General features: G+C 52.2%; 3 protein-coding genes and 1 long non-coding RNA gene across 10 annotated transcripts; 2 read left to right on the top strand and 2 right to left on the bottom strand.

Annotated features, from left to right (window-relative positions):
- Positions 1-19,088: 19,088 nt before the first annotated feature.
- On the top strand, positions 19,089-23,893 carry Ficd (FIC domain protein adenylyltransferase). 4 transcript variants are annotated; one of them, XM_052168431.1, is made up of 3 exons: positions 19,089-19,274; positions 20,110-20,467; positions 21,376-23,893. In XM_052168431.1, the coding sequence occupies exons 2-3, from the start codon at positions 20,167-20,169 to the stop codon at positions 22,449-22,451; spliced, it is 1,377 nt and encodes a 458-aa protein (XP_052024391.1). In that variant the 5' UTR covers positions 19,089-19,274; positions 20,110-20,166; the 3' UTR covers positions 22,452-23,893. The 4 variants fall into 4 exon arrangements, with proteins under 4 accessions (XP_052024391.1, XP_052024393.1, XP_052024390.1 ...); XM_052168433.1 differs by having other exon boundaries at positions 19,089-19,344; positions 21,379-23,893; XM_052168430.1 differs by having other exon boundaries at positions 19,089-19,344.
- Positions 23,894-25,803: 1,910 nt separating this feature from the next.
- Positions 25,804-52,600, bottom strand: Sart3 (spliceosome associated factor 3, U4/U6 recycling protein). 4 transcript variants are annotated; one of them, XM_052167845.1, is made up of 19 exons: positions 52,250-52,600; positions 48,219-48,345; positions 47,170-47,274; positions 44,791-44,975; positions 42,935-43,040; positions 41,864-41,988; positions 38,826-38,981; positions 37,601-37,739; positions 36,982-37,089; positions 35,462-35,539; positions 35,285-35,343; positions 34,613-34,722; positions 32,230-32,342; positions 31,511-31,587; positions 30,247-30,415; positions 29,143-29,597; positions 28,680-28,832; positions 28,189-28,367; positions 25,804-26,666 (listed from the first exon to the last, which is right to left on the bottom strand). In XM_052167845.1, exons 1-19 carry the CDS (start codon positions 52,562-52,564, stop codon positions 26,492-26,494), a joined length of 2,934 nt encoding a protein of 977 aa, XP_052023805.1. In that variant the 5' UTR covers positions 52,565-52,600; the 3' UTR covers positions 25,804-26,491. The 4 variants fall into 4 exon arrangements, with proteins under 4 accessions (XP_052023805.1, XP_052023806.1, XP_052023807.1 ...); XM_052167846.1 differs by having other exon boundaries at positions 29,143-29,594; XM_052167847.1 differs by having other exon boundaries at positions 42,935-42,986.
- Positions 52,601-53,664: 1,064 nt separating this feature from the next.
- Positions 53,665-58,879, top strand: Iscu (iron-sulfur cluster assembly enzyme). The gene is made up of 5 exons (XM_052168177.1): positions 53,665-53,835; positions 55,127-55,240; positions 55,990-56,100; positions 57,454-57,532; positions 58,411-58,879. The coding sequence occupies exons 1-5, from the start codon at positions 53,722-53,724 to the stop codon at positions 58,494-58,496; spliced, it is 504 nt and encodes a 167-aa protein (XP_052024137.1). The 5' UTR covers positions 53,665-53,721; the 3' UTR covers positions 58,497-58,879.
- A 2,535-nt stretch (positions 58,880-61,414) lies between these two features.
- Positions 61,415-62,493, bottom strand: LOC127672806 (uncharacterized). Its single transcript, XR_007975020.1, has 3 exons — positions 62,264-62,493; positions 61,664-62,082; positions 61,415-61,484 (listed from the first exon to the last, which is right to left on the bottom strand). It is a non-coding gene; the product is annotated as an uncharacterized LOC127672806 (long non-coding RNA).
- Between the last annotated feature and the right edge of the window lie 7,180 nt (positions 62,494-69,673).

Raw genomic sequence — 69,673 nt, 5'->3', positions numbered from 1 at the left:
TTTGTTTGGTTGGTTGGTTTTTATGGTTTTTCCAGACAGGGTTTCTCTGTGTAGCCCTGGCTGTCCTGGAACTCACTGACCAGGCTGGCCTCGAACTCAGAAATCTGCCTGTCTCTGCCTCCCAAGTACTGGGATCAAAGGCGTGCGCTACCACAGCCCAACTAGATGTTTTGTTTTGTTTTGTTTTGTTTTTAAAAAAAAATCAGCTATCACAGTTGCTCCAGCCCAGATGCTTCAAGAGCTCAGGTGATATTGGCTGCCGCCATCCTTATCTCGTTACGTGAACTGATGAAGAAATTAAGATCACAGGAAACTGGACTCCGCTAGGCTGGTCACAAAAAGCTGAGGCATGAAGGGTGTGGGCGAGCTGGAGGTAAAAACAGGCTGACCAGGGGGAACTGCGCAAAGGTCCTGGGGGTCCCAGAGCTGGGAGGCCCAGCTGGAGGGGGAAGCACCTCCCACCTCCATGCCTTTGCTGTCTGTCTGTCTGTCTGTTCCATGAGCTTCACCTCCAGCCTGGCCTCTCTGGCCAATCAAACTCCTACTTTGCCAGCTCTGCCCCAATCTGCCTTCCTCCAAGGCAGTCTTCTCTGCTCCCTTGTAAGAAGGCGTGTCGTGTCGTTTAAGGCAAAGCGGGGAAGAGTTGACATACGATTCTTAATCGCATCTGCAGATTGCCAGGTCCCAGGTGAGGATGTGGATATGGTTGTTTGACTTGTTTTTGCTATTTGTTTGAGATAGGGTCTCAGATAGTTCACGCTAGTCCAAAACTACTCTGTAGCGAAAACTGACCCTGAAAAGTCTCTCTCTCTCTCTCTCTCTCTCTCTCTCTCTCTCTCTCTCTCTCTCTCTCTCTCTCTCTCTCTCTCTCTCTCTCTCTCTCTCGTTTTCCGAGACAGGGTTTCTCTGTGTAGCCCTGACTGTCCTGGAACTCACTCTGTAGACAAGGCTGGCCTCAAACTCAGAAATCTGCCTGCCTCTGCTTCCCAAGTGCTGGGATTAAAGGCAGTGCACCACCACTGACCTTGCAGTTTTGAGCCTAGCTCGGCCTCCCGAACACTGGGATCATAGGCAGGAGTCCCAGGCCTAACCAGACATGGAAAGGAGGTGAGCGCTGTCCAGCCAGTGCATCATTGTGGGGATCTGCAGCCGGTCCAGCTTCCCTCCCTGAGCGGTTTCATATTTATGAGTATTTACCACGCCTTGCCTCTCAGGAAGCGAAGACAGGGACTGACCCATGCCTGGGCTGTGTCCACAAAGAGCTGCTGTGGGTGGCCTGAACCATGGCCTGGTCGAGAATCTAAGTTCAGAGGGCCATTAGGCCACATGACATTGCCCTCATGCATAAGGTAAACACCCTTAAAAGAGAGGACTGGAGTCAGGCAGTGGTGGTGCATGCCTTTAATCCCAGTGCTCCGGAGGCAGAGGCAGGCAGATCTCTGAGTTCAAGGCCAGCCTGGTCTACAGAGTGAGTTCCAGGACAGTTAGGACTATACAGGGAAACATTGTCTAGAAAAAAGAGAGAGAGAGACAGAGAGACAGAGACAGAGAGATAGAGAGACAGAGAGACAGAGAAACAGAAAGAGATAGAGAGACAGAGACAGAAGCAGACAGACAGAGAGAGACACACAGAATTTAATTCAGCTGCAAAATGAAGTCATGAAATCTGCAGGTGAATGAGTCATATTATGTGAACTGACCCAGACCCAGAAAGAAAACATCATATGTTCTCTCTCACCAGAGGCTCCTGACTCCAGATCTTCAGATGTGAGTGTGGATCCCAGAGTAATGCAGAAGCCAGGAAAGGGAGAGGAGGTTGGAGCGCAGTAGAGGGGAGCTGCAAGGTGCAGGCGATGCGATCATTGGAGGAGAACCTTAGACCCTGGAGGAGAACTTACAGTCTCCACTTTACTAAACCAGCACAATCCTTATTAACATCACTCTAAACATCCGTCCTTCACCCACAGGTAAGTGTAGTCCTCACCCCTCATCAAGGATACTGCTCTTTGCAACAGATGGCAACTGTTACAGAAAACCACAACCAATCAAAATGCAGCATTCTGGAGCTCAGTACCAATGGAAACATCTAGAGTCCTGCACCCAAGGCTCAGGCACATTTCAGCAGAGGAGGCAGAAAGAACATAAGAAGGGAGGGTCTGGGAGCTTGCCGCGGAATTTCTTCTCGGAATGTCAGAAGTTACACGCATGAAGTCTCATCAGCGTGGCCGCCTAACATAACCTGAGCAAGAAAGACATCAGCAGACATGCTAAAGTAGAGAGGAAAACTCACAAGTCCTCAACCTTAATCAGAGGACTTCAGGCAGCTAGGGAGTGCTGAGGTGGGGGAAACAGTGTAGGCATAAATAGTTTGCAGCCTACTTTAATAAGGGTTCAACGTCTCCTCTAGCCCACCACCCAGCAGAGGCAGGGGAAGAGAAGAGTTACTCGGATGTGGGGGAAGTGGGCCTGCTCAGCAGTAGTTCTTTGGGGGCGAGCTCGATCTTCTTTGACAGCAGTTCAGTCCTGTAGCAAACACCAAACACGACTCAGGAGCTGCAGGCGGGTCCTCTAGGCAGGCCGACACCAGGCAGCTGTAGTTCAGTCCTGAAGAAACCACCCAGCTCACCAACAGGCCTAAGGCGAGGCCGCTGAAGTGGCAAGCCGATGCGGGAACATGAGAGCAGTTCTTGGGCGCATTTCTCTCAACGGCAGCATTACCACTGGTTGAGCTCAACAACGCTCTGTAAGACGAACCAATCAATCGAATTGGTTGAAGAATTGAATCGAAGAAGAATATCGAGGCGGAGCAAACCAAGCCAGTGCTCAGTGCTCGTCCCCCACTGTCTGTGGGGTCATAGTTCCACTCCTTCATCAAGTGCCCGTTCACGTGTCTGCTGTAGCCAAACGTCCTTTCACCTGTGTCTGCTTCAGGAAGACATCCTTCCACCTGTGTGCCCCAGCGAACCATTATTGGACATAACTAACTGTCCAAAGAAACTAGAAGTCTCCACTTCAAAACAGTCTTCTGATGGGGGCGGGGACAGGCACACCAACTGGCTATCCAATACCAAATGCTGAGCCCTGAAAACACACACACAGGTAACACAGACTGAGCAGGTTGTGTTTATGTTATATATAACGTAATTATATATAATAATTAAATAAAAACTTAAATATATAATAAAGAAAAAGACCATGAACTTGAAAGGAAGAGGTGGGCACATGAGCAGAAATGGAAGGGGAAATGACGTAACTGCATTGTGATCTCAAACATATGTTTTAATTCTTTAAAGTTTTTTTATTTAAGGTAAGGACTGAGGGTGGTAGGCAAGGTGGCTCAGCAGACAAAAGCCCTGTGCCAGAGGACAGGCTGACTGGGGGCATCGGGAAAGCTGCCCACCGTCTTTGAGACAGGGCCACACACTTCTCTCTCATGTCTCGTCACAGCAGCGTGACGCAAACAGGCGTCCTCAGAACGGACACTGAAGGGGGAGAGGGCATGGGAGTGCATGAGGTTGAATGCAGAGGGTGCAGGTCACCTCAGTCAGGTAGGTGGACCTCGGACAGACAGACCCAGAGAGCACAGATTCCTCTAACACTCGGGAGCACCCAGGAAACACCGTTCACCCATTCCCTGCTGTGAGAAAGGAGGGGAAATAGGAATTTTTAAGGTATAATAAGATGTAGATGCCAACATAGCCCTATATTACGAGAGAACTGCTGGCCCAGAAGCACCAAATTATTTACAGTGTGTTTCCCAGAATTCAAAGAAACACTGCCTTTATTTATTTATTTTTTTTTTGGCATAGGCCTGAAACCAAAGCATAATTTATAACAATACCTCAAACTTAGCAGTACATAAATCCTCCCATACATAAATGTTATTACAAAAACATACTGAGAATTGTTCACTCTCCGTAAGTGACTCAAGGCCAGCCTGAGTTCACATGTCACCATGGTGTCACAGAAAGCCCACACACACATGGAAACTGAACAATACCCTACTCAATGATACCTTGGTCAAGGAAGACATAAAGAAAGAAATCAAAAATTTTTTAGAATTTAACGAAAATGAAGGCACAACATACACAAATCTATGGGACACAATGAAAGCAGTGCTAAGAGGAAAATTCATAGCTTTGAGTGCCTCCAAAAAGAAATTCGAGAGAGCATACATTAGAAGATTAACGGAACTGAAAGCCCTGGAACAAAAAGAAGCTAATTCACCCAGGAGGAGGAGAAGACAGTAAATCATCAAACTCAGGGCTGAAATCAATCAAGTAGAAACCATACAAAGAATCAACAAAACCAGGAGCTGGTTCTTTGAAAAAATCAACAAAATAGATAAACCCTTAGCCAGACTAACCAAAGGGCACACAGAAAATATCCAAATTAACAAAATTAGAAATGAAAAGGGAGATATTACAACAGAAACTGAGGGGGTTGGGGATTTAGCTCAGTGGTAGAGCGCTTGCCTAGCAAGCGCAAGGCCCCAGGTTCAGTTCTCAGTTCTGTTTAAAAAAAAAAAGAAAGAAAGAAAGAAAGAAACTGAAGAAATTCAAAACATCATCAGATCCTACTACAAAAGCCTGTACTTAACACAACTAGAGAATCTGGAGGAAATGGACAATTTCTCAGACAGATACCAAATACCAAAATTAAACCAGGATCAAATAGGTCATCTAAACAGACCCATAACCCCTAAAGAAATAGAAGGGGTCATAGATAGCCTTCTGACCAAAAAAAAGCACAGGACCAGATGGTTTCAGGGCAGAATTCTATCAGACCTTCAAAGAAGACTTAACACCAATACTCTTCAAACTATTCCACCAAATAGAAACAGAAGGAACACTACCCACTCCTTCCACGATGCCACAATTATGCTGATACCAAAACCACACAAAGATCCAACTAAGAAAGAGAATTTCAGGCCAATTTCCCTTATGAATATCGATGCAAAAATACTCAAAAAAATTCTTGCCCACCGAATCCAAGAACACATCAAAACGATCATCCACCAGGATCAAGTAGGCTTCAACCCAGGGATGCAGGGATGGCTTAATATAAGGAAATCCGTCAATACAATCCACTACATAAACAAACTCAAAGAAAAAAACCACGTGATCATTTCATTAGATGCTGAAAAAGCATTTGACAAAATTCAGCATCCTTTCATGCTAAAAGTCTTGGAAAGGACAGGAATTCAAGGCCCATATCTAAACATAGTAAAAGCAATATACAGCAAACCGGTAGCCAACATCAAACTAAATGGAGAGAAACTTGAAGCAATCCCACTAAAATCAGGGACTAAACAAGGCTGCCCCCTCTCTCCATATCTTTTCAATATAGTTCTTAAAGTCCTAGCTCGAGCAATTAGACAACATAAGGAGGTCAAAGGGATACAAATTGGAAAGGAAGAAGTCAAACTATCACTATTTGCAGATGATATGATAGTATACTTAAGTGACCCAAAAAACTCTACTAGAGAACTCCTACAGCTGATAAACAACTTCAGCAAAGTGGCTGGCTACAAAATCAACTCAAGCAAATCAATAGCCTTTATATACTCAAAGGATAAGCAGACTGAGAAAGAAATTAGGGAAATGACACCCTTCACACTAGCCACAAACAGCATAAAGTATCTTGGTGTGACTCTAACCAAACAAGTGAAAGACCTATATGACAAGAACTTCAGATTTCTGAAGAAGGAAATCAAAGAAGATCTCAGAAAATGGAAAAATCTTCCATGCTCATGGATTGGCAGGATTAATATAGCTAAAATGGCCATCTTGCCAAAGGCAATCTAAAGATTCAATGCAATCCCCATCAAAATCCCAACCCAGTTTTTCATAGAGCTAGAAAGAGCAATTCTCAAATTCACCTGGAATAACAAAAAACCCAGGATAGCTAAAACTATTCTCAACAGTAAAAGAACTTCAGGGGGATTCAGTATCCCAGACCTCAAACTTTACTACAGAGCAATAGTGATAAAAACTGCATGGCACTGGTACAATATCAGGCAAGCGGATCAATGGAATACGATTGAAGACCCAGAAATGAACACACACACCTATGGTCACTTGATCTTCGACAAAGGAGCTGAAAGCATCCAGTGGAAAAAAGATAGCCTTTTCAACAAATGGTGCTGGTTCAATTGGAGGTCAGCATGCAGAAGAATGCGAATTGATCCATTCTTATCTCCTTGTACTAAGCTCAACTCCAAATGGATCAAGGACCTCCACATAAAACCTGACACACTGAAACTAATAGAAAAGAAACTGGGGAAGACCCTTGAGGACATGGGCACAGGGGAAAAGTTCCTGAATAGAACACCAATAGCTTATGCTCTAAGATCAAGAATTGACAAATGGGACCTCATAAAACTACAAAGTTTCTGTAAGGCAAAGGACACTGTCAAAAGGACAAAATGTCAACCAACAGATTGGGAAAGGATCTTCACCAACCCTAAATCTGACAGAGGGCTAATATCTAATATATACAAAGAACTCAAGAAGGTAGAACCCAAAGAACCAAATAACCCCATTAAAAAGTGGGGTACCGAGCTAAACAAAGAATTTTCACATGAAGAACTTCAGAGGGCTGAGAAACACCTTAAGAAATGTTCAACATCAATCATTAGGGAAATGCAAATCAAAACAACCCTGAGATTTCACCTCACACCAGTCAGAATGGCTAAGGTCAAAAACTCAGGGGACAGCAGGGACTGGCGAGGATGTGGAGAAAGAGGAATACTCCTCCACTGCTGGTGGGATTGTAAGATGGTGCAACCACTTTGGAAATCAGTCTGGAGGTTCCTCAGAAAAGTGGGCATGGCACTTCCAGAGGACCCTGCTATACCACTCCTGGGCATATACCCAGAGGATTCCCCAGCATGTAATAAGGACACATGCTCCACTATGTTCGTAGCAGCCCTATTTATAGTAGCCAGAAGCTGGAAAGAACCCAGGTGTCCCTCAAAGGAATGGATACAAAAAATGTGGTATATTTACACAATAGAGTACTATTCAGCCATTAGAAACAATGAATTCATGAAATTCATAGACAAATAGATGGAGCTGGAGAACATCATACTAAGTGAGGTAACCCAGTCTCAAAAGATCAGTCATGATATGCACTCACTGATAAGTGGATATTAACCTAGAAACTTGGAATACCCAAGAAATAATCCACATATTAAATGATGTCCAAAAAGAACGGAGGAGTGGCCCCTAGTTCTGGAAAGACTCAATGAAACAGTATAGGGGAATACCAGAACAGGGAAGTGGGAAGGAGTAGATGAAGGAACAGGGGGAGGGAAGAGGGCTTATGGGACTTTTGGGGAGTGGGGACCCAGAAAAGGGAAAATAATTTGAAATGTAAATAAAGAATACATTGAATAAAATAAATAAGGAAAAAATAAATAGATTTATGATATAATTGAAAAAGGGGGGGGAGGCAACTGTTTCTAACAGAGGTGATTCCCTCGGTGACAGAGGGACCAATTAACAGGAGAAGCAGAGAAATGCCCACAAAGCAGTCTGTGGAGACCTGTGCTGATCTGCCCGCCATGCACGGACCCTGAAACTAGTCTTCTCTTACTGAACTCCTGTCTCTCAAGATGCCTGATGGTACCAAGGGCAATGCTAGAAAAATCTAAGGGAAGGAACTATGCCTAGGTTTTACCCACTGCTGTTGCCTAAGTAGATAGAAACAGCTCAAAGAATATCGTTTGTGAGGACGAGGGAGACAGGAAAGGTCTCTGCAGGATACGAATGTATCAGTTACCCATTGCCACAATGCTACTGTGTAGCAAGTGCCCGGAACATTCAGTGACTGAAAACTATTCTTTTTGTGGTTGTCTCCCTGAGTCTGAAGGCTGGCTGGAATTCTGGGCCCAGCTGGATTCTCGCACACAATTTCCAGTCCTTCTGGTTGGTATCTGGTGACCTCAGCTGGGACAGCAGGCTTTCTCCCTGCAAGTGTCATTCCCATGTCCCCTAGGAGGCTGTTCTGGGATGCTTTCCAGATGCCCCCGGCATGTGTCCGTGGGGATAGCATGGGTACCAAAAGAGCAACAGGGAAAAGAGGTGGGAAATGCCCACCTGAGAACAGAACACAACCTCCACGCTCCAATTCCTAGCCCGTGCCACACCCCTAGCCTCCTAACCCAGGGAGGAAAGACGGAAACCAAGAAACCCCAACGTCTCATATGGGAAACGGATGGCCAAATGCTCTTCAGTTTGTCATGAGAGCAGACACAAGCCGTTTTTATTTATGAACCCTGCCCCCCTTCCAACTCCTCCAGGTTTGCCTTCAACTGGAAGCAGCCCTCCCACCACTGGGGGGCGCTGAAGTTATGGGTATCTGTCTTCTTCACAACTGACTGAAGACTGGAATGTTTTCCCCCCTCAAAGATTTATTTATTATTATATCTAAGTGCACTGTAGCTGTCTTCAGATGCACCAGAAGAAGGCGTCAGATCTCTTTACGGATGGTTGTGAGCTGCCATGTGGTTGCTGGGATTTGAACTCAGGACCTTCAGAAGAGCAGTCAGTGCTCTTAACCCCTGAGCCATCTCTCCAGCCCGACTGGAATCTTTAAAGTCCTTAAGGAGCATCTCAGAACTGTCATCTGGGGGAAAGGCAGTCGCACTGCCCCGCCCTCTCCTGTTTTCCAAGGCTCTTCTGAGCTTCAGGACAGCATTTGAAAGCCTTCTGAGAAGGTGGAGTCTCGGGCAGCTTCATCGGAGAAGCGGGATGCGCGGGGCGCCCGCTCTGTGTAGGCCGAGGCTAGACCGGTAGCTGGCTCCAGCGAGAGTCTGGGTAACCTGGTGCTCCGCACTCATCGCTCGTCGGCTTTGAAGCTCGGTCTGGTTGTGCAGCTAATGGCTGGCCTCATCTGTCTGCTAGCTTGTCAGTTAAGGAAAGAGACCGCCTCCCAGGAACAAGGCCTCATCTGGGAAGAACTGTGAGTCCATCCACACAGCTCAAAAACAACACCTACCTACCAGCTTCTCCGTCCTCGCTGTGCCGAGTGCCCACTGCCCGGGTGGCCGGGGTGCAGGTGGTCACGCTGCTGTCATTTTCTTGGCCTGTCTGATCATCAGGCTTCCATGGGATGCTCTCATTCCCTAAGACGACAGAATAGATGTGAGTGTTTTCTTCTGTGTCCGTAAAACGAGGACCACTGACTTCCGAGGGCTCATGAGTCTTCCGAGTTTGCCAATAATCCGGGAGTGGAGGGTGGCTGAACGGGTGCTACGCTGGGCCTTCTATGGGTACCTCCTGGAGCTGTCAGCCACAGCTCCCATAGCAGCGGGCCCTCCAGAGCCAGGCTTGTTCTGGAGTAGTCATGTGACTTGACCAAGGCCAATCAAGAACTCTGCCTTGGTAATCTGCAATTGTCTCGGGAGGGCGGAGCGTTGCTTTTGGCATCGCAAGCTGAAATCCAGGTCTGCCGCATGCTACTCATGCTACTCGGAAGCAACCTGGTTCTTCTTGCCAGGCGGCTCCGCGTCCAGGGTTGCGATGACATCACCTCCTCAGGTCCATCTGGCCATGGTTACCAAGGTAACCTGCTATGGGTCCCTTGCAGATCCTCTTACCGGCCCAGCCACCCACCCGTCTATCCCCAGGTATCCGCTCTCACACAACAGCAGCAACCTTCTCAGATGCGCATTAAACCAACTTACCTTTGACCCCAGTGGCTTCCCGTCGGCCTGAGAATAAGACCTAAGTTCTTCACTGCGGTTTACAGGACTGCCGACGCGCTACCCGCTCCCTTCCTCATCCACACCCTCTCCACACCGAGCATTCAAATCCCGGCCCTGAGCCATCCCTCGGTATGACAGCCTCTCTCCTCTTCTGAGTCTCTCTGCACGTGCCTCGCAAGGCCTTCTCCTTACTCGCAACCCTGCTTCTACAACCCCTTTGCCCAGTGTAAACACCAGAATAAACGGCCCTTTGTCCGAGGCCTTCTACCCCGCCACCGCCACCACCAGTCAGAAAGCCCGTTGTCGCTTTTGATTGTCTTGGTGCCTCCTTCGACCTCACCTTCCTAACTCACTGGCACCGCGGCGCGGATCTGTGCCACCCTCAAATGACACGACCACTGCATATTCATCAGGATTCCCTAAAGAAACGGTACAGAGAGACAGAGGCGGAGTCGTTCTAGAGAGGACGCTGTGTTGGGATGGAGCGGGTGGCACCGTGCTTCAGTTCTTGCAGAGCGTGCATGGCATCCCGTGTACAATCCCGGGCGCTGGTAAACTGGGGAAACCGGGCATGGTGGCCTCCATCTTCAATCCGGAAGATACCTAAACACAGTGCTCCGGAGGTGGGACTAGAAGGATCAGAAGCTAGAAGTCATGCTCAACTACACAGAATGAGTTTGTAAAAACATACATCCGTTTTTGTTTTTGTTTTTTTTCCTTCCCAGCCCCTGCTCCTGGAATGGCGACTCTGAGACTAATCGTTATTATTAAATGCCCAGACCATAAGCTTTGGCTCACTCCCTGACTAGCTCACAACTCCACATGGTTAGTTACCGCTCCTTTAGTCCCGGCCACTTCTTCCTTAGCTTCTTCCTCAGCATCTCCCCCAATCTCCTTCTAGTCTCTCGCTATTTCCCAGAATCCTCTCTTCTATTTCCTGCCTCCACTCATTGGCCATTGACTTTTTTTATTGACAGGTGATGCTTATAAAAGATACTCTAAATACCTTCAAGGTTATCTGGGTACCCTTTGCCCATTCAAATTGACACCTAAATTTTTGTTTGGTTGTTTGTTATTGTTTTATTTGTCGAGACAGGGTTTCTCTGTGTAGCCCTGGCTGTCCTGTAACTCACTCTGTAGACCAGGCTGGCTTTAAACTCAGAAATCTGCCTGCCTCTGCCTCCCAAGTGCTGGGATTAAAGGCGTGCGCCGCCGCCACCACCACCCGGCTTGATACCTAAAATTAACATGACTCCCGAGGAGCTGGAACCATAGATCTGGCAGATGAAAATCTCAGTGGGATCCCACAGTCTGGCGTCATCACTAGGGTCCTGGAGGCTGTCTTGGGTGCTCTCAGAACAGGCCCTAAGCAAAGTTTGGTTGATGTCTGTCTTAGGGTTGTACTGCTGTGAGCAGACACCATGACCTAGGCAACTCTTATAAGGACAACATTCAACCTGGGCTGGCTTACAGGCTCAGAGGTTCAGTCCATTATCATCAAGGCGGGAGTATGGCAGCATCCAGGCAGGCCTGGTGCAGGAGGAGCTGAGAGTTCTACATCTTCATCTGAAGGCTGCTAGCTGAAGACTGACTTCCAGGCAGCTAGGATGAGGTCTTAGAGCCTACACCCACTCCAACAAGGCCAAACCTCCAAATAGTGCCACTCCCTAGACCAAGCATATACAAACCATCACATTCCACTCCCTAGACCAAGCATATACAAACCATCACATTCCACTCCCTGGCCCCTATAGGCTTGCTCGAACATGTGAGTCTCCGAGAGCCATACCCAAACACAGCATGATGCACAATATAGTTAGTCCAACTTCCAGTCTATAGCAGTCTCAACAATGTTAAAAGTCAAAAGTTCAGAGTCTCTTCTCAGATTCCTCCAATCCTTTAACTGTAATCCCCAAAGCAAGACAGGAAACCAGCTGGGCATCTCCATGTCTGATGTCAAAGCAATCTTCAGCTCTCCAACCCCTTTTTCATCTTTGTTAACTGCAACAAACTTCTTTCTCCTGAGCTGGTTTCACTCCCTGTTAGCAGCTTTCCTCAGCAGACAACCTATGGCTCTGGCATCTTGAACATCTCGGGGTCTCCAAGGGCTTTTCAATGTTACAACTTATTTCAATGTCTGGGATGCACACATGATATTCTGGGCTCCTCCAAAGGGCTGGCATCACTTCTTCAGTTCTGCCTTCTGTCGCACTCTAAGCTCAGGTTGATCCACTCCACTGCCATGCTGTTCTTGGTGATCATCCCGTGGTACTGGCATCTCCAGTACAATGGAGTCTTCCACTACAACTAGGCGTCACCAGTGTCCTTCCATGCCTCTCACAGTGCAAAGTCTCAGCTGCTCATCATGACCCCATCATGCCTTCAAAACCAGTACCAGCTGGGTGACTCTTACACATTACCAAGTACAGCTGCAGCAAGAGGTCCAACCTTGGCTGTCTCTGAAACACAGCTTCTTTGTGCTCCCAGAAAACACTTCCCAGAAGATTTCACCTCAGTGCTGCTGTGTGCTTCTTAATCACCACTAATTTCTGAGCTCCAGCATCAACTGTCCAGCAGTCTCCTTCTCCTCTTGGATCCAAAGCCAGAGCCACATGGCCAAAGCTGCTGAGTTCTGCTGCTGGCAGGAGCTGGAACATTGGCCCCTTGTTCTATGACATTATCACGAGCCTCCTTTTTTCCAACTCCTTCACTTGCCTAAGTTTGGCTGTCTGTAGATTGACCTTGAACTCAGAGATCTGCATGCCTGCCTCCTGGGATTAAAGGTGTGGTCCACCATAATTAGATTTAATCTTTTCTTCACCTAGAACTTGCTCTGTGGAAGGTTGGCCTTGAATTCAGAGATCTGCTTGGCTTTTTCTCCTGGCATTAAAGGTTTGTACCCACCAAGCCTGGATCTAAGCTTAGCTGGGTAGGATCTTGCCCCAAGTCCCACTTCCTTAATTCAATTTCATATCCTTGAACACAGGTTTCCGCTCCATTTCACTTCCTGGTGCCCCCTAAATACTGAAACCATATATTTTATATTTTTTCTTTCTAAGCTTGCTATGTTTGTTCAAAATGCTCTTCATAAGACTTGACCAGATAATAAAGTTTTTGCTGGACTTTTTTGAGACTTCCTTTGTTGATGCAATTAATATAAATCTCTTTACCTTAGCCTCAGGCAGACTCTTCAAATAGGGCCAAAAGCAGACACACTCTTCACCAAAATACCATAAAAACAGTCTCTACACCACACACTGAAATTCTCCTCTGAATCCTCTCGGGCCAGGTCTGCACAATTCAAATTACTCTCAGCAACAAAGTCTTCCACATTCCAACTAGTGTGGGTCACTAAACCCCATTTAAAGCATTCCACTGCTTTCCAAATCCAAAGTCCCCAAATCCACATTTTTTCCCAGCAAAAGCATGGTCAGGCCTATCACAGCAATACCCCACTCCCAGTACCAACTTCTGTCTTAGGGTTTTACTGCTGTGAACAGACACCATAACCAAGGCAACTCTTATAAGGATAACATTTAATTGGGGCCGGCTTACAGGTTCAGAGGTCCAGTCCAATATCATCAAGGCAGGAGCATGGCTGTGTCCAGGCAGGCATGGTGGAAGGGGAGCTGAGAGTTCTACATCTTCATCTGAAGGCTGCTAGGAAAAGACTGGCTTCCAGGCAGCTAGGATGAGGGTCTTATAGCCCACGCCCACTAGTAGTAGTGGAGTAGTAGTGACACACCTACTCCAACACCATTCCCCCTGGCCAAGCATATTCAAACCATGACAGTGTCTTATTAGGGTTCATTTGGAACTCAAGCAGGGCAGGAACCTGGAGGCAGGAGCTGATGCAGAGGCCATGAGGGCTCTGCTTCCTGGCTTGCCCCTCATGGCTTGCTCACCTTGGGTTCTTAAAGAACCCAGGACCACCAGCCCAGGGATGGCCCTGCCTACAATGGGCTGACCACACCCACAATGGGCTGGGGCCTCCCCCATCAATCACTAATAAGACAACGCCCTACAGGCTTGTCTACAGCCTAATCTTAATGGAGGCATTTTCTTAACTGAGGCTCCCTCTTCTCAGATGATGACTGTACCTTGTGTCAAGTTGACAGAAAGCAACCAGGACAGGACAGAAAGAGCCTATACCATGGCGCACATGTGAATGTCAGAGAATATGTTGGGGAGCTGGTCCTCAGCGTCCATCTTGTTCTCTGCTGTTGCCCCTCAGCCTTGCTGGCCCGTGAGCCTCCTGTCTCAGCTCTGGTGTGCTGAGGTCGCAGATGTCTGGGGTGACATATGCTTGTGTGGTAGGTGCTTTGCCCATGGATCCCAGCCCAGAGTTGTTAGTTTGAGAGGAACAGGTTGTCTGGGCACTTGGCTTACATCTGGTTCCTCCAAGAACCCCCATTTGCCGCCAACCTCTCTGATTAGGGCAGAGCTCATCTCCCAGGAATTAAGGAGCACTTCCTCACCTCCTGAAACAAACCCTTGGATGTCTAGCCAAAGGTGCCCCACCCCGCCCCCGCCCCCAGACAATGCTCTCTAAAAGAGAGGCAAGCAGCATTGAAGCTTGGCTTCCCTGGCCAGCAGGAGCCTGTGTTCATTTCCATGGCTCCCGTTACTATGACAACACAGCACTTCCAACCAAAGAGCTTTTGGGTATCTGGATGAATCAAAGGGTCAGGGAGGTATGAAGCCCCTCTGCCCTGCCTCCTCTGGGGCCCCATTGCATCCTGATTTACCGTCCCCAAGCAGGAGGAGGAGGAGAGAGCACCAGTCCCTGGCTGAGAGTGCTCTGAGGGCCTGAGGTAGTCTCCACATCCACACCGCAGTCTTAGGCTTTTCTGGCCATTTAAGAGTCCTTCGGCTGGGGAAGGCTCACACACAGCTGGGGTGGGGGGAGACGGTGACTAGGGGAGTTCCCTGCGCATTCACACAAATGCCACCCCTGCAGAAGCCCCGGGCCTGGATCAAGGAGACCGGACCACTCGGCACAGTTGCTGCTGGGCCTGAAGAGGGAAGGGAACCAAGGCTCACAATCAGAGCTTCAAGATGGAAGACGGCCTGGGAGCCTTCCCCCACGACGTCTCACAGGGAACGCTCGCACACCCTATCAGGAGCAACGGTGACAGACAGCGTGTGGCTTCCAAAGACAAATCATAAAAGGCACTGCCCAAAAAGTACTTGGGAGGCAGAGATCTGGCTGGTGGGATTAAAGGAATGTGCCACTACGCCACACTGGCTGACATCCACTCTGGAACTGTTCAGCCTGGGAGCTCCCCGGCACCATGCTTTAAGAATACTCCAGCACTCTCACAGAGAGAGCCTGTACAGTGGACCCCATGACCTAAGCGCGGAGACCTTGCAAAGAGGTCTCCACCTGCAGAGAAGCCCTCAGACACTGTAGGGCACAACATGGCTTCACTCGTCTTAACAGATAGCACTGTCGCCAATGGTCCAGCTTGGGGCTCTTTTTTTTTTTTTTTAAGATTTATTCATTGCCAGGCAGTGGTGGTGCCTGCCTTTAATCTGCAGAGGCAGGCAGATATCTGAGTTCAAGGCCAGCCTGGTCTACAGAGTGAGTTCCAGGACAGCCAGGGCTACACAGAGAATCCCTGTCTGGAAAAACCACCACCACCACCACCAACAACAACAACAACAAAAATTCATTTTTATGTGACTACACTGTTGCTATCATCAGACACACCAGAAGGTGGCATCAGATCACATGGTTGTGAGCCACCATGTGGTTGCTGAGAATTGAACTCCAGACCTTTGGAAAGGCAGTCAGTGCTCTTAATCGCTGAGCCATCTCTCCAGCCCTGGGTTTGTCCTTTGGAACCAAGACATCTACCTCAAGTAGAAAAATATGACAGCAAAGACACAAAGGCTCATGTTTAGTTTGGGTTTTCATAATGGACGTATTTTTCACACAGCCATTTTCTAGATTCTTTGTCATGAGTCAAGGTGAACAGTTTTTAAAAACAAAACAAAAAAACACAAAAACAAAACAAACAAATAAAACAAAACAAAAAACCTTCTGCTTCTGCTTGCCCCAAGGAGGCAACTCTACCTAATACTGAATGCTTAAAATGGAGAAAGCCAACCTTTCAGGAGCTCTTCAGAGACCTTATTTTGTACATCCAACACAGAAAGGCCACAGCTTCTCCTGCCGGGAGGAGGAAAGCCATTGCAGAGGACATACCGCCCCCTGGTGGTCACATAGCCACATAGCCAGAACACCCAGCGCTCTAATGCTCCAGCGCTGCAGGTTTTGTTGTTTGGGTTTTTGTTGTTGTTACATTGTTACATTTCCCATAAGATATATTCCGATCATATCCCCTCCCTCTCCCTACCCCCCTCCTTCAGACATCCCTGAGGCCTCCAAGATCAGCTTCTCTCAGATCACAACCTGGCCCACAGACACACCTGCTGTTAAAAATTCTGAAAATGTCACCTAAGAACCCAGGCCTGATGAGCCTTTTTGAGAACTCCGGCTGGGGGTTGGAGGTTTGTGGGGGAGCAGTCACCTGTCAAATTTAACCCGGCATAAGAGCTGTGGCCTAGACCTCAGCATCTGCAAGGGAAGCCCTGTGCTTGGTTTCGGGCACCCCCCAGTCCCCATCCCTCCCCCATGTCTCCCATCCATCAGCAGGGCCCTCAGACCTCCTGGATTTGCCCAAGTCCATTTTTTGTTGTTGTTTTTTGTTTTGTTTTGTTTACATCGGCCTCTCAGGAAGCCCTGGAGAGAGGCGGGCCCTACACATGGCAATTTTATGTTTTAGTGCAGAAAACTTCAGAGGGTGGTGGCCCTGTGTGTGAATGGCCATCAGTGTGGCCTGAGAGTCCCCTTGTCTTCTGTGACAGCAACTACCCCCCCCCCAACACACACAGTGGTTGTCTCCTCTACGAAATACTTTTACAGTGAAATGACTCCTTAGGGTGTCTGAATGATATCTCAGGTTGCTCAGAGAACAATGTTGAAGATCAAGGATTAAACCCAACCTCTGTGCGTTCGAGCTGGTGCTAAGCCCTCCTGACACAGGCTAGAGCAGTGGTTCTCAACCTTCCTAATGCAGTTGCTACAGGTAATGACTATTCCTGGTTGTCAACCTGACTATCTGAAATGAGCTACAATCCAGAATTGGAGGGCTCACCTGTGATCCAGATTTGTTTGTTTGTTTGTTTGTTGAGACAGGGTTTCTTTGTGTAGCCCTGGCTGTCCTGGAACTCATTCTGTAGACCAGGTTGTCCTCGAACTCAAAAATATGCCTGCCTCTGCCTCCCAAGTGCTGGGATTAAAGGCGTGCGCCACCACTGCCCAGCCTGTGATCCAGATCTTCAGACTAAAAGGTCCAGGTTTCTGACCTGCATCTTGGCATGGAGGTCTTGAGGCATAGTGGCCTTGAAAAGCTTAGGCCCGGGCAAGGTACCACACGTCTTTAATCCCAGGAGACTGAGGCCAGGAGATCTCAGTTCAAGGTCAACCTGGGACAAAGCAAGTCCCAGATCCAGGCATGGTGATGCACAACTCTAATCTGGGCCACACCTTCTGCAGGAGGCCTACATAAGGACGTTGAAGAAGGAAGACTCCCTCTTCTTCACTGCTTGCACTTACTCACCAGCACATCTGTTGGAGCCTACTTCTACAGAAGACCAGCGGAAACAACTGGCCTGGTGGGACTGAGCAACTTCTAGCTCCTTGGACTTCCCGTCCACAGCTGACCACTGTTGGGGAATTGGACTTCAGACTGTAAGTCATCATAACAGATTCCCTTACTCTGTAGAGACTACCCGTAAGTTCTGTGACTCTAGAGAACCCTAACACACTAAACTATAACTTTATGTTTTAACATAGTTTCTCATGCTGTGGTGACCCATAACTATAAAATCATTTTCATTGCTACTTCCTAACTGTAAGCTTGCTACTGTGATGAATCGCGATGTAAATAGCTAATATGAGACCCCTATGGGGTCACGGCCCGAAGGTTGAGAATCACTGCACTAGAGTTATCTGGAGGGAAAGAAACTTCAATTGAGAAAAATCTCTCCATAAGATCCAACTGTAGGACATTTTCTTAATTAGTGATTGATGGGAGAAGGCCCCGCCCATTGTGGGTGTATCCATCCCTGGGCTGGTGGTCCTGGGTTCTATAAGAAAGCAGGCTGAAACCCGGATTTAGTGATGCATGCCTTTAATCCCAGCACTCAGGAGGCAGAGGCAGGAGGTTGGGGCTAGCCTGGGCTACACAGTGAGTTCCATACCAATTTGAGCTACAGTGTCAAAATAAAATTAAATAAAAAAATGTAAAAAGGCTCCACAAGGACATTGCCTGCAGGTGACAGATCCGCAAACTTAGACTGGCACCACCAAGTCATTCTGCAAGTGGCAGAGCTGGGATCCGAACCCAGGCCTGTGTGACTCTATGAAGAGTCCCAAATCCAGAACCTGAGGTCTAAGGCAGGGAGGGGCCAAGCTTGGTGACCTGAGTTCAATCCACAAGCCCATATGGTAGAAGGAGAAAGCCCACATTTGCAAACTGATCTCTGTGCACGTTCGGGCTCACAAAAAGCATAAAAACTTTTTTTTTTTTTAATTAAGAGTGATGGGCTATTGTTCGAAAACTGCAGAAGGGATTAGCTTGCTCCACGATCACAAGAGGCTGAGGGCAAAATCTGAATCTGTGGGCCTTCTGACTCCAGTGTGCCCAGTAACCTCTCAAAGCGGGCCCTGGAAGCTTCAGTTCAGTATTTGTGGGTTGAGATGGAGGCCTGCCCTCTGCACCAAGGAAAACTATCTGGTAAACAAAAAGCCAAAACGGTCATGGAGGGCACGTTGGCTCAAAAGGATCCGGGTGAATTCTAAGCCAACTTGGGCAACACAGTAAGTCCTGGCCAACCTGGGCTACAAGGTGAATCCCTAGCCAAGTGAGAAGCCATCTCAAAAACAAAAGTAAGTTAGAGGGGACAAGAAAGGGGAAAGAAAAGGGACAAACGGTGAAACCCGGATTAAGAAGTGGGAAACGTTTGGTGGTGTGGCTACGGCCATTGTACACCAGAGAAAGTGAGGCACACAGAGCCAAGGCCGAGGCCAAGGAAGGTAGCAGTTGCTGGGACAGGGAGACAGGACACAAGTGCTCACACTGGCCAGTGGACTCGACCCCGCCCCTTGCCACCTATTGGCTGCTGCCACACGAGACACACACAAGCGACAGCCAATGGGAGCGGCACACGGCGCGCCTTTCCCGGGGATGCCCGGGCGAACTCGAGAACCCGGAAGCGCGGTGGATGGACAAATGGAGACAGCCAATCCGCCACGGCAAGAGCGGCTGTACGCCCAATGGCGAGGCGAAGGGGCGGGACGAGGCAATAGGGGCGGTGCCTGCGACTGCGACTGCGAGGAACGGCCGCGCGGGCTTGGATGATGCGGCGGGCACAAGCCCTGGGCCGGTTCGCAGAGGGCCCTTGGGGCAGCCTCAGTTTCCCCCTTCGGGCGTAAGCCCAGCATGCTGGGCTCGAGCAGCTGCACGGGCCGCGCGAAGTGATGACGCGGCGGGTAAGGCCCTGGAGCTCCGGCGCTGCCTGTCAGAACCGCGTCATTCCTCAGCTGTAAACCCGAGCTACAGGTAGCTTGCTCTTCGCTGGGGGCTGACAGCATGCAAGGCTAGCCGCCAGCGCAGTGCCCCGCACACCATAGTTGCCCAATAAATGCTTATTGTTGGCAGGATGGGATTTGCATACCTGACCCCTCGCTTCCCCCTGCCAGCCCCAAGCTCGTGTTCGCCCTCGCGGAGGTAGGGCATCACCCACTGTTGTTGCCCGGGCCCTGGGCTCCCTGACTATGATGGACAAGCCAGGAAAGGGAGGCCGGAAGGGACACAACACTGTAGGCACCGAGGCAGTGTTCGTGCGGTAACATCAGGACACCAGACATGTGTTCTTATCAGAGAGTGTGGTGTGTGTCCACGGACGTGTGCAGGAGTGATGGCCCAAACACTAGGTGTCCCGTGTTTGGTGACTAGGTGACGCTTGCATTAGACACAAGTCTCTGACTTCACTTTTCTGAGCGCTTACTGCATCCCCTCTGGAGAGCACAGAGTGGGAACATCACCTCCTGGGGTTGTAGGCTGAGATTATGGAAGTTACTATATGTAGTAAATGCTCTGTAAATGCATTCATTACATTTCAGTCACGTTACCCAGGAGGACCTAGGGGTTAGTTAGGATGAGTCCTTCCAGGCTGGCCTTCCACCATGAGACTCCTCATCTTCCCTCTTTCCCTGATTCCTAATGAATTCGGTGTGATGATTCTCCACGCCTGTCTCTCCTGACATCACGTTCACTGGGAACAGATCCACTCCCCTGCCTCATTCTACGCTTGGTTCCTCACAGGTTCTCCTTTTCCTCTGTGACTGGTCGTGCGCGCTCTGGGCCTAGCCCTCAGTCCAGATGATACTCATGCCGATGGCGTCAGTGGTGGCGGTGGCTGAACCCAAATGGGCCTCGGTCTGGGGCCGTTTCCTGTGGCTGACACTGCTGAGCATGGCTCTGGGGTCACTGCTGGCCCTGCTGCTGCCACTGGGAGCTGTGGAGGAGCAGTGTCTGGCTGTTCTCAGAGGCTTCCACCTGCTCAGGAGCAAACTGGACAGGGCACAGCACGTGGCCACCAAGTGCACCAGCCCATCCACGGAGCTCAGCGTCACCTCCAGGGACGCAGGGCTGCTGACGGCCAAGACTAAGGCGTCGCCAGGTGAGTGCACCTTGTACTTGTCCGTTAAGGTGGGTGTCTATAGAGCGCCTGCCAAGGCCTGTGTGCAAGCATGAGTGTCGCAGTCCGTAACTCTGGTTTGATGAGCGGCTGAGAACAGGTGTGCCAGCATTGGGAGGGAGGCACACGAAGGGTGGGCCCTGAGCTGCACCACAGCCCTAACCAGGAGAAGCGCCTGAGAGCAGTGCTCGACCAGAAACAGTGAGGATGGGACTGGAGAAGGCTTCAGGGACTCAGGGAAGCTGAGTGTGGGTGCTCACCCTCAAAGGAAACACGGCTGGGAAGAGGGCTCCGTCCAAAGTGAGGTCCTAGTGTGCCCCGTGTGCTGTGAGTGTTGCAGCAGCCTGCCTCTGCTGCTGGATGCCAGCAGCATACTGTCCCCAGTGGTGACGAGCAGATATTACCACAATGGAATTGCATCACTAGAAGCATGGGCATAGCTCTGTCTGGTATACACCAGGGCCCAGGTCCAGTCCCCACACTGCCAGCAAACAGAAATAGTCCAGGCAGGGGAAGGGCCAGGGATACCTGAGGGGAAGGAGTTGGCACCCCCAGGCCTGAAGGGGAGGGGCTCAAGAGTTTAGAGCCACCTGTCCACAGGCAAGGTGGGCCACCCAGAGCAGCCACACTGTAGGGACAGCACAGGGACCGCAAATGCCCAGACTGCCTACGCCTAGGCAGAAGACAGTTGGCAGGGGAGCCCAGCTGGTACCTCCCTATGTAGAGCGGCCCAGGACACAGGACAGCAACCAGCATTCCACCCGACAGAGCTGTGGGGAACGGCAGTACCTGACTCACACCTGTGAATCGGCATGGCTGTGGTGGTGTCCCCGGGAGGCCTGCACAGGGACAGCCCACCCTCCTCATCAGGCCTCTCTGGTTCTCTTTAGCAGGGAGGCTGGAAGCCAAGGCTGCGCTAAACCAAGCCCTGGAGATGAAGCGCCAGGGCAAGCGGGGGAAAGCCCACAAGCTGTTCCTGCACGCCCTCAAGATGGACCCTGGCTTTGTGGACGCTCTCAATGAGTTTGGCATCTTCTCGGAAGAAGACAAGGACATCATCCAGGCGGATTACTTGTACACCAGGGCACTGACCATCTCGCCCTTCCACGAGAAGGCTCTGGTCAACCGGGATCGGACGCTGCCCCTGGTGGAGGAGATCGACCAGCGGTACTTCAGTGTCATCGACAGCAAAGTGAAGAAGGTCATGTCCGTCCCTAAGGGGAGCGCGGCGCTGCGCAGGGTCATGGAGGAGACCTACTACCACCACATCTACCACACGGTGGCGATCGAGGGCAACACCCTCACCCTCTCGGAGATCAGGCACATCCTGGAGACCCGCTACGCCGTGCCTGGGAAGAGCCTGGAGGAGCAGAACGAGGTGATCGGCATGCACGCGGCCATGAAGTACATCAACGCCACCCTGGTCTCTCGCATCGGCTCCGTCGCCATCGACGACTTGCTGGAGATCCACCGGAGGGTACTGGGGTACGTGGACCCGGTGGAGGCGGGCAGGTTTCGGAGGACCCAGGTGCTGGTGGGACACCACATCCCGCCCCATCCCCGGGATGTGGAGAAGCAGATGCAGGAGTTCACGCAGTGGCTCAATTCGGAGGACGCCATGAACCTGCACCCGGTAGAGTTCGCGGCCTTAGCCCATTACAAACTGGTGTACATCCACCCCTTCATCGACGGCAACGGGAGGACCTCCCGCCTGCTCATGAACCTGATCTTGATGCAGGCGGGGTACCCACCCATCACCATCCGCAAGGAGCAGAGGTCCGAGTACTACCATGTGTTGGAAGTCGCCAACGAGGGCGACGTGCGGCCTTTCATCCGCTTCATAGCCAAGTGTACGGAAGTCACGCTGGACACGTTGCTCCTCGCCACCACCGAGTACTCTGTGGCACTGCCAGAAGCCCAGCCCAACCACTCTGGGTTCAAGGAGACACTTCCTGTGAGGCCCTGACTGACTGCCGGCCCTCCCTTGGCATCCAGAGAAGGCCTTTCTAGAAACAGTTCTCCCCAGTAGCAGAAGGAGACCCTTAAACGTTCTTTACCTCCAGATGTTTTTCAGTTGAGAAAGAAAACTAAATTATTAAGCCTGTCTAGGATAATTTATAGTTCAGCCAAGTTATTTATTTAATTTTTTTTTTTTAACTTTTTTGGTGAGCTAGCAGCAAGCAGTGCCTGTGGTGATCCTGGCACCCAGTAGGACAGCAGTTCTTTTCTAATGTCCTGGGCCTGGGTGTCTAGACAGAATTTGCACTAAGGGTGGAGGCAGGGATCTGTGAGGCGGGGCCCACAGGGATCACCTGAGAGACTGGCTGCAGCTTCTACTGGCAGCGCAGTCCTTTCACACAGGAAGCGAGCAAGCGTTGCCATCCCCAGCAGAGTCTGCAGATTTCCAAAGACCCTCTGAGCTATTAACTTGCTCACCTGAGTGCCAGGAGAAGGTACTTTCCTACCCGGACTGTTCGGTGGAGGAGGGCGGGCAGGTGGCGGGCTGCAGCGCTTTCTCTAATCTTTGTCCTTTGTGCTTTACTTGCATAGACTGAGGCTAAAAGTTCTCCGAGCTTGCCAGCCTACTCCATCACTTCACAAAGCAGGCCTGCCTACACACACACACACACACTCTCAGTCTTCTGAGGACCTGGAGGTGAGGCTTGGTGGTAGAAAGCTACCCAGCATGCACCACACAAGGCACCTTCCTTAACATTACAAAAGTATGTATCTGAGATACTGCATCAATCCCAAATAATCAGTTCTGATAAAGGATTTAAAACGAGCAAACGCCCATGACCACAACCCCACCTCTCGCCTTTTGTCCTGTTGTTTGGAACCCTCTTCCCCATCTGACCCATCACAGGGTCCAGCAGGGGTAGGTAGGATGCCCTGGAGTGGCCTTCTTCTTCTACTAACTTGTAAAGAGATGGTGTCATGTGTGGTAGACACATTTCCAAGTCGTCATCTTGGAAAAAATAAACTTTTTCCAATCATACTTACGGCTAAGTGCCAACTTGACTGCTGCTACTTTAGAGTCATGATGGTCACATCACTGGATGTTGTTCTGAGACAGCCCACGGTGTCCCAGCACACTGTACTTCGTCTTTGTTTAAATGGTAAACGCATACCAGCTGCCGACAGATGTATCCAGCATTTAGAAGATACCCTGGCAGTTTTCTGACAGAAAAAAAGGTGGAAAAAAAAAAACAGATGTGTGCGCGCAGTGGCTAATGTCAACACTGTCACCAAAATGCTGCATCCGAGTGCAGCCCAAGCTCCTGGCTCTTCTCTGCACACCAAATTCCATGGGGCACTCGTTTTGTCCTATAGCGAGAACCTGCACTTTAGCTACATGTGAAAAATATTATTTTAACAAGTTCCTGGTTCTAATAAAGTATTTTATTACATAAACATTGTGTTGTCTTATCCAGGACTTGCACCACCAAGCATCTTGTTCTGAAACCATATTCCAGAGCAGCTCAGAAACTGCCTTCCGGGCCTCACGGTCTGAGTTTTCTTTACATGCGCTTATTGTGTGTAGCATATGCACAGACATCAGGCCAGCTTGGAGGCGTTCGTTCTCCGTCTACCACACGGTCAGAGCTTTTCCTGGTTGGAAGGCTTCCGACAGACCCCGCCCCTGCTCCGTCACTGGGCCTGCCCTGAGTTAAATCTACTAAACTTTTACCCACGTTACATGATTCAGTGGGTCCTGCTGGCGTGTAGCAAGGCTGTGTGTGATGCCCGTGGGTAGCATGGTGGGCACTGGCCACCAGTAAGAGCCAGGCAGTTTCTGTAACACAAACAAGGAAGTCACATGAACCCAGTGAGACTGGCTCAGGGCCAGTCCTCCTGGGCACCCAGGCACCCCTCGGAGCTGTTCCTTAGGCCACCTCATAGACCAACTCCGGGAGGGGGGGCAGGAAGGCCACGCCACAGGGAGGTCCCTGCGATCCACAGCTGTTGTCTAATACAAAAAGGTCTGTGTGTGTTATGTAACAAAGATGGAGGCAAATCTGCATTTTTAAAATGGTAACATTTATAGGAAGGGTGTCCTAGCATGTCCCATGTCCCGGATGGGAGCTGAACTTGGGCTAGGTCTTAGAGCATTAAATGTCCTGCTGTGTGTGCTGCACATGAGACACTGCTGTAGGCAGCTGAGGAGTGCAATGCGCCAGTGCCTGGAAAGGAGCAGTGGGCGGACACCAAGGGGGGTGGGGCCAGGGCGGGGGGGGGGGGGGCGCGAGGCAGGAGCTGAATGTGGAGAGCTCCAGGACCCGCAGTCACAACTACACTTTAAAATGTTAAGGGGCCAGCGAGATGGCTAGCGGCTGGGAGCATTGGTTGCTCTTGCAGGGAACCTAGGCTCTGTTCCCAGCATCCAAATGGCAGCTCACAACCACCTGTACTCCAGTCCCACGGGTTCTCTCCTCTAAACTCCACGGGCACCCGGCACGCACGTGCTGCTCATACAGACACACAGGGAAAGCTCATGAATCATTTTTTAAAATGTTAAGCTAAAAATGCTAATTTGAAAAAAAAATACATTTAGGGCTGGGCAGATGTCTTACCAGGTGACAGCCTTACACCACCAGGCAGCCGGAGCCATCCTGGGACCCCACAGTGGAGGCCAACTTGTCAAAGTCTTCTGACGTCCCCAAGCATATCACAGCAGTGAGGCACAGATGAATTCTTTAAAACTGTGTCTACCGTAGTTCCCTGCAGCTGCAGGGATCCAGCAATGCGTTCTTCTGGACTCTACACATGGCGCGCGCGCACACACACACACACACGCACACGCACACACGCACACACAGACATGGACACATAAATAAAACTCTTTCTTCCAAGTTTTTAAATGTAGGCCAAGGGCTACAGTGCAGAGAACAGTCTAGCTTGCACAAGACCTGGGTTCCCTGACTACACCTAAACAAACATCAAGGAATGCACGACTGACTCACAGACACAGCACACAAGTCAGTCAGCGTCCAGCACACATGCAAGGCTCCCTCACATTTGTCTTCAAGACGCTTTTATACAGCGAGTCCTTTCCCCACTGCCCTCCCTTCCCTTGCCCCCTGCCCTTTAAGGGCAGAAACTGTTGCAAGGTGAGACTGCCGGAAACTCCAGTCTGTCACTGCGGAACCATGTAATCAGTGACACAGGCTGACTTGCACAAGCTGTTAACACAGAGCTGAGGAAAAGCAGGTGCACCATGAGACACACACCCACCCAATTCACACACACACACACACACACACACACACAAACACCATAGCCATAATGAACACACACCTGGCTGCAATGCACAAGGCTTCCGTAAGAACTTCAGTTTAATAAACAAAACTAAACGGGGGAGCTCAACTTTGCACTAGACATGGCATTTGGACATCAGTGTTTGAACAGAGGGCTCAGGTCTCCAGTCATCAGGCAAAGAAAGTGGTCCACAGTGGCCGACACACAATCCCTATGAACAAATGTTGCCGACATGCCACTCTCAGGGACATCAAACAGTCCAAGTGTCAATTACAAATACATAATAGAAAAACTCATGGCCTCTTTGGACAACAGCCCCTCACGTGTGTCTTCTGTGTGTCCCTACTTCACTCGACAGGCCGATCCGACAAGTGACAGGCTCTTCCATTCCACCTTTCACACTTGCAGAGCGATGGGCACGCGTGCTGTGCAGGGCCGGGGACGGGGTTCGTAGAAAAAGGGCCAGAGGCCGTGAAAGTGTCAGGACAGGTGGGCCTCAAGAGCCCAGAGTGTCCCTCCTGTTAGGCCACTAACGTACCGTGGACAGCCCGTAGAGCGGTCGGCCTCCACCCTCAATGTGAGGGAACGCTCCTCACCACCATGTTCAACAGAGGCTCTCCCTTCCCACCTACACCGGAGGAGGCTGGGAGCGCAGGGGAGTGCCAGCCCTTCTGTCTCAGGGCCCACAGTGGCCAGCCCGGCCAGCGTGAAGGAGCAGGGAAGGCATTTCCCATCTCAGAGTCCTGCTCACTTTCTCAGAAGCAACTTTGCAAAATCGGCATTGGACATCTTAGGAGCCTCGGTGGCCACAGAGGTGGTGACTGCCAGCCCCGGAGCTGGGCCGTTCTCAGCCTGAGGAGCAGCACCTTGGCGCTGCAGAGCTCGCGGAAGAAGCGAGAGCTGGGTCCTTCCCTTCCCGCGCCTAGAAGAGCAAACAGAATGACCCTTTGGCAGCACAGACACGCGGCCCTGGCTGGACTGAGATGCTGGGATTACCAGGCCAGGTCAGAAGAGAGCTGTCGCTGGCCCAGCATGCAGACAGCCAAGTCCTAACCTTGCACCAAGAAAACAGCGCAGGAGCCACGAGGCACTTGATCCCAGCTAGGAAGTGAGGGGCAGTAAACAAGCCTCCATCTTTACAGGTCTAACCATGAGCATGCCTACGCCAAGTCACGGAGATAACGAAAACGGCTGCCGTCTCTCCAACCTCAAACAGCCTGGCCCTGCCAGTCCCTTTCATCAGTGAGCAGAGCCGCCAAGCCGTGTGGGGATGGCAGCCGCCCGGCTGACTGCCACCCACGTCCTGGAACCACGCAGGTTCTGTTTTAGGCATGGAAACTGCCATAACTTACTGCCTGGGGCTGGCTCACCAGGCAGATGCTGTGACCCAGCTCTGCAGGAGGCTAAACCCTTTCCATGTCAGAATAAAGTGCAGCTGTGCAGGCCAGGTTTGTTAACCTGAGAATTCTGGAACCATCTACAAAGAGGGAACCTTGACTCCCCCAGATTCAGCCTGTGCATTCACCAGGAGAGCACTTTTCTTGACTGGTGATTGATGTGGGAAGTCCCAGTCCCTGAGCGGGGCCTGCCCTTGGTTGTATGAGGAAGCAGGCTGGGGCTAAGAGAAGGGCACCTGCTCCTCTTCCAGGACTGAGTCTGAGTCCTGCACCCGGCATCAGGAGGTGCATAACCTGTAATTACAGTTCTGGCCTCCACAGGCACTGCACACATCCTCCCTGTGTGTGCACATGCATTCATGCAGGAAAACACACATACACATAAAAAGAAAGACAGCAATATTTAAAAAAGGAAAAGGAAGCAGATAGGCAGGCTGAGTGGCTGGAGAGATGGCTCAGGGGTTAAGGGCACTGGCTGCTTTTGCAGAGGACCCAGGTTAGATTCCCAGCATCCATAAAGTGCTAACAACCATTTGTAACTACAAATGGTTCTAGGGGATCTGTTGCCCTCTTTTGGCCTCTGTGGGCACTGCACACATGTGGTACACAGACACATGTGCAGGCAAGATAACACATAATATAAGTAGCAAAATATTTTAAGAAAGCAAGCTGGGCAAAACATGGGGAGAAAGCCAGTGAGCAGTGCTCCTCCACGGCCTCTCCTTGGCCTCAGCTCCTGTCCTGTCTCCCTCTGAGGACAGACTATGTAAGTGGCCCACCCATAAACCCTTTTGTCCCCGTGGTCTTTATCACCAGGACCTAGCACTCACAAGGCCCTGGTGGACTGGTGGACTGGCAGACAGCACAGCATGCCGCCAGCTGCTTCTCTTTGGAGACTTGCTATGCACGCCCATGGCCAGTGAAACCAAAGGTCACCCTCAGAGCAGCAGGCCCTGGCTTGTCTGACTAACTCCCCTGCCCGAGACCTGACTCTGCCCCTCAGCACTGGCCAGGACAAACCTGCACAGAACAGCAGCAGACACTTACGCTCCATACGTCTGCCGGGGGACTGGGGCTGCCCTCCCTTCTGGCTTCTCTGGAACCTTCCGCTGCGGGGGATTGCTGATTGCCACCTTAATGACGTTCTCTCTGATGCTCATGCCGTCCATCTTCACCACTGCCTGGGACGCCTGGGACTCATTTTCATATTCCACATACGCCAGGCCCTAAACACAGTGCACAGCCCAGTCAGTGAGAGGCACCCATCTGCAGTGACCCCAAGTGCTGCCGTCCTGCCTACAGAGCTATCCCTCAACTAACCATTTCACTGGCTGTCACTGACTAAAAACTGAAAGGCCTCTCACACTGTGCTCACCTCAGAGAAACTGTAAGCCCGGCATGGGGCGTGGGGGGTGGGCAGACCCACAGCTCACTGTCCGCCGCTTTCCATCGCTCTCCCCCTCACCAGTGGTAGTAGTCAGAACCTGAAGGTGGATCCACCTCCCGCCATAGACCCAAAGTCTGCTGTCCCCACTCACCTTCGGCTTGCCAGCCCTGTTAGTGACCAGCCTGAGGTCCTTGACAGTGCCGTGAGCCTTACAGATGCCTTCCAGCTCCTCTTTGGTGCAGGAGAAGGGCAGGCCCGAGATGAAGAGCTTGTGTTTCTCCAGGGTGGTGCTGTATCTGAACACCTGCAGAAAGGCAGAGCCCACGCTCAGGCAGGTGCACCCCAGCATGTGTGTGTCCTGCACGGCACACCTGGGCCACAGCTGGTCTCAGAGTCTTATGTGACGAGGCACGCCACCTCGGTGAATGGCCACCCTCTTAAGCACCCAAAGGAAAGCAGCCATCCTTCCCAGCGTTCACTATGGTCACCACCAATCAAGTGGAGGCGGCTCAAAGCGACCAAGCCGTGAGCCAGCCTGAGCTCTCACAGCCCTGTGTTGTCAGCTAACAGCCCTTGTGGCTCCAAGCGCCACAGCCCTCTTCAAAAAACCATACCTTGAAATCAGGGTTTTTGCTCTTATCCACACAGGGGGACACAAACATAGGCCTTCCCTCCACATTCTTCCTGTCCAGCTCCAGGGCCTGTCGGGCCGACTTCTCCTCTTTAAACTCCACATAGCAGTAGCCCCGGAAGTCCCCACGGTTGCTGAAGATCGGCCTGATCTGCACCACCTCCCCACAGGCCTCGAACAGCGGCCTGAGCTTCTCCTCCGGCTCTTCGATGCTGTAGGGCAGGTTGCTGACAAAGACGGTGACACTGTCCTTACTGCTGTCGTGAGCCACCTTGGCCACATCCCGCTTAAGGGAGGCTGCCTTCTCTTTCTGCTTGGAAGGGGGAGCCACGTCTACTGTTATGCATCTTCCAGAGAGTTCTGCTTCTTCCTCCACAGCTGAGGCCGCTCCAGAGGCCACACTGTTCTCCGTCCTTCGCCGTTTGGAAGGCTGCTCTGCTGGCATTCGAGAGAAGCAGAGGCAGTTAACCTGGTCTGCACTCCTTCAGCAGTCCCACCACACAGTGCACAGTGTACACAGGAGGGACAGCCACATGCCCACAGCGTGGGCCAATTCACACCCCAGCAAAGGTGCTGCACAATGAAACCAAGAGCAGAGATGCCCACCGCCCAGTCATGGAGAACGACCTGGGAAGCCATTCCCAAGCCTCAGGCATCCGCCCCCCACACGCTCCTGCCCCCCACACGCTCCTGCCCCACGCAGGGGTCTGCCCCCCACACGCTCCTGCCCCATGCAGGGGCCTTACCCCCACACGCTCCTGCCCCACGCAGAGGTCTACCCCCCCCCACACACACACACACTTTCAATACTGGCCAGAGCCCTGCTCCTGCATCCGACCAGAGGACACGGGCTGGGCTTGGACGGCCTCCACCACTGTCTCAAGAAGCAGCACAGGGCTTGTACATAGACCATGAATGTTTAACTGGGTCCTTAGCAGTCACGAAATGGTGACAGTGTCATAACTCCTGACTGAGCAGGGACGGCTCAAGGTGAGGTTGGTTTCAACTGCTCACCCAGAGAGAGCCGCTCGTGCAGTTAAGAGGCTGTAGTGACTGCCACGTGCAGCCCCGCCCAGTCTGGCCCTACCTTCCTCCTCTTCGCCCCACTCCTTCTCATCGTCCTCGGCCGCCTTGCGCTTTTCTGCACCTTGCGTCTTTTTCTTCTTTTTCAGGGCCTTCTTCTCCGCCCGCACCTTCTTCCGCTGCTCGGCCTTTTCCTCCTCCTGCTGTACAAGAGCCGCTTCCTTCTCGGCAGCCTAGTGAGAGAGGGCAGGGCATTCTAGAAGCTGCGCAGTGCCGGCTGGCTCACTTGTGAGATGGGGTGGGAACTCTCATACAATACATGACCGCATGAGCGCAGCAAGGAGACTCATAACTCAGAGACTTTGAATACACACCGCAATCATTACACACCACGAAAAAGAGACAGGCAGTCCTAAAGCGCGCTGTCTTCCGCTGTGACAGAATGCTGACAAAAGCCCCTAGAGACTGGGTTAACCTGAGCTCACACTAGAGCCGTTTACAAGTCTACAGTGGGGCTGAGGACAGGACCCCGAAGCAGCCGGTGCCATCCCCAGACAAGAGAGGGAAGCAATATCTGCAGGCTGTGTTTGGCCCATTCTTTTTATTTCATTTGAGAACTTAGCCAAGAAACAGCACCACGCCCACTTAGGATGGGTCTTCCACCTCAGTTAGTCCAGCTCAGAAAACCCCAGAGGCGTCAGCAAGCTAGAGCTGTCATGCACCACGCACAGCCTGGCGTGGCTCCTTTAACACTCGATCAAATTCCCCAGTCTCCCGGGACTCCAGTCCTCTTGGATCCCAGGCCCACATCTCGCTCAGCTGTCCATCTGTCTGTCTGTCTTCCCACTGAGTCCTACAGGTACCACAGGTGTGTCCAGAGTCCATCCAGTGGAGGGGCAACCTACCCTAGGCTCCACCCTGGAAGGAGACTGAAGGCCCCTCCCAGGAGCCGTCAATTCCAACAGCTTCCAGGAGAGAGGCTGTGCGCCCCAGGGCTTCTGCGTGACCTAGTGTGACCGAGTCCAAAACTTTAACTGAGGCTACAAACGGCAAAGGGTAAGTTTAAATTCTGACCCGGATGCTTTTTAACTAGTATCTGATGAAGGGGCTGGGAGGACAGTCAGTGGTTACAAGCACCAGCTGCTCTTCAGAGGACCCAGGTTCAATTCCCAGCACCCATATGGCAGCTCACAACTGTCTGACACTCAGTCCCAGGATCTGATGCCCTCTCTGGCCACTGTGGGCACTGCCCACACATGGTGCAGACAGAAGGCCCAGCACACCAAGGGGCAGAGCAGCCCCCAACCCTCAGGAAGCACCGCTCTCACCTTCATTCTCTGCTCGTTCACACGAGCCAGGCGAGTCTCCGTTTTCTGAATGGCGAGATCCCAATCTTCCAAGGTCCCTGGAGAGACAGAAAGGCAGGGCTCACACACCCACCTCTCGCTGCGGCGGTGTTCCCTCCCCCGCTGCTCCAGAGCACAAAGCTCCCTTCATAGAGCTGCTGTGGCTCTTGCTCTAAGACAGCGCACACCATGGGAATCCGCATCTGTGATTCCAACAGTCCTGGGCCGCTGCTGTGTCCTCCTCCCCCAAACACACTTAAAACAAAAACCTGACTGTATAAGCTCTTGATGGTAGAGATTATAAAAACATGGCAATACAAAGTGCATAAAGTCCAGAGCGGGGAGCCGCTCCAGTGTGCTCCCTGTCGGTTCTCTGTCTGATCTGCAGGTCAGTCTCTCCCTAATCCAGACTTGCTATCTTCCAGAACTCTATTGCTACGGCGGAGGGCCTACAAGACGGTGTCTCTGGAGCCCTGCCTCTCCTGCTCCCCGAGTGCGCCTGTGGTGCAGACCCTGCCAGTGGCAGCGCCCACGAGTCCCGCGTGACTGTGGTGGAGTGTGAGGAACCTGAGGACATGCCTTCCTATGCCCGCAGGCTGAGCGCTGCTGCAAGCGGGCTCCCTCCCACAGACGAGCAGTCTGTCCTCACAGACAGACGCACCCACTGGAGACAGCTAGCAGAGGACGGCCCAGGCTCCCACCTTCTGTCCGCTCCATGGTGAGCAGCACTTCGCAGACGTGCTCAGGGTAGTCACTCGTGCACTGGACCGCTCGGTGCAGAGCCTTCCGACAGTGCTGCGTGTCGCCATGCGCCCTAGAGCAGAGAACAAACAGCTGCCTTCAGGGCCTGAGGAGAGAACATGGACGGGCTGCCTGCTGAGGCAGGAGACTGCACCTTTCAGAAGCAGCCCGGCCTTGTCTTGCAGGCTCCAGGTGCTGCAGTCACAGGGGAGACCCTTCCTTAAGTACCCATGCTTTTTCTCGCCTACCCAGGAGCGCCTGGAAGTACACCTCAGGCAGCAGCCTGGAGCCAGGCCTCCTGTGCACATGGGAGGAAACAGTGTAGCTCCTGGCTGCACCGGACAAAGTTCTCTGCAGTCCACTGAGGGCTCTATGAACCATGAATCCAAAATGGTGTAACTTCATGCTGAGTCAGGTTTTACCCTGAAGAGTCACAGATGCTCATCACACTGGCCTGTGTGTGTGTGTGTGTGTGCACACGTGCGAGCACATGCACGCACGTTAACACACTCAGACCTTCAGAGCAGGCGTGCTTTGGCTACAATCCACACATCTAACGTCCTGGGGTTTTGTCACAGTGCTGGTGCTGGCACATGCTAGGGACGTAAAGGAACCTCCCAACAAGAAGCTATGCAGAACATGGAAGTGCACAGGCGCTCCTGTGTGCACGAAAGGATGGCACTTCCTGAAGACAGCGAACACTGCAGCATTACAGCATCAGGCCAAAGGTCTATCGAGTCAAGGGGCACATTCCACCTGGCCCTGCTGAGTTCTGCTATCGTGGCGGGCGGACAGCAAGCTCATGAGAGGGCTGTGAGGCTGCCCTTCCTCCCACCTGTGCTCAGGCCGGCTTCTTTATACTCACAATGAGAACTACAGCACAGCAGAGGGAGGCAGAGACAGACATGAGGAGCCAGGTAGGTAGCCGTCTCTTTTTTTGTCAAAACACCAGAATAGGATTTGGAGAGATGGCTCAACGGTTAACACCATCTGCTCTTGCAGGGGACACAGCAGCACCCACATGGTGGCTCACAACCACCTGTGACTCCAGTTACAAGGCCTCTGTGGACACCAGGCACCCATGTGACACACAGACAAACGTTCACCCGCCAACAGAAAATAAAACCATAAAAAAGGTATTAAGCCAGTTGAGACACTGCATGCCTTCAATTGCAGTAGCTAGAGAAGAGAGACAGGCAGATCTCTATGGGTTTGAGGCTAGCCTGGCCTACGTAGGCTGTCTCAAAAGAAGAACAAAATAAATAAATGTATGGTGTTTTTTTGTTTGTTTGTTTTTTAAATCCCAGACTGTGTCACAAAATTATGTAGAGTTTGGTAAGTATGAAAATTTCTTTTTCTTTTTTCTTAAAAAAATGTGCTTATGAGCTGGAGAGATGGCTCAGCAGGTAAGAGCACTGACTGCCTTTCCAGAGGTCCGGAGTTCAATTCCCAGCAACCACAACCATCTGTAATGGGGTCCAATACCCTCTTCTGGTGTGTCTGAAGACAGCGACAGTGTACTCACATACATGAAATAAATAAATCTTTTAAGAAAAACTGTATATATGCTAAATGCATACTTTGTCATCTCTAAAATGACTTTTATCTGCAGGCACAGTAAGCTGGCCTCCCACACAAACAGTGACGGAAGTGTCAGAGTCACTGGGGTAGCCTGACAAGCCTGGTTGGGACAGGGTCCTGAGAAACTCACTCTCCCACACACCCTTAGGTGCATTTTAACTAGTTTAATTTGGGCACGCATTTTTTTAAAATGGGAAAACAAACTTTTCTAAAAAGGAAAAAGTATTAGAAATATGGTGGATTTTCACTATGCGCTGAATCAGACAGCTGCAGTGAGTTCAAGCTGTCATCTAGGGACGCACTTGGACGGCTGAGCAGGTGTGTCCCCATGAGCTAGCCTGGGCTACACAGCGCCTCGATCTTGGGAGGGAGGGAGAAGACTGCAAGTCTAGAGGGCCACAGTCTGACGCGCCATGACAAGCCCACCGTAAGCTCTGAGGGCAGTGAGTGCAGTCCTGGTTGACCCGGCACTTTCCCTTCTGTCAGTGCCCTATGCTTCCTGTGCAGAGTACAGTAAATCGTGCCCCGCGCCCCAGTCCAACCAGGCTCATGCAAAACTCAAAAGCAGAAACGACTTAGAACTTCGTGGCTATAGGAGCACACACACACACACGCACACACACCCCACAGATCCAGAGACTTGCCAGCCACAGGACCTGGGAGGGAGGGAGGGAGGGAGGGAGGGAGGTGCCCACCCAAGGAGCTGGCTCGAGTCGGCTCTGCCAAGGCTGGATAAGGACACCACCCACTCGGGTCACCCACCTTTCCAGGTTATAATACTCCAGCCACATGTTGGCATACTTGGCATTTCCTCTGGTCATGATGCTGTCCCAAAGTTCTCGAGCTTTCTGCATGTTATTGCACAGGCGCGCCTACGACACATTAACAAGATCAGCTAGGACACCTCCTGAACCCCCTGGCAGCAAAGTCACACAGGCATGTCTATAAACTCCTTCTTGACCAATTGTCACACTATCCCTGAAGGTCCCAGGCCTCCCTCCAGCACTGTTGGCCTACAGCTCCACTGCCTCTCTGAGACAGCAAGCCCTTCATGGCGCAGGACTGGGACTCTATCAGTGGGAACGCACTGTCTCCGTGTCCCTGGCTTAGGAATCGCATTGACTGCCCGCTATCGCTCCAACAGTCTGTGTTCCGGACAAGGCTAGAGCCAGAGACAGAGCCGCTCGCTCATTCACAGCACAGCCTCAGCAGCCGTCAGGCAGCGGGAGGGAAGGGCTGAGGGACGAATGGTCAACAGCCAGCATCCAGGCACTGGCCGCTGTGCTGCTCTGGCTGGGAAAATCCTCACCAGGAAAACAAATCAAGCACAGCATAGTAAGGGTGGGCTAGACCACAACTCAGCTCCTGCCCCAATCCTCACGGATGTCGCACAGGCCTTCGGAGGAGGGCGGGACAGGTTGTGCAGGCACTCACCTCAACCCGGGCCCAGCTCTGCATGATCAGGCAGCTCGGATCTCCACCCTCGCTGAAACCTTCCGGAAGGGAATGGGGCAGACAGTCAGGGTGACCGGAAAGCCAGCACTGGCCCAGAGTGGCTCAAAAGCAACAACAGGCAGGGTGGCTGGGAGGACAGCGGGCTGGGCCACTTACGCTCCTCAACCTCCTGCTGCAGATATTCCAGAGCACGCGTGAACGTGGACCGCAGCTCTTCCAGCTCCTTGCTTGAGTCTGTGGGAAAAGGAGAGCGGAACTTCGTAAAGCCGCCAAAGCCAGCATTTTTAAACCTCATACCAGAACCATGGAGGCCTGCTCTGGACACAGGAACCTATCACACAGCCTCTCACAATGAGAAACGGTGGGACAGCATGGTGGTACTGAGAAGTACAGGCACTGGCCAGCAGAGACAGGCAGGTGGCATGGGGACTGTATGGAGCAGCCTGTGACCCAGGGCAGGGGGGTGGCACAGGGACTGCATGGAGCAGGTGTGACCCAGGGTTTTCCTAGCTGACCTTTGGTATGGAGAGGGACCCTGCAGACAAAGATCTAAAAGAACAAGCCAGTCTTTTGGAAAAAAATCTGGGGTTTCTGAGTCAGTGTCAACCCCCCAGAATCTAGAATCAGCAAGGAGACAGGCCCCAGAGCATGCCTGTGAGGAATGATCTGTTCCATTAATGGACGTAGGGAGGCCTGCCCACTGTGGGCGGCACTGGCCTGATGGGATCCTGTGTGAGGGACAGGTCATAAGCAGAGGCTCTGGCACCTGCGGATCTCCCCTTCTCACTACAGATGTCCTATGAAGGCCGCTCTAAGCTCCATGGAGAAATTCCCCAATGTGCTGGACTGTGCCTTCAACTGAGAGACATGTACCCTTCTCCCCTGTGCTGCTTTTGTCAGAGTATTTCCCATAGCAACAGAAAAGACACTAAGACAGGGCTTGTGGAAGGTCAGACACAGAAAATGAAGGGCAAGGCCCCTGCGGCAGCAGGAAACCAGCCAAGGCCCAAGGACCAACATTCCTTTCACCCACGGTCTGGCTTTAGTTGGAAACTGCTAGTTTCTGAAGACAAACATTACTGATGGCCAGTCACTCACCAAGCCCTCCCAATCACAATGTGTCTGAAGAACAGGCACTTATCTCCAAAAGATATGTTAAGAAAAAGCACAGCAGTCATAAAGTGCGTGCATGACAGCACAGGAACCAGATCCCAGCACCCAAGCAAAAAGCCAGTAAGGTGACACATGCCTGTGGTCCCACTGCTGGAGACAGGGGCATCCCTGGTGCCCGCTGCCATGCCAGCCAAGCTTACACTCAGGATCAACCAATCAAAGACCCTGTCTGAAACACCAGTGAATGGGGGCTGGAGAGATGACTCATCAGTTAAGAGCACTGACTGCTCTTCCAAAGTTCCTGAGTTCAAATCCAACAACCACATGATGGCTCACAACCATCCGTAAGGAGATCTGACGCCCTCTTCTGGTGTGTGTGAAGACAGTTACAGTGTACTTACATACATAAGTACATACATTAAAAAAAGGTCAGTGACTGGCTCATGAGGAACAACACCCAAGGCTGATCTCTGTCTTACACATGCACAGACAGACAGACAAAACACACACGCGCACACATGCACACACACATAGTCCAGTCTGAGGAGGCCACACAACTGTACCTTGTTTGAAGTCAACCCTTCTCCTCAGGTAGTCTAGGTACACCTGCCAGATCTCCACGTAATCCGTGGCCTGGATGAAGCCGGCACTCAGAGCGTTCTCGAAGGTTGCTGCAATGCACAAGATACAACATTCACTACTGACGGTTCAAAAACAAGGCCATCAAAATCAATAAATGTGACTTATGCACTTATAAGTTATGCTTTTATAAATACACAGGGCACAGAGTCCCATCCCCAGCACCACACACCAAGGAAGGAAAAGAACAGACTCAAGTGTTGAAAGGGGCACTGTGGTCTACCAAGGGCTTGTCCACAGTGGCCGAGGCCCAGACGGGCAAGGAAGACAGAGTGACTTCTACAAAACTCCTGAGTGTCAGAAGCTAGGAGCACTGGGACACCAACCAGACACGGCCTGTAGCTACAAGAGCTCTGCTGCTGCAAGGCAGGCCTGGGCGCCGGCTCAAGGCGCCACAGCTCTGCTCCTCAGTGCAGAGGAGGCTAAAGCTGCCAGACATGGGGGTTCATGTGTGTCTCCCCAGCAGGCCTGGGCTCCAGGGAGCTACACGGGAAGAACATCCTAAGAAATAGCTTAGGAATTCTCCCACACAAATGTTCCCACCGGAAATCATCTGATGGTCCAGTCCATGCCGCTCCATGGCCAGGAGGTACCGACTCCACAGGGCCACTGTCCACGGGCAGTTCCTCACAGCACGGCTGTGCACAGACAAAACCAAGTCCTTTACTTTCAGCTGCCGATCCTGTGACAAAGGATTCCCGAGTGAGTAAAGACAGGCTGTCAGACTTCCTCGATGTCAGAGCTTCAAGGGAAACGCCCCCACAAGCTCAGGGTTCCAATTCAGTACCAGCTACTGGCAGCACACTGTTTTGGGGCGACAGGCTCTGCTGAGCAGGTGGGCCAGGGAGAGGGATGAGAGCCTTCAGGGCTACAGCTCAGCCCTACCCACCCTGGACCCTGTCTCTGGACCCCGACTGAGACCATGCCTTAAGCAAACACCTCTGCCAGAGCCACGTCACACACACACACACACACACACACACACACACACACACACACACCACACACACAGGGGCAGCGCCCCTCAGCCTCTTCTTTAAGTTGCTTCTTTTCAGGTTTTTGGCCATGAGAAAAGTAACTCATGATCATCAGTGAGACATGCCCAGCACAGCAAACTGGAAATGTCATCACAGTAGGGTGCACAAGTGTGCACTTGTCACCTCAGCACTCAGGAAGCTGAGGTAGGAGAGTCACACATTTGAGGCCAGGCTAGGCTACATATTGAGACCTGTCTCAAAAGAAATGAAGACAACAAAGATATATAAAAGAATGCCGTGGCCTGGCTTCCTCTAGGAAGAAATTACCAGGAAAGCACAAGACAGGTAGGACAGGGGACCTAGGCATCGGACACAGCCCAGAGACACATCCCTGACGCATGGACTTCACCAGGGCCCTTTCACAGGGATCGTGTGCATGCTGGGTCAGAGCTGGAGACCCAGGAAGGATACAGGGATGCCAACAGGGAGCCCAGCCACACAGGCCAGTCTGGGTGTGTGGAAGACTTCACCTGATCCATCACGTTTACAATGTTTCCATAATGGAAATGTAGTTTGGAACATTAATCTGTTAGACAAATTCTCTCTAGAGTTGCCAATCAGTTTAAAGTAGCATCAAATGCAGTAAATTCCCATGCAAATGACAAAGAAGACAGCAGGGACAGTGGGCAGGGAAACAGAGAGGGCATGGTGCAGCCAGTACACGTGGCTCCTGGCCGTGCCTGGTACGAAGGTTCTACCTTGAAGGAAACAGAGTGGAGCCGTTATCTTACTAGGTACTGACTGTAGCGGATCCACAAGTCTGGGACCAGGCAGTTCTCCACCAGGGCACGCTCAAAGATCAACTGAATGCGAGCAGGATCCCCAATTTTCATCTCAAAATCGATGTAAGCTTGGTATTCTGCCAGCCGTGGGGCCTCTGCTTGCAACTGGAGCACAGGAAAATCACACTTGTTAAACGGAAGTGCTTGGCAGTTTTAGGAGCACAAAACATCTTCAAACAACTAAGCCTTGGCCAGAGCAGCTAACCCAGGATGAGAGACAGCCACCGGGTCCTCCTGCTCAGAACTGCCCACGACAGGACAGATCTACGGCCTGTAAGCACTGGGAGCCTCAGGCACCAGCACCCAAAGCCTGTTCTACAGCATCCCGAGCACAGAGATGACTGACAGCACAGCAGCCTGCCAACGCCCACCGTTCCCGTGCTCCCAGCCTGCAGTGAAGGCCTCGCTGGGGGGGGGGGGGGGCAGTGTTAGAACCCAGGTGTAGCCTAAGGCAGACAGCGGGCCGGGCCGATGTGCTGACGGACCATTAACCTCTTCAGCCCCACTCTGCTGACAGCCAGAGTGGGGCACAGGGCTGTGTGCACGTAAGTGCACACACACCATTCACAGATGAAAGAGAGAAGCGCACACGGCTCCCTCACACAGCAGCAGCCGGCAGCGTTCGAGCCATGTTTTCCATAACGAGGACGCTGTGCCACTCAAGGACAAGAGCTGTTCCAGTGACAGAACAGAGGGTGGACTCGAAGGACGGCAAAGACAACTCAGGGTCAAGTTTCTGCTGACTTTTTTTCTTAGAGGGGGAGTCTAAGACAGGGCTTCTCTAGGTAGCCCTGGCTATCCTGGAACTCACTACACAGACCAGGCTGGCCTCAAATTCACACAGATCCGCCTGCCTCTGCCTCCCAAGTGCTGGGATTAAAGGCGTGCACCACCGAGTCCAGCTGCTTCTCAACTGATCTCAGAGCTCGTGTACAAGGCCGGTCTTGGAACTGCCCTGTCTCACAGCCAGGGAATCGGACACACAATGAAACCCACGTTTGCCCAGAATCAGAGCTCCTAAGTGGTGGGGCTGGGTTCAAAACAGGCACCTCCTGTCTCACGGTTCAGTCTCTTCGTCAAGGTGCCCAAGGCAGCTCGGAGGACGGCAGGGCTCTGCCTGCCCCACCTCAGATAATGAGACTGCAGGACAGCACGTCAAACCAAGGGGAGGCTCAAAGCACAGACACCACTGATTCCCTTCCAAGTAGCAAGTCGATGACAGACAGCTGTCTGTGACAATCCATAAGAGACACATGTATTGTGGTTCAGAACATCACACCAGTGCAAGCTACGGCCTGAAAACAGCTGTCAACAAGAAAAACAAAGGCAGGGAGGGCCTGCTGGATACAAGACAGGGAAAAGTTGCTGCCGGGGGGGCCCCGGGTGCAGAGACAGCACACATTAACGTCAACCAGAGGATTCCGGATACAGAGCTGAGAGTCAACAGAAGGGGCAGAACAAGGGAGGCAGCGCTCACAGAAAGGCTGCCAACGTGGACCAACTCGACTGTCTGAGGTGGTGCTGACAGCAAAGACTGAAGGGGCAAGCCAAAAAGCAAGATAACTTAAGAGTAAGAGCAGAGAGGTGTGTGGTAAGCGCCACCCACAAATGTCACTGTTACAAGATACCGAAGACTCACACTCCTATGTGAGCACGCTTGTGGATGAGAAAACAGCCATGGTGGGAATGCCAACTGCATTCTGTACATCACACATTTAAAGAAACAGCTTACAAGTTCACCACAAGCCACCGTCTGCCTAAAGCCTGCACACAGTGTGCGCGCTCCGGGAGTTACCACAGCCTCCCGGGTGAGACGGGAGCTCCCTCACTCTGAGCACAGGATCTATGCAGCAGCAGCAAACACTTAACAGAACTGAAAAGCTGAGTGTAGGCCTGACAGAAACAGACTGCAGGAAGCCAGACTCGGGGAAGAGCAGTCAACTGTCAGCACTGCCATGGCACAAGCAGGGTGGCGGGCAGAGAGCCAGGGCACACGCTCAGTCACTGTGTAGCCAGCTCTACACTGCAATAAGGGACACACTTGTTATCATCAGCACCACACTGGCCCTCCACACAACCTAACAATCTTCAGATTGTTACTGCCTGCCTGTTCCTGCTCGATGGAGACCCAGACAGGAAATCCAGGCTAAGGTTTCACGTCAATGAACCATCGCCAGCAAAGACAGTAGTTCAAAAGCAAAAAGACAACAGTAGAAGCCAGGACTCTCAAAAAGTACCCAGAAAAAGAAAAGGGAAAGGAGGAAAGGGCTGTACAACGTCTAGCCTGAAACGGCTTCAGAGAACAAGAAACCCCAATGGCCAGCGCACAAGAGCAGATGTTCTCATTCTAAAGGAAAGCCACAAACGCCAGCCCGACTCGGAGCCCAGGCTAAACATACGGAACGCCAACATGGGACTAGGAGCTGACGACCCTCACTACTGGCAGGGTGCATGCACCCAGGCCCTTCTGCAGCACGACCCTGTGACCAGCAAGTTCCCTCTTCTAACTCCTCTGTGTGTACAGAGGACACTGTGCCCCTGCATGCACACTGCTACACATACAAGCCCACAGGGCAGCACATGGCTGAACACGCATGACACCTAAGCTAACCACGCACACACAAGCACAAGAAAAAAATCGCAGCCTGAACCACCATGTCTACAATGTTCTACAAGCAGCATCAAGGACTATGCTAAGGGTTCGTTCACATGAGCACAGATACCCAAGGGGCGAGAGGGACAATCAAAAGCCATCAAGTGACCGTCTCGAGGGAGAGGGAGGAGGCAGCACCAGGGAGGAGCACAGAGGCACCGCCCAGGGCACTGCATGCTCTCTTCTAACCTGGGTGCTAGGAACACGCATGTTCACATTGTTATGTGAACTACATGTTACACAGTAACAAACCTTAAAGAGACTGTTTGCTGTGCAACTGGGCCGCAGGCTGTGGGAACGCTTCAGGAAAGCCCCCAGGGAGCAGGGCACTCACCAGCGCTTCCTCGAAAGGCTTGTACTTCTCCAGCTGCCCCAGCGCTCTCTGATAGCTCTGAAGCACAGACTCTGGTATGGGCTCTTCTGACCACTCTTCATACTCTGCAAAGGTAGCCTCCATCTCTACGGAAAGATGGACTCAGGCTGTGGGTTGTGCCATTGAATTTTATCAACATAAAAAGCCAGAAGACAACAGGGTCACCCACACCCCTCCCACAGCACCCCAGTTCTGTGGAGACCACACGTGGCCTCAGTACATCTCAGAACAATAGCTGGACAACCTTCCTAGCTAATCGGTCAGTGAGAGCACGAACAAAGCTCTCAGCACTGATTCTGAGCTGCACAATGGTCCTACACTTCCACCCTCTCCCTCCTGGGGCCTCCCTCCGCCTCTGCGGTGTGTTCTGTGATCCTCGGGGTGAGGTGGAGAAAGAAGCTAAAGCTAAGGTAGAGCAGCCTGGCCGCCTCATGCTACTGTGTCAGATGAACTACAAACAGGTCAGTGCTGGCCTTTAATGGACAGCACCCAGGAACCCCAGTGGGCAGCCTGTGCAAACATGAGATCTGCAGCCCAGGGAGCCATGACATAAGAGAGCTCAGGGCTCGAGCAGCTTCTCTGGGGTTCTGAGCAGGGCCTGAGGTAGAAAAGGGCGGTGCCGACCTCGCACAATGGGCTCACTCACAAGAGACCCTAGGCAAAGCCCCTAAAATTGAAACGTGAATGGCTACAACCAACTTCTGAAACAAGTCACCGTAGGATCGGCAGAACACCCGTGACATGCAGAGACAGACCAGCATGGGACTCTTGATCAACAGTGTCCCAGGAAATGAGATACTGTCCCCTTTCCAAGTGTGTCTTAAAGTTAAAAAAAAAAAAAGTCAAGAGGGCCCCAGGAAACAGCCTCTCGCCCCGCCTCTGAGCCTAATAACTTTTAGCATTAACAACTAGAAACAGACTTTTCCAATCATATGGAGAACACCAATCCTGCCTGCCCCATGGGATGCTGGGAAGGCCGTGAATGAGGACACTAGCAGCACAGGGGGCTGCTGACAGGTCTGTTTCTCTTACCGTACAGTGGGATCGCCAGCTGTCGCCGGAAGAGGCTGTGAACTTTCTCCAGCTGTGAATCAAAGGTTTGTTCCCGGTCAGAAGGGGAAAGGAAGGCGGCTATGGGCTAAAGAGGCAAATCGCAGTAAAGCATTGGTTCCTTCCACTTCAGAAAAACTCCCAACAAACTGTCAACTCAACTGAAAACAGAGTCTGTAATACTTCCTTCCCTTCACACAGGAGGCATCATCCTTACTGTGGCCTCTACGGCTTACAGCAAGAAAGGAAAACAGAGGCCGGTGAGATGGCTGTGCGGGCAGAGGGCTGGCTCGTTCCTAGGTCCACTAGGTAGAAAGGGAAACCAACTCCCACAAGTTGTCTCTGACCTCTACATGCAGCTATGGCGTACATGTAACACTAACACACCCATGCAACAAAACATACACATAACACTAACACACACATATACGCACGCAACAAACAAAAACCAATCTTTTTAAAAAGAAAGAAATCTGGGCTGAAGAGATGGCTGGGAGGTTAAGAATACTGGTTGTTTGTCCAGAGGACCTGAGTTCGATTCCCAGCACCATGGTGGCTCACAACTCTAATGGGATCTGATGCTTGCTTCTTCTAGACAGCTGTTCAGGAAGACAGAGCACTCATATAAATAAATCGCTTTAAAAGAAAGAGAGAGCCAGGCAGTGGTGGTGCACACCTTTAATCCCAGCACTTGGGAGGCGGAGGCAGGCGGATTTCTGAGTTCGAGGCCAGCCTGGTCTACATAGTGAGTTCCAGGACAGCTGGAGCTACACAGAGACACCCTGTCTTGAAAAAACAAACAACAACAACAACAAAAAAAACCCCAACAACAACCAAATAAAAAGAAAGAAAAACAGAAAAGGAGGGAGGAGGGAGGAGGCTACACTGACTACAATGTGCAGAGCCTAGGTACCATAACGGAGAGCACTTAGGGTCGCAGCCTCGGGAACCTGACGGGGACCTGACCTCGGGGAGGCTGGGAAAGGATGCAGACAGCATAGTGCCAAGAGCTAGACACAGGCAACAAGGCAGAGTCACAGGCTCAGTAGTGACCGCACGTGAAGCACACCATGGTCAAGCCACAGCAGACGAATGTAGCAGTGTTTGGAGAACGAGGCATGGCAGGTTCGTGAGCCCACGCTGGGGAGGCAGAGGCAGCAGGTGCTGTTGTCTGAGGCCAGCCCAGGCCTGTGTCCAGATGACGTTTGGGAGCAGGGGACCAGGCGCTACAGAGCACAGTGCTCTGCAGACTGAGGACAGGCAGTCACCGAGGCTGCGTTCGTCAGTTTCACTCAGCACAAACAAAATGAGCCCCCGGCTCTACACCAGCCTGAGAGCCATTTTACACAGTGTCACGGGAGGTCACAGGACCAGTCTTCCAGTCCCATTGTCAGTAAGTGCTCCAAAGCATTCTGGATGCTTGACCTGTGATGGCCACCTATGAGGAGGTCCAGAGAGGGCCCGGCTGTCTATCCACCCCTCAGTGTGAAACCTCCTCTCAGTCATACTGAACGTGATGCAAAGACAGACATACATAACATACACACCCATGAAGACACATCAACCCATGTGTGCACATATGCACACACATATATACACACACACACACACACACACACACACACACAGCTTTGTAACTAAAAGAACATTGTTCCAATGTATCAGGAAAACAGTCATCTCCTTCCGAGTCAGATCAGGCACTCACTCTGCCGGAGACCCCCGACTGTGCGGTTACTGGCCCATCCCTTAATAGACTGGCAAAGCTAGTTAGACCCCTGGATGTCTGTGCGCAAACCGTGTCTCCTACAAGCTCGGATGGAGCCTGGGCACTCACTCACCCGAGCAGCCTCCACAATGGCGCTTTCAAACTCTCGGTAGGCCTCCCAGATGGCCAGGCCTTTCGTCATGTGGAGGCCAACAGAGGACAGGGCTCTTTCAAACACGGAGCGAACCTTCTCGAGGCCACCTTTCTGACCAATGCCACCAACTGAATACTGGCCGTACTCTAGCCAGATGTTCGGACCTAAAAAACAAGAAGGGACCTGTAAGTTCAGCTCATTAACATGCCCCACGTCACCCTCATGAAGACAGAATACGTGCCCACCAAATGCATGCTGTCTCTGCGGACAGGAGCCCTGCCAAGAGGCACCCAGCATCCCCAGCACCGCACTCTCAGAGGGGCTGACGGCATGGTCCTAGCACAGTGAAGATCTGACCGCAGACAGCGTGCCAGGGCGCAGTACGCAACTAAGTGCACGAACGCACCCAGTTAAGAGGCAGTACATAACTAAGTGCACATGCACGCACGCGCACACGCGCACACGCATACACGCACACACGCACACGCGCGGGCGCGCGCGCGCGCGCGCACACACACACACAGAGTTAAGGGCAGTATGTAACTAAGTGCACATGCACACATGCACGCGCACGCACGCACACACAGAGTTAAGGGCAGTATGTAACTAAGTGCACATGCACACATGCACGTGCACGCACACACACACAGAGTTAAGGGTAGTATGCAACTAAGTGCACATAGCTACAGTTCATTAAACTGAAGGGGTAGAGCACGGAGCCATGCAAGGCCCTGTGGGTTTATACAGACAGACAAACAGACACGAGGGCGCGGGGGGGGGGGGGGGGGGGGGATTGAAGGAACCCACTAACATATTTCAATGACTGTAAGCATAAGTCTGAGTCACTTGTCCAAACATTTCAGTTCCCAGAGCATCCCTTGCTAGACCTGTCCTCCACGTGATGAAGCAGGCAGGCGCATCAGCCTGAGATCAGGAATCCACTGGCTTTGCCTTCCTCTCAGCCCTGCCTGTCCTGAAACTCTGGACATGTGGAGTTTCTGATCCCAACATCTTCCCCACTGAATGGGACACTGTGACAGCCAAGCCTACCGTGATGGGCGTGGTGGGGACACCTGCATCCAGTACAAGGGAAGCAGAGGCAGGAGGATCACCACAAATTAAGAAGGCACATGGCCACGTCCCTTTGACACACCCACTCCCTTTTTGGTGATCTTAGAGCTAGGACCCAAATGCTGCTCTCAGAGGTTGGGTTGTCTTTGAGACTGGGTCTCGTGTCCCGAAAGAGCCTTCACTTCACTAGATACTCTAAGCTGCCCTCAAATTCCCGATCTACCTCCTGGGCACTGGATTACAGGAGAGCACCCCTACTCAAGTTCTCAAAGTGTTTTAATGTCCTTCTCAAAAAACATGTTGTCCAAAAGGGGACATGGCTCAGTGGTTGGAGCACTGACTGCTCTTCCAGAGGTCCTGAGCTCAATTCCTAGCAACCACATGGTGGGTCACAACTATCTATAATGGAATCTGATGCCCTTTTCTGGTGTGTCTGGAGTGTATTCATACACATAAAATAAATAAATCTTTTTTGGATTTGTTTTTTTTGAGACAGGGTTTCTCTGTATAGCCCTGGCTGTCCTGGAACTCACTCTGTAGACCAGGCTGGCCTCGAACTCAGAAATCCACCTGCCTCTGCCTCCCAGAGTGCTGGGACTGCATGCGTGCACCACCACCGCCCAGAAAAATAAATAAATCTTAAAAAAAAAAAAGAAACAAACCAACTACAAAAAACCGATGTTGTCCAAACCGTAGAAGACACCATGTGAAGCCAATATCTCACACTCTTTTTTGTTGTTGCTGTTTCTGAGATGGGATCTCACTACGTACCCTAAGCTGCCCTCGAACTCACTGTGCAGCCCCGGCTGGCTTGGAGCTCGTGACAGGGACGAGTGTGTGAGGACACGCGCCTGTTCACACGTCAGGGAGAGGCTGAAGCACGGCCTGAGCGACATGGTGAGACCTGGTCTAAACATTAGCAACAAAAGACCGAGGAGCAGACTGTCATGTCTTAGTCCCAGCACTCAGGAGGCAGGAGCAGGACGATCGCACACTGTGTGTGTGTGTGGGGGGGGGGGGGCTGTTTCAATCAAGAGATACAAGCTAAACTTTAAGTGCCTAGAAATCCCCTCTGTCAGACAAGCGCTGAGGGAGACACTTACTCTCTTCCCACAAATATTTTTCTAATTTCATCTTAAGCCCAGACAATCTCTACTGAACAATCACACATCACAAAGAAAAGGAAACTCTAAGTGCGGGACTAATGCATCCTTCCCTGGCAACACCTCAAGCACAGCACAGGGCAGCGCAGCTCAGGCAGGCAGCGCCCAGGGCCCAGGCACTCACAGATGTAGTCCTTCACAGCTCTCTCGAAGAGTTCGTCCACGCGCTCGCGGTCCAGGCCGTCCGTGGCCATGTTGATCTCATCGTGCAGCCACTCCAGCCAGAGCTCTAGGGTGACAGAAGCTCAGCTCAGCACAAGCCTGCTCCGGCTCCCACGGGTCTCAAAGCAGAGCAGACTGCACCCCGGCACAGGCGCAGAAGCCACATGCCACATTCACTACTCTGCTACACACTTGACATGTTCCCGTGAAAGGGAGGTGGGAGAGCCGTGTCCAACCGACCGACTGACTGACACCAGGCCGGCCACGCTGGACAGTCGGCTGTAAATACGCAGAGGCCCAGCCACAGGTGCTTGCTGCCAGTGCTTCTCAGAGCAAATGTGTGGACAGAAACAAGATGAAACCACTACACGTTCAGGCTGGAGGGACAACTCAGACGTAAGGAGCTATCTGCTCTCCCAGAGACCCAGGTTTGACTGCCGACATGCATCCCTGACCCATTTCCAGGGGATCCACCTCCCTCTTCTGGCCTCTGTGTACACAAGGTACACACATACAGGCACAAAGGCAAAACTACCCATATACAGAAAAACTTAGATTTCAAACTATAAATGTTGGGTTGGAGAGGTGGCTCCGAAGTTAGAGCACTGACTGCTCTTCCAGAGGTCCTGAGTTCAATTCCCAGCAACCACATGGTGGCTCACAACCATCTGTAATGGGGCCCAATGCCTTCTTCTGGTATGTCTGAAGAGAGTGACAGTGTACTCACATACATACAATAAATCTTTAAAAGAACACTATAAATGTTTTCCTAAATTTATAGTTCTGTGGTACAATAGGCTAACTACACACTTGTTGGAATGGAAGAGACCACAGTAAAGTTAAGTTACATTAAAGAAAATGTTTCTCATAGTATTACGCAGGTGGACCTGTATGATCAGACTACATTCTGCAGAATAGTCTGAGACAATGAAACACCAAGAAGCAGGCGATGTCCTCCCCACACCCGCTCCACGCCCCCACCCCCCACTCGCTCCTCCCTCTGCGGCTCACCTTCAGTCAAGGGGAAGGTCTCGCTCATCTTCTGGCGGGCCATCCGCACTTTGTTGAGTTCGCCCTCCAGCCGCAGCAGCCTGATGAGCTCCACGTGGCAGTTGTAATCGTAGCCATTGATGGACAGCTAAGAGCAAAGTTACCATCTTAAGAGTGAGCCAGCCAAGGGACCTGGGACTCCCTCAGCCTCCGCTCCCCTGCTGTGGGGTGGGGGTGGGGGGTCACTGCTAGTCTCCGCCCGAAGAGCTCAGGGGATTTAAATGGCAGCTGTGTTATGAGTTCCTTCATTTTACTGAACAGAAGAAGTAAGGACAGCAAGAATCAGTGCGGACCCATGACTGCACCGCCAACTCTGGCTCACATCCACATCCTACAAAACAACTCCTGTGTGACAAGACAGCCGCTGGCACATGGGCTGACTCCAGACAGACACTGCCACAGTCACAGCTCTTTGGTTGGTCTTAACATTTTCTTTAATTGTGCACATCTGAGGTTGCTGGCACCAACTGTTCCCAGAGTCTGGAGGGCAGAGCCATGGCCAGCTGGGGTTACAGGTAGTCCCCGCCCCACGTGCTGAGAAGCCAGTCTGGGCAGGCTGCCAAGTGCTCCTCACACTCTCTCCAGCCTCAGGTCTGGTTTTTGAGCGGGGCTGGCACATTCTTGCCACGCCCCCTCCTCCTCCTCCTCCTCCTCCTCCTCCTCCTCCTCCTCCTCCTCCTCCTCCTCCTCCGAACACCATCTTCCTGTCCCCAAGACCGAGCTAAGCTGCACTTTGTGCAGCACTGGCTCCCCTGCCTTTGGCAGCCACATCTCACACTACGGTGGGATTGTCCCAAGTTCAACAACAGCAACATAAAGGCTCACTGTTACATTTGGAACTTTTCAAGGTCAGAACTGAACCTGTTTCACTTGTACACATCAACACGAAGAGAATATGAGACTAGGACGGGCGGCAGCCCCACCCTGAGAGAACCACAGCCCCTCAGGAGTCCGGGAATGAGACTGGGAAGGGACTGTGGAGCGCTCAGAGCAGAATGGGGGACCACAGGGGAGCGGGGCGAGCCCTGTCTCCTGGGAGAAACGGGCGATCTAAGACCATCTGACCCTGAGACAGCATTGACGAGTGGGAGTGGGAGGGAAAGGCCACGCTACTTGAGCCTAACGCTAAGCACCTTCAGTGGAAGATCCAACACGGAGAGAGCAGCACTATGATTTAGGCCTGGGCAATCCCTGCACTGCCTGAGCAGAGGGGAGGAAACTGAAGGCATAGCCTCGGCTACTTTGAGAAATCCTGTTTCAAGGGGGAAAACTGGATGATATCATAGACAGAACATGTCTTTAATCCCAGCACTCAGGCAGAGGCAGGCAGATCTCTGAGTTTGGGGCTAGCCTGATCTACACAGTGAATTCCAGGTCAGCCGTGGCTACACAGGGATCCTGTCTCAAGAAAACAAAAGAAAAGAAAAGAAGAAAAGAAAAGAAAAGAAAAGAAAAGAAAAGAAAAGAAAAGAAAAGAAAACATGAGAAAACCCTTTCCTGAGGACGTGCGGACAGCAAACAGGCAGACTGTGTGAGGTTCAGCAGGGTTGGCCAGTGAGGACAGGCACCCAGAAACCAGTGCCATCCAATTCAGAGGCTGACAAGACACCACTTGCATCAGCTGTACAAGGAGACACCTGAGCCAATGCCCAGCCCCCCACCCCACCCCCACCAGCTAGCTCAGGAAGCCTTCTTCCTAGAGCCCAAACTGCAAACAGCCTTCTGTGCGAGGCTAAGCCAGGGTGGGACACTCCCGTTCTGCTTCTACGCTGCAAAGGGAAGGGGCCTTCTTGAAATGGAAAGGTGGTTTTGACAAAAACAATTAGTGTAATACAGACCTTCAAGTTTGAGCCAGCCTAGGCTAGAGAGTGAATTCCAGGGCAGCCTGAGCTACAAAGTCATCTTACAGCTGAAGAGATGGCTCAGCACCTGCAAACAAGCCCAACAACATGACTCGGGGCCCTGACAGCAGCGGTGGGAGGAGAGAACTGACGCCTACAAACTGTCCTCGGCCCCAGCACAGGTGCGCCTGCCGTGAGCATCAAATAAATAAGTGTACGTTCTTAAAAAACGACCTTGTCCCTTAAAACAACAAAAAGGATTTAGAACATCTGTTACTAAAAAGTAGAAGTGATAACCACCTGCTCCAAAAGACCTCTATTAGACATAATAACTAATTAGACATTATGGCAATGGGGCAAGCTAGGTCATCATTTTGAAACTAGAAAAATACCGGCACCAGAAATCCAGACAAGGTTAGCTGACTGGCCTGTGTTACTCACCTCACACTGCTGAGGGACTGCACCTCTGGGGGGATATCTGGACCACAGGTGACCATAAGAGATCAAGTCTCACTTGTGTGAGTTCAGACCAATCATCCTACCATTTGCTCTGAGACTTGTTTCCTCAGGAGAACAGAACTCTTTGGGGCCCCACTCCTCCGCATCTTCTCCTTGGCCTATGAACAACTGGGCGCACCGGATTTTGGTCTTCCTGGCACAACGGTTTACAGCTGGATTTGCCCAACAGGAGGCACTAGCAGAAGCATGGAGGGGAAACTGTCAGGTCTCGGGTGCTACCTCCACGCACTTGAGGCTTTCCACGTAACATAAGGCTCCCTTCGCCCCTTCAGACCTGAAGACGGACACCAAGTCCTGCTGTGACTAGCTATGGGAACAAAACCTGCATCCCCGGTTCCCCTGCCCACACTTCATAGACAGTGGCTATTCTTGCATCTTTGCTCGAATCATTCTAATTTGAGTTTATCTGCTATCCCTGCTAGCACACTGGATCATGAAGGAGTTATGATCAGTAACAGATCGGGGACCACTTTACCACTAGGGACCAGCACCGGGGTCATAATTACTATGGCAGCTTCATTATTCAGGAGTCATGGCTTATAATGATTATGACAGTCACATTTTACAGGAATTATTGCTCCTAATCTACAGCAGAAGCTGTTAAAAAAATTCACTCAAGAACACATGAGTAGAAGAGCCTTTACTGAATTCCAGAAGAATGCTGGCCCAGCAGTTAAGAACCCCGCTGCTCTTCCAGAGAGCCCAGGTTTTATTCCCAGCAACCACAGAGCGCTGACAACCGCCCATAATTGCAGTTCAAGGAGAGCTGATGCTCTCTTCTGATCTCTGCTCACACACCCACGCAGGCAAAACACTCATACACATAAAATAAAAATAAGTAAGAGGGAGTTGGGGAGGGGGTGGGCTGTATATGGTGGCTCTGGCCTGGCAGGAGGGTCAGAGGAAGGCAGATCTCTGGGAGCTCGAGGCCAAAGTGGTCTACATGATGAGTTAGTTCCAAGTCAGCCAAAGCTACATACTGAAATCCTGCCAGAAACCCCGCCCCCACAAAAAAAAAAGAAAGAAATCTGCCTTCAGACCAAAAGCCTCAACCTCTGCGCTTCTATTACACTCGCGACCATTTTTCCGTTCTACGCCACATTTTGGCCATTATTACTATAGGTAATAAGTTGTCCTCCTACTGTCAGACGGCTAAAACATCTGGTTAAGAGTGGCACTCCTGAGCCGTGGAGATGGTTTAGCAAGTAAAGTGGCTTGCCACTACATCTGATGACCCAAGTTCATTCCCAGGACCCATACGGCTAAGACACAACCGCTTCCGCGCATGCATACAAACACAAGTTTAAAATACAAAAAGACTAAAAGCCCTGAATCCAGCTTAAAAAGATAAAACAATTTCAGCGAGGTGTCTGTCACCTTGTGCGGCAGCGCCCTCCGGGAGCCTCAGTTTCCCAGTGAGATCGGATTAACACTACTTCCCCAGCCGTGGGGAAAATCCAACGCAACACTTTAGGAAAGCCCTGGGCACGCACTGAGCCCGGGACGCGGGGACACACGGTGGCAGACGGCGCCCTGGCGACCTCAGAGGTCTCCATAACCACGGAGGACCAAGGGGGCGGACCGGGCCTGGGGGACCCAAGGGAAGGGAGCCCGCCGCCCACCGCGGCCCACCTGCTCCTCCAGCCGCTCGATCTCCAGCTGGTTCTTCTCCTCCTCGTCGTCGTACTCCCACTCGTCCTCCCCGGCGGAGCTCTCGGCAGAGGAAGCCATGGCGTCCTCCTCATCCCCGTCACTCTCGCTCACGCCTTCCTGCTGCAGGTCGCATCCCGGGACCTGAGCCTCGGCCGCCTCCGCGGACACAGCGCCGGACAGCACCTTCCTCCCCACGCCCGCCGGCTTCACCTCATCCTCTTCTCCCTCGGCCTCAGGCCCGGCCTGGGGCTCAACCTCCGGCTCCGACAACGAGGATGCGGCCGCCGTCGCCATCTTGCGCAGCCCGCGACTCTCGGGTCTTCCCTTGCCCGCCGAAGCCGGGCGAACATCGGGCTGCCCGTAGCGTCCGCCTGATCAAAACTCCGCTCGGCCACCAGCGGACGTGGCATGGAGGGCCTCAGGTTGCAGGAAGCCGTGGAGAATCCGCAGCTGATGTTATCTTTAGGCTCCTCTAGACGCCGCTGTCAGAAAGAAAGGCTCACTAGCATAACCTGCGTCCGGCTACAACCTTGGACAGGTGTTGGGTCTTGGGACCGGAAGCGGCGGCCATAGCGGAAGTCGTGTGTGGTCGAGCCGCCATCTTAGGAAGGTCAGTCTTTTTTTTTTTTTTTTTTTTTTTTTTTTTTTGACTAGAGACTTTCTGTAAGGCTCAGCCCGCTCTAGTGCGTGGTTGTTTCCCAGCCACCCACCCTCCAGTGCGGACGAAATTCCAATTCTTCCACGATCGAATGCACCATTTCATGAGAATAGGCTATCTCGAGCAAAGCTCCCTCCCCTTTGTAACACCTAGTACCAATGGGTGTTAAACGGGTCAATTTTGTGATTTTTATGGTCAGTACTAATAAGTGTTGATTCGGAATGCCGTGCATGGTGTTTGTCTCTTATACTCCTCGTTCTTGAGGTAGAAAAGCATTGCGGTTTTCCTCTGCCCTGCCTTTCTCCTTCATCAGCAAGGTTAACGAGACAGGAATTGCGTCCGTTTTGCTTTCCTCGGGACTCCCAGGATGTATTAGTGACACCTAGTGTACACTTAATATGTATTCGGTCCATGAGTGAAGCTTTGGATTAACTAAACTTTGGATTAGTTTTAAAAAAAAAAAAAAGGAACTCCACAGCCTGAACAAGAGTCTAACAGGGACTTATGCAAGTTCGAATCCCAAAAAACGCCTGAGTCTGTGCAACCCTTGGGCAAGTCATGCTTCGCTCCCCGCGCCTAAGCATTCCCACGCCCATCGCAGCACCAGACAAACGTGCCCGCCGCTTCAGACCTTCCCGCTCTGCGCTCTATCCACGCCCCTTCCGGGGTGTGGTCAAAAGACCGGCCAGCCCGCTCTCGGAACAGAGTGCGCAAGCGCAAAGCTGCGGTGACGTCAGACGAGCGCGCCCTTCCTTCGGCGTCGCAGAGGTCGATGCTAGTGTAAGCCGGCAAGATGGCGGCGGCTGGAGCGGGCCGTCTGAGGCGGGCGGCGTCCGCGCTGCTGCTCCGGAGCCCGCGCCTGCCCGCCCGGGAGCTGTCGGCTCCAGCCAGGCTCTACCACAAGAAGGTACGGGCGGGCGAGGGGGTGCGCGAACCATCGAGGGGACCTGCAGCCGTTGCACAGATAACAACCACCGAGGACCCCGCGGCAACCACAGCCCCGCCGCGGCCGCTACTCCGAGTGTCCCAACTCTGACAGCCCAGAAGGGAGGGTCCTGGTATGTCATGCCGGGGGTCAAGGGGCAGCGCACACACACATACACATGCATGAGCACACTCTGCAACACCTTTGCCCTACCAGCCAGGCCATTGCCCTGGTCAGTTGGCCTCGAGCAAGTCACTGGCCCTCCCCCAAACTTTCTCTCAGATCTGACAGGGGTCTTCTGCAGTCCCTGCGTGTGGAGCTCTGGGTCCAACAAATGGAAACCACTTATGGCGATTTACTATTTTAGGAGGTGATGGTCTCGCGCTCAGCCAAGCACCGAGCCAACTTAAAACTTCGGTTCTCAGTTACTTGTTTAATTGTAGGGAGCAGAAAGTATAGAAGAAGGGTAGTTTGCGGGGCCCCGCCTTTTAGGGACGTTAAAGCCCTCTTGACATGAGACTCCGAAAAACAAGGCTATCACAGCTGTACAAGACACCTCCCCCACTCCACCCCCAAAAGTTGTCCGGATTAGGTGATGCGTTGTGGGGCCTCAGGGCTTAGACTCAATCTGCAGATGAGGGTGCCTCCTGGGAACTAGCGGGGGAAGCTCGGTTATTAAGTCTTGGTGTATCCCTGACTTCAACGGCTGTTTGTTCTGTTCTGGCTTGGGAGCTTTTGTCCAAGGCCTTCCACCCCAAAGGGAAGGTTGTTTTGTTGACATTAGCTACAGGACCTTGGGCGGGCTGGCATCCTTAAGGCACCAGGGGGCGCTCCTGCCCCAGAGTAGCGCCGTGTTTACGTTTGCAGCCATCAATGACTCATTCATTCCCCAACCTCTGGCCCATCTCTGACTGTCACCTTGAAACTTCTGGGGAAATCTTCCATTTGGGGCCGTTTTTTATTCTTGGGGTTTTTGAGTGCATAATTCTCTTTGTGTATCGTGTTTGGTAAGAACAAGTTATGCTCTGAGCCCAGATCTGGTTCAATGTGAGAGTCAAGTGATCACTTCTGGTTGGCAGCCCCTTGAAACGAAGATGTTGCTGAGTTTTCACCAGTGTTTAGACTATATTTCCATCTCAGATACAAAGGTCGCTGGGGAGGAGATAGAGTTTGGGTTGCACATCAGTCTCCCTCCTCTGTCCAGTTTATTTTAGATGGCTGATGTGAGAGAGATAATAAAGCCATAGTGATTTTTGTTGGTCTGACATTTCAGGTTGTGGATCATTATGAAAACCCGAGGAACGTGGGGTCCCTTGACAAGACCTCTAAAAATGTTGGGACCGGATTGGTGGGAGCTCCGGCATGCGGTGACGTCATGAAATTGCAGGTACTGGCTGGATGAAAAGGATCACCAACTGCACCCAGACAAGACGTTTGCTACAGAGCATTTTGTCCTGTCTGTCCATTCTTGTGAGGAGGGATAGGCGGCTGGCACGGATGGTGAGGGTGGAGACTCAGGGTCTCACCTGAAACAGATGCCCTCATCGTCCTCCTCACCAAAAGCATCAGCTAGATTCTACTTTCACCGAACGAGAGGCTTGTGACTGTTCTGACCAAACGAAGCTAGTGCTCACAGAGAGAAAAGGATTGTGGTAACCAAACCTCTCCAGGAAAAGGAAGCGGGCGGAGGTGGCGGGATGTGCCTCAGTCAGCCATAGCTATGCCTCAGCCTCCTTCATGCCAAGCGGGAAAGAGCTGCTGATTATAGCTGGTGCCCAAGAGGAAGGTACTGATGGAGACCTTGGTTGCAGGCTCTCAGCACCTGAGGTGCTAACAGGGGCAGCAACTGTAAACATCTCTGCAAAACAGGAATTCAAATACAGCAGGTTAGGGCTGAAAACAGCCAAGTGGGGTGAGGCGCACCATCTCCCTGCCCTTCGGCCGGTTGGGCCTGTATGGACCCCAAGCTTCACAAGCTTGACTCTCTGTCACCAAGCTCTTTGAAACAAAACACAGTAATCGATGTCATAGCATCTAGAGTAGACAGCAAGCCAGGGCTCGCATGGAAGCCCACTGTGGGCCTCTGGAAGGTCCAGGTGTCAAGCTGAGGCCTCTTAGCTCCTGTTTCTTTTCTAGATCCAGGTGGATGAAAAGGGCAAGATTGTGGATGCCAGATTCAAAACATTTGGCTGCGGCTCCGCCATTGCCTCCAGCTCCTTAGCCACAGAGTGGGTAAAGGGGAAAACGGTAAGGCTGCTCACAGATTTTATAGAACTACTTAATTCCCAGAACTATTAGATCCCAGAAGAGGCAGAAGCATTTCTGTTGAGTTCTAGGCCAGCATGGTATATGTAATGAGACCTGTTTCAACAAAAATTATAGAATTAAATCAGAATTCCTGATGACCCTTGCTCTGGGAGAGTCTGGTCATGAGTCGCAAAACCAGAAGCAGGAAGATGAAAATGGTGAGTTCAAAGCCAGCCTGGGACACTCAGCAGAAACTTGCTCAAAGAAAAAAGCCATTTTTCTAAGGTTAAATTTCTCTTCCTACCCAAGCGCTGGTTCCATTCCTCACACTGAGAGTTAAGGACCATCTTGTTGCCTGAGGTGACGTGTCTGTCACTGTTGTCACTGGTTGCCCGTTCAGTAGATGAGGTCACCACCAAACCTTCCAGCAGCAGAACTAAAAGGTTTTCCCTGATGTCCCTAAGGTCACCAAGGTCCCCTGAGAGCTGCTCTGCAGCTTTTTCTGTTCCCTCGTGGGAGTCCAGGAAGGCAAAACCAGCTGCGTCAGAGGCGGAGCTGCCGAGATCGGGAGCTGTGAAAGCACCCACACTAGCATGGCGTGGTGGCACACGGCACACAAGCCTGTAGTCCCAGCTCATAGGACGACTGGGGCGTGACGGTCTCCCTCAGGTCTCTAGCAATTTAAAGATCACCCCAGACTGCATGAGGCCTGGGTTAAAGCAGTGTGCTCACCCTTCGCACCCTCACGGGGCCCAGTTCAGGAAGCTCAGGCTTGGGTTGGCGTGCTCGCAGTGCCAGCCAGCTCTAACAGAACCACCCACTCCACAGGGTTCAGGCCTTCTGGCTGGTGAGCACCTGGGGGCCAGGGAGACCCAGGCCTGCCTATTCTGGGAGAAAATGGCTCAAGGGAAGTCAGTTAAGAACTGCCTTGGAGGAAGGGGAAGTGAGACTGGGCACATGCTCCCAGGACATGGCATGCCAGGGCTCTGAACTGTGATCAGACGGCAGGAAGATCCTTCTCTAACCTCGAGGTCTCCTGTCTGAGGGAGACTGGCTCTCCTCAGTGCATAGCATGCCCCTGCCTCTCCTCACCCCTCAGCTCTCAGACCCAGGCATCCTCAGGCAGATGCTGAGCCTGCCTCAGTGGGCAACGAGCGGCTCTGTTCTCACTTACCCAGCCAGGAAGCACGGGTGTGTGTCCCCAGCTAGAGCTCCCTTGGTGCACAGTGGCAGTCCTGCCCAGGAATCGTATTGAATGACTTTGGACTTTCCCCGGACAGCCTACCCTGAGGTGTGTTCTGCCCACCCTCAGCAAGGTCAAGTCACTAAAACTATACTCTCCCCCCACTTCAGGTGGAGGAAGCCCTGACCATCAAAAACACAGACATCGCCAAGGAGCTCTGCCTGCCGCCTGTGAAACTGCACTGCTCCAGTGAGTCCATCCGCCCTCCCGCCTGCCAGGCAGCTTGGGTCTGTTCAGAGCCTGCTGTTCCCACCTCACGCTGGCAGGGCAGCTGAGGCAGGCAGCCCCCGACCCTGTGCTCCATACTTCCCCAGTCTGCCTTTGCTGTCGCTGTCTGAGTGTGTCTGCAGTGCTTGAGGCCGTGCTGCACTGCCCACTGCGCTGCCCCACAACAAGCCTTGAGGCTTAGAGCCTGCAGTCAGATCTGATGCCTTCCGTCCTCCTCAGCCTCCTCCAGGACGCTGGAGTCACCCTAACACGCTCGGCTTCTGCCGCCTTCCAGCCCTCAGTGTCCCCGCAGGACAAACCTTCCAGTGTGGGCTGCGGGAGGGGTGGACAGACCGACAGCCAGCAGCAGTTCTTAGCTCAAGACTGAGCTCAGCCATGCCTGTGACTGCCAGCCCACGCTCTTGGGGACCTGATCCCTGCTGTGTCCCTGCCAGGTGACAGGCACTCTCCACAGTGCCCTCACTGTCCCAGCCAGGAAGGCGTGACCGTGCCAGTCAGTGTGCCGGTTGCACCTTTGGGTCTTCCAGCTCTGGTACCTCCAGCTTAAAAGCTTCTCTTCCTTAAGACCGCCACTCAGGCCAGGGAGACGGCCCAGGTAAAGGCTTGCCACCAAGCCTGAGTTAGAGCTTCTAAACCACGGTTGTCCTGTGACCACCACACATGCCCGGGCACATTCACCCACTCACATACAAGCACGTGCATACAGGTTCAGAATAGATACGTAGTTATAGCGACATACAAATATACAATGATGTATGTGTTTAAGTGTATAAGATGTAATAAGGACCACCCCTCCGGTGTCTAGAAATTGAAACTGTCTACCCTTCCCTGCCTTCCAGTGCTGGCAGAAGACGCCATCAAGGCTGCCCTGGCTGATTACAAACTGAAACAGGAGTCCAAGAAGGAAGAGCCAGAGAAGCAGTGAGCCCTGGGGACGCTCCAGCCGCTCAAACAGCTGCTTCCTGCCACCCTGCACACCACAGAAGCTACGCAAAACGCACACTATTCACCATTTGCGGCTCTGATGCAAGCAAAACGTGCCGTTGATTATGCCTGATCCTGTGTTCTTCTCAGCTCACGTGTGTCCTTAGTGCAGCTAGTGTCTTGATTTAGTTTGTGGCCTGGGACTGAAATCAGCACCAAAGTCTTAAGTTCTGGAGAGTGACAGGGAGTTGTACCTGACCTGGGGGTAGATGGCCGGCAGAGCGCCTTGTGCTGGCTATCTGCTAGGATCTATTACTGTGTATTTAGCAGATCTGCGTATATATTATAATAAAAGAATGTGAGACAATGGTCTTCTCTACTGAACCTGATTCTTTACTCCTTTACCCACCCCCTGGTGCAGCCCAGAGCGCCTCGGGGTTCCCAAAGGCCAGACTGCAATGGGTGGCAGCAACAGCCACGTAGCTGCTTGGAAAGACTGGGAGAGATGGCTGATGCCCTACCCTCTGGGCAGTCTGGTCAGTTCAAAGGACTTAGCAATCCACTGCTCTGGAAGTCAGGAAGTAACTCCAGAAGCTTGCCAGGTGCCTAACCCCTGGGCCATGCAGGAGAAACCTCAGGAGCAGACACCGTTGGGCCCTAGGCCCAGGGCTCCAGCCTCGCTCTGACAGTTCTAGCCCCAGAGGCCTCCCAGGCTCTGTGTGGTAGACAGTGAACTGAAGCCAACTGAAGAAGCTCATCCGTTCTCTGCCTGGTGCAAGTGTGCCCTTCTCTTGTTCACTGAGCCGAGTACGCGTGCTGCAGTAGCCCTCCGTGTGCTCCAAGTGCACACGCAGACTTGGGCATGGGGGAACTCTGCTTGTGTAGCTCAGGGGAGGGCCCTGTTTGCCAGCCTTGGCATTGGAAGATACAGCAAACTTCAAAAGCAAGCTGTTTTCTGACGGTGGCTTTGTGTCCGGGATATGCAGGCTGACTCTCAAATCATCCTTTATTTTAAAATATTCTGGGTTCTGGTGAAGGACTCAGAACTTCAAAGGCCACTTCCTCCGCAGTTGGGAGGAGACCACAGGCCAGAGTCCATCAGAATCTCAAATTAGGCCCTGGGTGGAGCCATGTCAAATTGTCCTGAAGGGCGTGTTGTGGCTGCAGAACTCCATCCCTTCCTCGTGGCAATGCCGCAGCTCCCCACCCCTAGTTGTGATTTTAAAATAAGACATTTCCAAATTCCATGCATCGAGTTGCCGGCCCAACCCTGAGAATGCTGGCTGCAGCCCACAAACAGGTCCAATATCTAACTTTCTATAAATCTGCAGGCAGGTCAACTTGGGCCCCGAGCACCGCTCACTGTACAGTCTCTATGTGTCACAGTCTCGGAACCCTAAAGGAACTCCTACACACAATGGCTGCCATGGGAGGGGGATCTTTTGGTTTTTGCCTCAAACTCAAAGTCCTCCTTCCTTGGCCTGAGCGCGTCATTATGACCATGCCCCACCATGGGTGGATCACAAGATAGGTTTTAAAAGACAAGGTGAACCCCTGAGGTCCCTCCTGTTTCTCCCTCTCTGGCAGCCTCTGAGGGAGCTGCACCCTTAAACACATTGGCTGGCCCAGGCTGAGCGGCTGTGCCTGCCCTTGTGCCCGGTGCTTCCTGGCAGCTCACTGTGGCTCCGGGGACGCCCTGAGCCCTACATGAAGACGCATTAGGCCTCACATGTCTCGACTCTCACCCAGGGAATCGCCATCATATGGCTGACACCCCAGTCGGCTACACACCAGGCACCGTAGCTAGGAGCTCAGTAGAGAGAAATCTAGGAATTCAACAAAGATGAAGGTGAGGGTAGGCTCCGAGGTCACGACCCCTCAGGTCAGGAGTCAGCACAGGCTGGACCTTGGCTGTTACTGCAGCTGCCATGAACACTGCATCGCTCACTCTGCTGTTGCTCATAGCGACTGACGCTGCCATGACAACCACTGGTTGTCTTTTATAAGAGCATGAACTCAAGGTTTCCAGCCTCTGGTGTTAGCCTGGAACTACATAGGTCTACACAGTACACCAGTACTACACAGTGCTGCACAGTACTACCCAGTACTACCCAGTATTACACTGTATTCCACAGTGCTGCACAGCACTACCCAGTACTACTCAATATTACACAGTACTACACAGCAGTGCACAGCACTACTCAGTATTACACAGTACTGCACAGCACTGCACAGTACTCCAGTACTACAGAGCACTACACAGTATTACACAGCAGTGCACAGTACTACACACCAGTACAGAGTATTGCACAGTACTGCACAGCACTACACAGTACTCCAGTACTAAATAGTACTACACAGCTCTATGCAGTATTACACAATACTCCACAACATTGCACAGCACTACACAGGTACTATATAGTGCTCCTGTACTACACAGTACTATACAGCACTACACAGTACTGCACAGTATTGCACAGTACCCCACAGTGCTGCATAGCACAACACAGTACTACACAGTACTTCGCAGCACTAACAGCATTACACAGTACTACACAGTACTACATAGATTCTCTTCCCATCAACATCCATGCAGCAACACCCAGAAGTCTGTCACACTCCACCACAGTCGGCCAACTGGCCTGCATGCCAACGGACTGAACACCACACGGCCCCCACTGCTCCCACAGACGCCCAGCTGTCATTGGAACCTCTCCCCACCTCCACCCCGGTCTTACTTCTCAGAAACCTAACTCCCAGGAGTCCCCGAGGAGAGGAACACCCTCACTGCCCTGGAGCTGCTGGTGCACAGTGGTTTCTGAACCCTCCCATGCTGCCCCCGCCCCCTGGCCTCTAACCAGTGGGGTCCCAGGAAGCCCGAGTGGGGACCCTACTCTGCCCAAGCACAAGAACGCTCCACACCCCTCCACCTTGCAGCCTGGGAGCAGGGCTGTGGGACTTTAATACCTTTGGAAGAAAATTCAAAAGCCTGAACTCTGACCCTAACCATGCCACATTCTGTCTGCAGCAGACACTTAGGTGTTTAACCTGAACTCTGACCCTAGCCATGCCACGTTCTGTCTGCAGCAGACACTTAGGTGTTTAACCTGAACTCTGACCCTAGCCATGCCACGCTCTGTCTGCAGCAGACACTTAGGTGTGTTTAACCTGAACTCTGACCCTAACCATGCCACGTTCTGTCTGCAGCAGACACTTAGGTGTTTAACCTGAACTCTGACCCTAGCCATGCCACGTTCTGTCTGCAGCAGACACTTAGGTGTTTAACCTGAACTCTGACCCTAGCCATGCCACGTTCTGTCTGCAGCAGACACTTAGGTGTTTAACCTGAACTCTGACCCTAACCATGCCACGTTCTGTCTGCAGCAGACACTTAGGTGTTTAACCTGAACTCTGACCCTAGCCATGCCACGCTCTGTCTGCAGCAGACACTTAGGTGTGTTTAACCTGAACTCTGACCCTAACCATGCCACGTTCTGTCTGCAACAGACACTTAGGTGTGTTTAACCTGAACTCTGACCCTAGCCATGCCACGTTCTGTCTGCAGCAGACACTTAGGTGTGTTTAACCTGAACTCTGACCCTAACCATGCCACGTTCTGTCTGCAACAGACACTTAGGTGTGTTTAACCTGAACTCTGACCCTAGCTATGCCACGTTCTGTCTGCAGCAGACACTTAGGTGTGTTTAACCTGAACTCTGACCCTAACCATGCCACGTTCTGTCTGCAGCAGACACTTAGGTGTTTAACCTGAACTCTGACCCTAGCCATGCCACGTTCTGTCTGCAGCAGACACTTAGGTGTTTAACCTGAACTCTGACCCTAACCATGCCACGTTCTGTCTGCAGCAGACACTTAGGTGTGTTTAACCTGAACTCTGACCCTAGCCATGCCACGTTCTGTCTGCAGCAGACACTTAGGTGTTTAACCTGAACTCTGACCCTAGCCATGCCACGTTCTGTCTGCAGCAGACACTTGGGTGTTTAACCTGAACTCTGACCCTAGCCATGCCACGTTCTGTCTGCAGCAGACACTTGGGTGTGTTTAACCTGAACTCTGACCCTAACCTTGCCACGTTCTGTCTGCAGCAGACACTTAGGTGTTTAACCTGAACTCTGACCCTAGCCATGCCACGCTCTGTCTGCAGCAGACACTTAGGTGTTTACCTCGTGGGGCCTCTGGCCTCACTGGGAGCCTGAGCCAATGCTGGCTCCTAAGATACCATTGTGAGGGCTAATCCCACCTAAAGTGGAAAATTCCACAGCACCGGGCATCAAGCAAGCACCAGCACCTCCGTCACGGTCCCCACCGTCACCGGCACCATCACACCACTGTGGCTGGCATCCTCCCGACTACACAGCAAACTGCGTGTCCTCAAATCCACTGCTTCCCTCCAAAGCAGCCGTCTCTGGAGACAGTCTTGGTGTGGCAATTAAAGTTAAACAGACGTGCAAACGTGAGCCTAATCCAACAGGAGTGGCGGGCTCATAAGAAGGGGCCTCTCTCTCCACACTCAGAGGAAAGGCAACGTTACCTCGGAAGACTGTGCATCAGAAACTGACCCCGCACAGGAGCCTGAACTGCGGTCTGTCCCACCTCTGTAAGGTTCTTCTGTGGAAGCCACAGAGTCCGCGGTACTTTGTTAGGACAGGCCAAATGCTGATATAAGTACCGCATCACTGCTGGTTGTCTATGGGTTTCTATCACTGTGACAAACACCATGGCCAAACGCCACTTGGAGAGGAAAGAGTTCTTCCTTCTGCTTGTATGTCCAGGTCATCATCCATCACCGGAGGAATCAGGACAGGAACTCACGCAGGGCAGGAACCTGGAGGCAGGAGCTGATGCAGAGGCCATGGAGGGTACTGTTTTCTGACTTGCTCCCCATGGCTTGCTCAGCCTGCTTTCTTGTAGAACCCAGGACCACCAGCCCAGGGATGGCTCCACCCATAATGGCCTGGCCCACCCACAATGGGCAGGGTCTTCCCACAACAATCACTAATGAGGAAATGCCCCACAGCCTGGCTACAGACCAGGGTTGTTTTTTGTTGTTGTTGTTGTTTTTTGTTTGTTTTTGTTTTTGTTTTTGTTTTTGAGACAGGGTACTTACTACCATGTAGCCCTGGCTATCCTGGAACAGGCTATGTAGATCAGGCTAGCCTCGAACTCACAGAGCTCCCTCTGCCTCTGCTTCTGCCTCTGCTTCTGCCTCCTGAGTACTGGGGTTAATGGTGTGGGCCAATCCTTCAGAGGCATTTTCTCAGTTGTGGTTTCCTCCTTCTCAGATAACTCTAGCTTGTGTCAAGTGGAAAAAGAAAAAAAAAATCTAACCATGACAGTCACCATCACTGTCCCCACCTACAGACCATCAACACCCATTTCATCATCCTCACCACCGTCACCATTACCACCATCATCACCCTTATTACAGAGCCATTTTCCCCAGAAAGAGACTCTGCAATGGCTGATGCCACAGCCACTGGTCACCTGAGGCTGCTCCCGGCCTCTACCCACATCTGGGCCAGTGGAGTAAGAGTGCAGAACCAGGCAGAGAGGAGGAGAGACAGACAGACAGGCACGGGGCAGCCCACCCAGGGCCTCAGTCCCCTGGCCGGGTGCTCTAGGCCTGTGTCCTGCATCAGCACCTCCGTCTCCAACAGTCCCTCCGCTCCCTCCCACTGTGGTCCTCTCCCCCCGGAGACTTCTGGTTCACACGCGGAGGCGATAAGCCGCGATGACGAAGCAGCTGGAATCCGGAGCATCCTCCAAACTCGCTGTCCGGGGTGAAGGTCTTGCCTAGAGCATCTTGCCGCGCCCGCCCCACGGGTCCTTCAGCTCTAGGCTCCCGCTCCCTTTCCCACAACAGCAGGGTCCTCCAAGCGCACTCCCTGAGGGCGGGGTGGGGGCAGGGATGGCTTGGGGCATCCTCGGGCTCTGAGCCGCCTCCTTCCCGAGCTCCTCCCGTCTTCAGGGGAGCCGAGTGGAGGACTTTAGGCGGGGGCTTTGGTCTGCTACCCGAGCTAGGTCCCGCAGGGAGAGCCTGTGCCTGCTTAGTGAGAGCCGCCTTGGGACGCCATTTGCTCGGCTCGGTTGGGTAACACTATGGCACTGGTTTCCGGTGCTGAGACACGGAGAATGCCCGAACCACCCCAGTGCCTGGAACCATCTTCCCTAACGCTCCCCAAGACTACTGCCCCCTCAAATGGGTCTCGCCTTAACGCCACCTGAGTGAGCGTCGCCTTGGCACCAGACCGGCTCCCAGCAGCCACAGCTCAAGTGACACAGGCCTGGTCACTGCGCCCTCAGTCTCTCTAGATCTCCCTTGCTCAGAGACATCACCCCATCCCCCATCCCTATGCCTCCCGTCTCTGTCACCCCCACACCCCGCCCACAGTCAGGGCCCTGGAAAGCCAGCAGGCAGAGCTTGCCCCTAACTTCTCTGCTTGCTTGCCGTCGCTCTGTCTACAGAATGAGGTAGTTGGACCCTGTGAACCATATTCCCTTCCAGCTCAAACAAAAAGATTCCACAGATTCGGAAAAACTCCTCATTTTAGCCAATAACCAGTGCGGGCCAGCGCGTGATTCATCGGAGACTCGGCCTGGAACAACTCCTCCCCCTACCCCAGCCTCGCAAGTTCTTCTCCCCTACCCCAGCCACAAGGCACGGGGGTGGGGGTGGGGGTGGGGGGGTAAGAAGTCAGGGCATCAAGAGCCCCTCCTGCCTGTCTGCCACTGGCATTTTTACCCAGCCTCAGAATGTCCTGAGCTCTGTCTGGAACAAGTCAGGGGGAAGTCCCGTCCCCCTGGGGATCCCACCAGCCGGAGGAAACAGCCGCAGAAGTGTGCGGAGAAAGCGCTGAGCCAGCAGGCTGCAGGGGATGCTGTCCCGGGGCTGGCTCTGCCTGTCGGCCCAGCTCCCAGCTCTGCAGGGTCAGCGCTTCAGGGGGACGCCAGCCAGGGCAGCAGGAGGACGTCCGTGCTCCTCACAAAGCCTGGTCTCTCTGCTCACCGAGGACCTGTCCACCCAGACTCCCCCGGTGAGGGAGAGCTGTGCTCCAGTAGACACTGGAAAGCATTTGCTAAGCTTCAGCGGCTGTCCTGGCTGCTCTTCTGCCAACTTGACGCCAGCTAGAGTTATCAGAGAGGAGGGAGCCTCCGCTGAGAAAATGGCTCCATGAGATCCAGCTGTAGGGCATCTTCCCAATTAGTGATTGATGAGGAAAGACCCCGCCCATTGTGGGTGGGGCCAGCCCATTGTGGGTGGGGCCAGCCCTAGGCTGGTGGTCCTGGGTTCTATAAGAAAGCAGGCTGAGCAAGCCATGGGGAGCAAGCCAGTCAGCAGCGCCCTCATGGCCTCTGCATCAGCTCCTGCCTCCAGGTTCCTGCCCTGCTCTGGTCCCTGCCCTCGCTCCTTTTGGTGATGAACAGGAATGTGGACCTGTGAATGAAACAAACCCTTTCCTCCTTGTGGACATGGTGATTCGGCACAGCAACGGTGACCCTAAGACAGCAGCCACCGGTGACATGAAATCTTAGCAATCTACGAGTAGAAAGGTGTGTCCTTACCTCTGAAAAGGTGATTTGCTGTGAACAACGGTTGACATCTCCTCACTAGCAAAACACTGAGAGCCTTCTGATGGACAACAGACTCAGAGAGTACACTCAGCCATCACTACCGTGAAGGCCATCATGGCCCCTCACCTCGACCTGTCACCAGCTGGCCACACAAACACTACAATCACCTGCATCGCCTTCTCTGTCATCCTCCAGTGTACCGCACCTCACCCGAACCCCGGGACTACCATCGCCCCTCCCCTGCTGTCTCCTCCACTGTTCTCATCTCCTCCACCAATGCCTTCACCTTCTCCATTACACGCACACCACAAGGGCCTGCAGCTTGACTGTCACAGGCCCTCTCACACACTCCATACATGTCCACCCATGGTCACCTACAGCCCAGGACAGGAGAAGTATGAATCTGTCAGCTTACACTCCACAGTGCTGTTCATCACTAAAGGAAGTCAGGACGGGAACTCAAGCAGGTCAGGAAACAGGAGCTGATGCAGAGGCCATGGAGGGATGTTTCTTGCTGGCTTGCTTCCTCTGGCTTGCTCAGCCTGCTTATAGAACCCAAGACTTCCAGCCCTGGGATGGCTCCACCCACAAGGGGCGGGGCCCTCCCCCCTTGATCGCTAATTGAGAAAACACCTTCCAGCTGAATCTCACAGAGGCATTTCCCCACCTGAAGCTCCTTTCTCTGGGATAACTCCAGCCTGTGTCAAGCTGACACAGAACCAGCCAGTGCACCGTCCCTCAGGCAGGGCCGTCCTGCCACAGCGTCATCCCTGAGCTCCAGATAGATGCCATGTTTCACATCTGTGGTGCTGCCTCAGAGGGGAAAAACAGAATCTCTAATTCTCTTGTCATAAAATGATCTCAACCTCTGAGGCAGGCAGATCTCTAAGTTCAAGGCCATCCTGGTCTACAGAGTGAATTCCTGGATGGCCAGGGCTGCACAGAGAACCCCTGTCTTGAAAAAACAAAACCAGGGGCTAGAGAGATGGCTCAGCAGTTAAGAGCTCTGACTGCTCTTCCAGAGGTCCTGAGTTCAATTCCCAGCAACCACATGGTAGCTCACAGCCATCTGTAATGGTATCAGATGCCCTCTTCTGGTGTGTCTGAATTCAGCTACAGTGTGCTTATATACATAAAATAAACAAGCAAATCTTAAAAAAAAACAAAACAAAAAGCAAAAAAACAAAAAATGAACTCGACCAAACCCTCCTCACGGGAGTTTCTTACATGCAACCATTTGGGTGAAATAAAGACTGTGTTTCTGTTCCGGCCAGAAGCAAAGCTCTCTGAGTATCGTCATTCAAGAATCAAGTTTCTAGGGCTGGGGCTGGAGCTGAAGCTCACGCCATAGGGTTCTCACCAGGTGTGTGTGAAGCCTCAGGGCCCATCCCCAGCACTGCATAAAATCCCCCGTTTGTGGCTCATGCCTGTAACCCCAGCACCCATGGGTTGGAGGCATGGGGGTCAAAAGAGCAATGTGAGCCTTGGCTACACTGAGGGTTTGAAGCAGGCAGGCAGCAGGGGCCGGGTTGAAACCTAGACAAGGCAAGGGGGGAATCAGAGTCAGGTCCTTGACTGGCCTCGGCTGGAGCTGACATTTCTGCCACTCCCTGTTCTCAGTCATTCTAAACAATGCGAACACAGCCAGCCTCGAGTGTGCACCCTGGAATGGACTCCTGGAAATTTCTGTACACATTTCTAGAAAAGACTTTCCAATCCTCACTCACTGATGACAACCGCCTTCCAGGAGGGTTCACTGCTCCCCTCTCCCTCTCCCCTCCCCCCCCCATCAGATGTGCAGAGAGCAAGGACCAAGACAAGATGTGCTGAGAGTCATGGGAGAGGCAAAACCCCAGTCTGGCATCCCCCATGCTGGGCCAGGTCTCCAACACAGTTCTGCACAGGCTGGGCTGTGAGGAAATCAGCCTTTAGGTTTGAGATGCTCAACTTTGGGCTAGACAGGATAAGGACGTCTCCAGAGTGCAGCAGGGTTGTTGGGTAGTGGAGAAAGTTGCTTAGGCAACTGGGGAGGTGGGGGTCTGAAGAGGGGGGTGGAAGTGGTTTGGTCCCTCACCCGTGGATTCCAGAAGATGGAGACAATTTCCTTAGAGATCTCACAGAAGGGCTACGTGCTTTTGCTTAGCAAAGGGTACCTATAGCATCCATCCCACAGCCCCATCGTAACAACATCTCATGTGGAAACTGGTCTGGGGAGGACACTTGGGACTCACCCCTGGCTAAATCCAGCACAATTTTCATTCTCTCCTAAGTCAAAGACATAGCTGAGGCCCAGAAAAAGGTAATTGACTTGATCACATGAGGGGCAGAGGCCAGTCCTTCCTTCTAGGGTTTCCTGCCTAGGACCAGGGCCTACCCAAGGACCCCACCTCCATCATAGATCTGTGGAGAACCTCAGGGTGGTGGGCTGGGCTCCAGAGCCCTGGACTCTCACCCACATTGCTGTACCCCGGGTCACTCTCAGGTCCCCTAGAGTAGGCCACTCAGCAGCCTCCCTACCGTAAGAGGAAGGTGGGTACCCATGCGAGGTGCCAGGCCACCACGCTCTCTGCCACATGGGTGCCCCAGGCGGTTAGGGGCCCGAGGGCAGCTGCACCATGTGAGCAGACAGACAGGAAGAGCCTAGTGAGAAGCCAGCTCCAGTCAGAGCCTTTGAAGATGCTCTGGTGAACCACAAAAGACAGTGAAGTTACCACAGGCTGCCTGGGGTCCTGAGGAAGTCTGAGCTCACTGAGTTACTTCCCTCAAAACTCTCATCCATTTAGACATTCAGAAATTCACTCATTCATTAATTCATTCATTTATTCATTCACCAAGTCAGCCATTCAGCCATTCAGCCATTCAACCATTCACTTATGCATTCATCCATTTACCCATTTGCCCATCCGTCCATCCATTCATTCACCCATCCATCCATCCATTCACCCATCCATCTATCCATTCATTCACCCATCCATCCATTCATTCATTCACCCATCCATCCATTCATTCATTCACCCATCCATCCATTCATTCATCCATCCATCCATCCATTCATTCATTCACCCATCCATCCATCCATTCATTCATTCACCCATCCATCCATCCATCCATCCATTCATTCATTCAGCCATCCATTCATCCATTCACCCACTCATCCCATTCACTTATCTGCCCGTTCATTCACTAATTCATTTACCCAAGCCACTGTAGTAAGTGCAGGAAATATCTGTAGAGTTCGGCCATCCAGGAGTTTAAGCTTGGCTTCGACACGGTCTGGCTGTGTGTCTTTGGGCAGATGACTTCACCTCTCTGAACTTCTGGGTCATTCCTTAGAGAAGGTAAGTGACCTCAGCGCTTCTCTCAGCCTTGTGAGGGCCTAGCGCACAAGGAAGAGAATTATTCCAGCACTGGGTAGGCTGAGGCAGGAGGATCCGGAGTTCGAGACTGCCCTGAGCTACGCCCTGTCTTGAAACAAAGACAAGTGGTCGATTACCATTCTTGGTCTATGGTGGTGCCCAAGAAGGAGTGGGGATTCTAAAGTGAGATATGAATGCTGAGGCAAGACAGAGCTGTGGCACTGGGGGC

Source organism: Apodemus sylvaticus, chromosome 22 (genome assembly GCF_947179515.1).
Source record: "Apodemus sylvaticus chromosome 22, mApoSyl1.1, whole genome shotgun sequence".
Lineage (NCBI taxonomy): Eukaryota > Metazoa > Chordata > Mammalia > Rodentia > Muridae > Apodemus > Apodemus sylvaticus.
Note: the sequence above shows the minus strand (reverse complement) of the source record. Positions and strands in the feature narration are given on the sequence as shown.

What these genes read in the sequence shown, in the direction of transcription:
- Ficd (XM_052168431.1), top strand. Translation starts at nt 20,167, where the DNA reads ATGATACTCATGCCGATGGCGTCAGTGGTGGCGGTGGCTGAACCCAAA. An exon ending in CAAGACTAAGGCGTCGCCAG is followed by an intron (nt 20,468 to 21,375) that starts GTGAGTGCACCT and finishes GGTTCTCTTTAG; the next exon opens with CAGGGAGGCTGGAAGCCAAG.
- Sart3 (XM_052167845.1), bottom strand. Translation starts at nt 52,564, where the DNA reads ATGGCGACGGCGGCCGCATCCTCGTTGTCGGAGCCGGAGGTTGAGCCC. An exon ending in GGACCATCAGATGATTTCCG is followed by an intron (nt 37,090 to 37,600) that starts GTGGGAACATTT and finishes TGTGCATTGCAG; the next exon opens with CAACCTTCGAGAACGCTCTG. An exon ending in TGAACGAGCAGAGAATGAAG is followed by an intron (nt 30,416 to 31,510) that starts GTGAGAGCGGTG and finishes CTCTCTCACTAG; the next exon opens with GCTGCCGAGAAGGAAGCGGC.
- Iscu (XM_052168177.1), top strand. Translation starts at nt 53,722, where the DNA reads ATGGCGGCGGCTGGAGCGGGCCGTCTGAGGCGGGCGGCGTCCGCGCTG. An exon ending in GTGACGTCATGAAATTGCAG is followed by an intron (nt 55,241 to 55,989) that starts GTACTGGCTGGA and finishes TTTCTTTTCTAG; the next exon opens with ATCCAGGTGGATGAAAAGGG. An exon ending in TGTGAAACTGCACTGCTCCA is followed by an intron (nt 57,533 to 58,410) that starts GTGAGTCCATCC and finishes CCTGCCTTCCAG; the next exon opens with TGCTGGCAGAAGACGCCATC.